Source organism: Schistocerca americana, chromosome 5, assembly GCF_021461395.2.
Source record: "Schistocerca americana isolate TAMUIC-IGC-003095 chromosome 5, iqSchAmer2.1, whole genome shotgun sequence".
Lineage (NCBI taxonomy): Eukaryota > Metazoa > Arthropoda > Insecta > Orthoptera > Acrididae > Schistocerca > Schistocerca americana.
The window spans coordinates 455,237,206-455,309,294 of NC_060123.1; positions in this window are offsets into that span (position 1 = coordinate 455,237,206).

Below are 72,089 nucleotides of genomic sequence, written 5' to 3' on the forward strand. Positions count from 1 at the left end.
GGGGGGGCTGCATGTCCAGGCTCTTGTAATTGTTGTCATGTTGTTCTTGTTTTGATTTATCTTGTAAAAGCTTATTCACTTCACAAATTTGTTAATTTATAAAGAAAAATAATTTATCCATAAATATTGTTAAATAAACAAGTTGTGTGAAAAGACAGTTACATTAGTGAGTCCTCCCTTCCACGTTTTCCTTAATACGAGTAAATACGACGTCTCACTAAGTCAATAGTACGAATTTAATTTTGCAACAGGTAACTAAAAACACCGGCTTCAATTCACATAAAATAGCTAATAAGTTAACAGATAAATTAAAGAGTACCAGATTGGAAGCTCACACGGGAATAACCTTGGCTAGAAGAGATGAAGGACTGAATAATACTAAAAACACCTCGGTAGATTGCGTAATACAACCTCTAATAGAACCGAAGGTGTTTTAAAATAATAAACGCAAATATCAGTTTCGCTTGTAAGCATACATAGAATAGAATGATGTTCCGTACAGAGACGGAATAACGCCCCTATTTATAGCCTACGATATACAAAATTAACTATAATAGGTGCCAGAAATTTTATATGAGACAGACGCGATGTAATTTCAACGTCAGATATAAAGAGCAGACTAGGCTAATGACTGCAGTGATTACATATTAACGACATACCTGAGAGAAGCAGGCCTCATATTAGATACAGAGAACGCCTATAAATACTACCTACAAGCAAGAAAACAAGAGATATGTTTGCACCGGAAGATATGGAAGCATAGACACATGCTAAAAGATAGCGGAACTCAATTTTGAGGGAGGGAACAGAATTACGTAGAGTAAGAATTTGTAGAATCTGTACCGACTATTTAATGCTATCGAGTAGTACAGGTGTAACAGAGAAGTGACAACATGTTTTAGTGTTACATGTATGCTTTTATATGACAACTTACAACTTCGACATGCTTGTGATTTAATACTTTTGTGTTTCATAATGGTTATAACTTTTTGATTCCATTTCATATAGTGGCTTATTATATGGAATGACATTAGCTTGAGCATATGTGTGTGCAAGGTAAAAGTCATATTTGATAGTTTTAAAATCAGATACAAAGATATGTTACCCTAATGACACACTACGTTCCCGGCACGTATTGGTAGGTTCAGTCGTATGGGCAGTGTTGATGGTTGTTAAAATTTCTTTGAACTGCTGTTTACTTAGACTAGACAGCGTCAAATCAATCGAAGGACAGCTATATTCTCTGTGGTGAACCACTAGTTTCTTGTTTACGTGTGTATGCCACTAAGGCAAGAGTGTTCTTTCAATCATTGTTCTCGTTCCTGACTTCTACAACAGCAGTTCTATAAATGATGGCTGTACATGTCATGAGCAGGCACTTGAAAATGGCACATTTCCGGAATCACATCATCGTGTAAAGTAAATAACTGTATCGCAACACAGCCAAGGCGGAAAGTGGAAGTGTCTTTTGAAAAAAAAGGAAAATACAAAAATAACCTCATACCTCACTTGTTTGTGGCATCCATTGACAAGGAGGACAGCTAGACTGATGATACACCATGTCTGAACGTTTGTTAGCACAGGTGGATCCATCATCGTCTACATCGAACATGGGTTTACCGACATCTACTCGTGCCCTCGTAACGATATGTCCCCAAATTTTACTTACTCCTCCACGCTTACCACAGAGTTTCTTTATAGCGAAGTAATGATCGGAAATATTAAAATTTTGTTTCACGGAATCCAGAGCCTGCAAAACAGGTACTACACGTACAAGACTAATTGACTGTTTTCACGGGGGATGCTGGGAGCGTAAGCACGTGATCGCCGGCCTAGCACATTGACTGCTGCAAGGCGGAGTAGAGGTGTCGGGAGAATAAGCCCTACCTACTTCTCGCAGAAAAAGAAGTAAGCTAGAATAATAATTGGATTCTGAATGTACACTGCAATGTTGTATTGCTGCGAAGAGCTGCGTAGTTTCTTTAATTGTTGAAAGTCATGATATCTTCGACGACAACGCGGTTATTTGTTCATTATCTAAATGAAATTTAATCCAAAGCCGTGATAAACAAAACAGCAAACCTAAAATACATTGTTTAAGTCTGCGGGAAGTTGGCTCACTGTGCAGAGAAGCTCCATCGAGAAGCGAAGAACAGATACAAACTTCTCCGCACCACAAAGAGGCAGGTCATCCGGAACTCTTGCTGAAGACACTCCAGTCCAAATTTCCTCATGATTTTCTTTGATTTACCTCTTCTCCCTTCCCACTATAGTGACCTAGTGACCTCCAAGCCTTTCCCTTCTTCTTCGTCTTCTTCTTCTTCTTCTTCCTCATAAACTTTACCCTTCTTCTTCACCTTTCCTTTTGCACTTTCTCATTTTTTGTCCTGTTAGAAAATGCGGGCCTACGATATCCGCACCTTTGTCACGCCCCCAGACAGCTTTATGACAGCTGCAGCTGCGTGTAAGTGCTTGCCAGTAAGGAATTGCGTTCCATAGGTGTAAAAATTTGTGTAAATTATAATTCCGGTGTGCACTATCGAGCCCTGTAACACGCAAGGAAAGCACCACAAGTATCAGCAGCTCAGTTCTTCGCAACTCGCGCTGTTTGTACCGTCTTATGACTGGTAATGATTCGCCAGCCACATCTGTACCTATTAGAATGTAGTGTTGTTACACAAACATAATTTGTTGTTGTTGTTGTGGTCTTCAGTCCTGAGACTGGTTTGACGCAGCTCTCCATGCTACTCTATCCTGTGCAAGCTTTTTCATCTCCCAGTACCTACTGCAACCTACATCCTTCTGAATCTGCTTAGTGTATTCATCTCTTGGTCTCCCCCTACGATTTTTACCCTCCACGCTGCCCTCCAATACTAATTTGGTGATCCCTTGATGCCTCGGAACATGTCCTACCAACCGATCACTTCTTCTGGTCAAGTTGTGCCACAAACTTCTCTTCTCCCCAATCCTATTCAATACTTCCTCATTAGTTATGTGATCTACCCATCTAATCTTCAGCATTCTTCTGTAGCATCACAGTTCGAAAGCTTCTATTCTCTTCTTGTCCAAACTATTTATCGTCCATGTTTCACTTCCATACATGGCTACACTCCATACGAATACTTTCAGAAATGACTTCCTGACACTTAAATCAATACTGGATGTTAACAAATTTCTCTTCTTCAGAAACGCTTTCCTTGCTATTGCCAGCCTACATTTTATATCCTCTCTACTTCGACCATCATCAGTTATTTTGCTCCCCAAATAGCAAAACTCCTTTACTACTTTAAGTGCCTCATTTCCTAATCTAATTCCCTCAGCATCACCTGACTTAATTAGACTACATTCCATTATCCTTGTTTTGCTTTTGTTGATGTTCATCTTATATCCTCCTTTCAAGACACTGTCCATTCCATTCAACTGCTCTTCCAAGTCCTTTGCTGTCTCTGACAGAATTACAATGTCATCGGCGAACCTCAAAGCTTTTATTTCTTCTCCATGAATTTTAATACCTACTCCGAATTTTTCTTTTGTTTCCTTTACTGCTTGGTCAATATACAGATTGAACAACATCGGGGACAGGCTACAACCCTGTCTTACTCCCTTCCCAACCACTGCTTCCCTTTCATGTCCCTCGACTCTTATAACTGCCATCTGGTTTCTGTACAAATTGTAAATAGCCTTTCGCTCCCTGTATTTTACCCCAGCCACCTTTAGAATTTGAAAGAGAGTATTCCAGTCAACATTGTCAAAAGCTTTCTCTAAGTCTACAAATGCTAGAAAGGTAGATTTGCCTTTCCTTAATCTTTCTTCTAAGATAAGTCGTAAGGTCAGTATTGCCTCACGTGTTCCAGTGTTTCTACGGAATCCAAACTGATCTTCCCCGAGGTTGGCTTCTACTAGTTTTTCCATTCGTCTGTAAAGAATTCGTGTTAGTATTTTGCAGCTGTGACTTATTAAGCTGATAGTTCGGTAATTTTCACATCTGTCAACACCTGCTTTCTTTGGGATTGGAATTATTATATTCTTCTTGAAGTCGGAGGGTATTTCACCTGTTTCATACACCTTGCTCACCAGATGGTAGAGTTTTGTCAGGACTGGCTCTCCCAAGGCCGTCAGTAGTTCCAATGGAATATTGTCTACTCCGGGGGCCTTGTTTCGACTCAGCTCTTTCAGTGCTCTGTCAAACTCTTCACGCAGTATCGTATCTCCCATTTCGTCCTCATCTACATCCTCTTCCATTTCCATAATATTGTCCTCAAGTACATCGCCCTTGTATAGACCCTCTATATACTCCTTCCACCTTTCTGCTTTCCTTTCTTTGCTTAGAACTGGGTTTCCATCTGAGCTCTTGATATTCATACAAGTCGTTCTCTTATCTCCAAAGGTCTCTTTAATTTTCCTGTAGGCGGTATCTATCTTACCCCTAGTGAGATAGGCCTCTACATCCTTACATTTGTCCTCTAGCCATCCCTGCTTAGCCATTTTGCACTTCCTGTCGATCTCATTTTTGAGACGTTTGTATTCCTTTTTGCCTGTTTCACTTACTGCATTTTTATATTTTCTCCTTTCATCAATTAAATTCAATATTTCTTCTGTTACCCAAGGATTTCTACTAGCCCTCGTCTTTTTACCTACCTGATCCTCTGCTGCCTTCACTACTTCATCCCTCAAAGCTACCCATTCTTCTTCTACTGTATTTATTTCCCCCATTCCTGTCAATTGCTCCCTTATGCTCTCCCTGAATCTCTGTACAACCTCTGGTTCTTTTAGTTTATCCAGGTCCCATCTCCTTAAATTCCCACCTTTTTGCAGTTTCTTCAGTTTTAATCTACAGGTCATAACCAATAGATTGTGGTCAGAGTCCACATCTGCCCCTGGAAATGTCTTACAATTTAAAACCTGGTTCCTAAATCTCTGTCTTACCATTATATAATCTATCTGATACCTTTTAGTATCTCCAGGCAGAGGATCAGGTAGGTAAAAAGACGAGGGCTAGTAGAAATCCTTGGGTAACAGAAGAAATATTGAATTTAATTGATGAAAGGAGAAAATATAAAAATGCAGTTAGTGAAACAGGCAAAAAGGAATACAAACGTCTCAAAAATGGCTAAGCAGGGATGGCTAGAGGACAAACATAATTTACAGTACGTTAACTAACAAGTTTTGGTATCTACTTTACCAGTGCATGCATGACATCCGTCGCATTGCTGCTAAGCGCATATGTCCTGCAACAATTGTCGTGATAATATACCTTGATACATCAACTTTTACTGTATCATGATCGACAACGTTTGAGGCACACACTGCTGCACCCGGACATCCTCTAAAAGTTCACTGCATTACCCGCTACAGCTCCAAGCCACAGTATTATTGCTGGACGTTTTTCTGTTATCACCGGCGGACTTTCTAACTCCTCATTATCCTATCTTTTGGAAATGTGATTCCTACACCTAACTTCTATTTGTCTCTCACAATTTCCGAGCCATCTCCGTTACATTTCCCTTCCTATTTTTGTTTTCATCGTACGCCTTCGACTGGTGTGATGTGCTCCACCACGACTTTCACTCCTATGCATATCCCTTCATCTTACAGTATCAGTTACTCACAGTCTCTTTATTTGTTGAATAATTCCACTAAATTTTAACCCTACTATCACAGAAGTTATTAGATTATGTCTTAACACATGTCCTTCCTTGTCTATCACTTATATTCAGTAGCGTTCTCCATACCTCACTTTCCTCGCCATTTATGAAGAGGAACTCCCATTTCCTATGTTATCAGTACACACATTACATCCTTCTACATCACTACATTTCAAGTGCCTCGAGTCACTTATTTTTCACGTTTTAGTAAACCAAAACTCAATTAAGATAATGTTTGATACTAGTAAAATTCTTGTCGGCGGAAATGCTGTACGATGCATGCGATCCTTTACATTTTACGTCGCCCTTTCTTCGTCTGAAATGTGTTATTTTCCTTCTTAGGTAACAGAATTACTTCTAATCATCTGCCGTAGGAGATCTTAAGTTGATCTTAAGTTAGTTATTTTCCTCATTTATAATACTCCTAATTTCTTCGATTTACTCTCAATCCATGGTGTGTGCTATTAAACCGATCATTGGCCGCGGTGGTCTCGCGGTTCTAGGCGCTCAGTCCGGTTCCGCGCGACTGCTACGGTCGCAGGTTCAAATCCTGCCTCGGGTATGGATGTGTGTGATGTCCTTAGGTTAGTTATGTTTAAGTAGTTCTAAGTTCTAGGGGACTGATGACCACAGATGTTAAGTCCCATAGTGCTCAGAGCCATTTGATCATTATGATCAACACGTCATACCATCCTACCTCACTTTCACTCCGAATCTTACGAATGATATCCATTCACCTCAAACTTTGTGCTCACTGCTGAACTCTTATTGCTGTTACTACCTCTTCAGTATACATACTGAACAGTACGGGAAGGTGCCGTCGTTGAGTGACTGTAGGAGGATACAAGTTGACTTGGACAGGATTTGTGATTGGTGTAAAGAATGGCAGTTGATTCTAAATATAGATAAATGTAAATTAATGCAGATGAATAGGAAAAAGAATCCCGTAATGTTTAAATACTCCATTAGTAGTGTAGCGCTTGACACAGTCGCGTCGATTAAATATTTGGGCGTAACATTGCAGAGCGATATGAAGTGGGACAATCATGTAACGGCCGTTGTGGGGAAGGCGGATAGTCTCCGGTTGATTGGTAGAATTTTGGGAAGATGTGGTTCATCTGTAAAGGAGACCGCTTATAAAACTCTAATAGGACCTATTCTTGAGTACTGCTCGAGCGTTTGGGATCTCTATCAGGTCGGATTGAGGGAGGACATAGAAGCAATTCAGAGGCGGGCTGCTAGATTTGTTACTGGTAGGTTTGATCATCACGCGAGTGTTACGGAAATGCTTCAGGAAGTCGGATGGGAGTCTCTGGAGGAAAGGAGCCGTTATTTTCGTGAATCGCTACTGAGGAAATTTAGAGAACCAGCATTTGAGGCTGACTGCAGTACAATTTTACTGCACCAACTTACATTTCGCGGAAAGACCACGAAGATAAGAGAGATTAGGGCTCATACAGAGTCATATAGGCAGTCATTTTTCCCTCGTTCTGTTTGGGAGTGGAACAGGGAGAGAAGATGTTAGTTGTGGTACGAGGTACCCTCCGCCACGCACCGTATGGTGGATTGCGTAGTATGTATGTAGATGTAGATGTAGAAGTTTGCATCCCTATTGTACACCATTTTAAATCCGAACAGTTGGTTCATGGCGTTCCTTTTCATGGAAAGCTTATGTTTACGTTTGAAAAACCTTCCTACTTCACAGACAGGACGCTTGACATCTGTTCGTAACTTTCATTGTCCATCCAGTTTTCTTCAGAAACGCTAAATACAAATACTGCTAATTTATGCTACTGAAAGATTGTCGGGAGCGGGAGAGGGGGATGCGGCCACCATTAAAAAACCATGATCGTCGTTCCAGTTAGGATGACGCGTGCAGTGGGATAGTTTATGCACTGTCAGCTCCCCGCCAGTGGTGGAATCAACAGAGCTGTGTCACCTAATGCATGCTTTATTTAGTGAGACGCTCATACAGCAGTTGATGGCAGCGACTCGTTGGCCTAGAATTTCCCCAGATAGAGCATGGTACACGGTGGAAGGCAGCAAGCATTTCTCTGGACAATCGGCCGACCCCGTGGTCGGTGAAGCGCACGGCGCGTTGGTGGGCAGTCGCCAAATCCAATACAATAATTCCCAATGAAAGATAAAGAAACCCTAAAGGAAGTCCTCCAGTCCTCCATTGGCGGCACTGACTCGAGATACTGGACCAAGAGTGCTAGCTGAACATACAGCTAGACTTAATTTAAAAAGATCGGCCCACATTAGCCCGACTCTGGAATGGTGCAGCCATACGACTGCTGTACAAGATAAAGTACTTCTAGATCCCAAGCAACGAGTACTTATTGTTGCTAGATCCAGTTACGTTGTACAGAGCCCCACTTAAAGTTACAAAGGTGACCAAGGCGGTGCAGATATGTGCAACACAATGAGGTAATTCAGCTCACCTCTGGGTCGGACTGAGGGTTTTCACCACGCTGTGCCACAAGTGTTCCAGCACGGCTTCACAGCACATCATTTTCCTGTCTCTCCGTCGGTTGTGAAGTCGGGAGACTGGTATGTCAACACCCTTCACCAAGGAGGAAGATTCGGTCCACACAGAACCCAGATTGCTGCAAAATCTGTTAATCGCTTAAAATAACATATTATTATCTGCTTTGTCTTGTACTCTTATCTACAGTTTCTGCTCTGTCTATTCTTGTATGATCATTCCGTCTCCTCGTTTATAGGGAAGTGCACCACACAATTCCTCAATCCTAATGCATGGTTCACTCGGCCAGTGTGTAAAGGGCTGGGAGTTTGGGAGGTAAGAGAGTTCTCAGCCGTACATAGACATAGGAAGCACAAGTGAGGATTAGAATTAACATGGTAGCTGAAGATGAAATTGCTGTCATCATGACCCTATGCTGCTGTCTGCTAAAGAACTACTTAATCCGTTGGATCATCTACACTGTGCCCCTTCTGTGCAGCTATAAGCTCGTCCAGGGAAGTGAATTTGGTGACATTCAAGGTATTGTTGAGGAAGTTCAAGTTTGTAACTGGCAGTATTTCTAATGTATATCGGGCAGATACGATGGTGGATACGTTAGGTTCAGAGTTGTAGCCCCTATTCCCTCTGAACACCTCTGCTGATACCAAGTGGCAATAACTACAACTGGTATGTGTACAGAGTAAATCCTGCGAAGTCCGCTCTTCTGAAATAACGACTGTGGTGCGATGATGTCCCGAGGACATTCTCTCTCACCTGCCTACAGCTGCCATCAACTACTTCGTCAGCTTAGAATTATTTACCACCCTCTGTTACAAGATTTGTCAGCTGAGTAGTATGACATTCCACCAGGACTCTGGAGCTTTCCGCTTCCCTTATCAGTTGCATTATGTTATCAGCGTAAGCTGTTCTGAATATTGTTCATTGAAACCAACCCGTACATCTATCCATCCCCGTTTCCATCTTCTCATTGTGAGTGGAACCAAATAAATAACCTGCTTTAACTCTTACTGAATCTGATTGTAGTCGACAGGCATTACTTTGTTTTTGCTCTGTACTTCACTTCGATGGCTCTTCTTTCCAGTTTCCTGGTGTAACGTCATGAAGGCTTCATCCAACTTCTGAACTCCATTCCTTAACACCCAGGAGTTGCATGTCAGTTGTTCCATGTAATTATCCTCCTACCTCAAAAATAATTTATAGCAAAACTGAAATTGTCTTGCGTTCAATTCCAGTGTTATTCAAAAATGGTAAATCCGCCTTTGTATTTCCGGCTGGCATAAATTCCCTTACACAGCCAATGCGTGCTTGTGTTCGCAACTGTGAATGGCTGGAGTGACCGCAGTGCCTATTCCTCTGGACGAGCATGCATGTCTGAAGGAATATTGCATTTTTTTCTTAACAGCACAGGCGCTGCCATATCCTTAGAAAAAGAACCACTGTGTCGAAGAGACATAAGCTTTTCTCTATTAAAGACATTACTCCACTAAGTGCAGTTAATACATTTTGAATAGGAAAAATGAAGCAGAGAATCGGATAGATTCAAGTAAAATTGAAAAAAAAAGAAAAGAAAAGAAAACTTAAATACACAATGAACAGAGTTGCCACAAAGGGCGATCATAAACAGAAAAAGGAAAAAATATTTGTTTCAGACGTGCAAGCAAGGTTTACATATTGCTTTAAACACAGCATATGGTGAAATGTGGCTATGAGTTAGGAAAACAAGATATCATTTACTGTAAACAGCAATGGCAGGTGGCAATATGTTGGAGTCCTGCCAAAAATGACAGGATGGAGCACGTTTACTACGTTACAGTATGTACAAAAAGTACTTTTATCGGACTCCATTCCCATTCGGATCCGCTTAAAATGGATCGTTACTTTATGTCGTAATATGTCGGACTGAATATCACACACCTAGAAAAAAATCTGCTTATCTTAAAACCAACGGAACAACGATCTTTGAGGGTAATTACTTTGCAAAAATCGGAAACTTTAAGTGCTGTACGGAACTTCCGCAAGAATGAGCAGCAGAAGCGTTGGTAGTGTACTCCCAGGACGATGTGGGATGTAATAACAATGATGTTACACATGAAATATGAGGTAAAAACCAAGTGTTACAGCCACAGAAATGATGTTTTCTGGAAAAAGAAGTAGATACAGAAATTAGAGGCCATACCTTCTTTGTACCGTACAATGTACTAGATGGGGAAAGAATCAGAACATTCCAGTGTATATTTAAACTACAAGTTAAAGATTAAAAGTATACCAAACGAATATAAAGAGATGGTTGCTTTGTATCTGTAAATGTATGTGCAGAAATTAATAAAGATTCTGTATTAGAATACATGTCTTACTCATCAGCTTACCAAAAATCATAAGATTTTATCTATTTAACGTGATCTACGTATACGTATTTCGGAGGAGGGAATTGGATAGTTTGGTGACCTTGAGAGGTCGACAAAATTAGGTAACTGAAAGCATTGTGAACCTCGTTTCTTACCTATATGACTGTCTTGTCACTACTGTGACAGTCTTTTGGTGTGATCCTAGTGTCTCTAAATCCACTCTTACAGAACGCCACATACTTTTAGCAGCTTCTTTTCAAATTGTATGCCTATACGATTCAATTCATAACAATCTTTATTCGCCAGTTGGGGATAAACCTACGGATTTGCTGCTATCAGAGTGAGAAAATCTTGTAAGGAGAGTCGATGGTATTCATAACAACTCTGCTGCTTTGATCAAAATGCAGGAGGATAAATTAGTGTAAGTGAATGCAGTCAATTGTTATATTTATGAACAACCTTTAGATACGCCATGTAGGGATCACTACCATCTAACGGACGAATTTCACAGCGCTGTACACAACACATGCAACTTGACTTACCAACTCCAGGACACATAATTTAAGCAGATATGATGCCCATAACCCGGTCAAGCCCATGGCCGATTATAGAATGAACAAAGATCAAGTTAAATTCCTATATCGCACCACTGAGAGATATGTTTCGTTGTTGAAGAATATCACGAGGAAAGCTAAACTGAGTTTCTTGACCTCGCTGAAATTCATACTGTCACTACTAGAGAAACTTGCTAAAGTAATGTGTCAGGACGAATTACTTCTCACTCGAGGGCATTTCCTGATGATGTTAAGTGTCAGCTCATATTAAAGAAGGGGTTTTCCTATCAGAATATTTGTAATTATGGGAGAAACTCAACAAAACACACTGTCTGATGTAACCCTACTCTCCAGAAACTTTCAGGTATTTCCATACTGGATCTAAAGTATGGGTATGCGATGAGTGTATGACATGAGTTCGACAGCCTTAATTTAAAGAAATATGTGAAACTTTGTATGGACACAGATGTGCACTTACTTGCAAATATTTTTGAACGACTTCAATGTATATGGCTTGGAATATACGAACCGCATCCTCCCTACTACTGCACGTCGCCAGATCTCCTGTAGGCTGCTGCACTGCATAATGCGAGTCAACATTGAACCCTTGAGTAACGTTGATATGTACTTGTTTCCTGAAACAAGGATTCACGTTGGACTTCGTCACTACGACCACAGGCATGTCAAAGCAAACAGCCAACGATTACATGAAGTGTTCAGTGCATTTAAGTTAGATCATGTGCGTGGATGTGAACAGCTTACCTGGGCTTGCCATGCAACAGTCTCTACCTAATGGAAGGTTGCAGTGGCTCTCTTATAGTGAAATCACCAGACTGCTTAAAAACACAAAACATGAGCCAGTAGTTTCTGAAATAGGTAACATTTTAGGGGTTGTTTTAATATACCTTGTTAGCTTGCATGATACACGTAGTAATTTGCCACTGTGCCCAGACAACCGCGTTCCACAGAACTGTTCCCATCCCAAGCTGCTGATAATGCTGAAGGGGCAAACAGGGTACATTAGAGCAACCTTCACAAATTTCTCAAGATGGGGCTGTTACAGGATTGAGTCATCTGCTCAGTTTACTTCAAGGGATGTGGCTGATTGAAGTAATCTTTTGATTTGAAAAGAGGGCGCTTACGACGTGAACATTTGAGACAAATTCCAGAATGAGATTTTCACTCTGCAGCGGAGTGTGCGCTGATATGAAACTTCCTGGCAGATTAAAACTGTGTGCCCGACCGAGACTCGAACTCGGGACCTTTGCCTTTCGCGGGCAAGTGCTCTACCAACTGAGTCGTGCTTCGCTAGCTCAGTTGATAGAGCACTTGCCCGCGAAAGGCAAAGGTCCCGAGTTCGAGTCTCGGTCGGGCACACAGTTTTAATCTGCCAGGAAGTTTCATTTGAGACAGATTGTTACAACCTTTTTTTTCAGTCATCGGCCTTTCGACTGGTTTGATGAGGCCCGCCACGAATTCCTCTCCTGTGCAAACCTTTTAGTCTCAGAGTAGATCATACTACCTATGTCCTCAATTATTTGCTGGGTGCATCCCGGTTTCCGTCTTCCTGCATAGTCTTTACTTCTATAGCTCCCTCTAGTACCATGGAAGTTATTCCCTGATAACTTAACAGATACTTTGTCGTCATGTTTCTTCTTATTATCAGTGTTTTCCACATATTCCTTTCCTCTCGTCATTCCTTACCTCATCATTCCACCTAACTTTCAACAGTCGCCTGTAGCACCACAAATGCTTCTATTCTTTTCTTTTCCAGTTTTCTCACAGCGAACGTTTCATTACCATACAACGCTGTGCCCCAAAATTACAGTCTCAATAATTTTTTCCTCAAATTGAGGCCTATGTTTGATACTAGAAGACTTCTCTTGGTCAGGTAGGTCCTTTTTCCAGCGCTAGTCTGGTTATGATGTCCCTCTCGCACCATTCATCATTGGTTATTCTGCTGTCTAGATAGCAGAATTTCTTAACTTCTTATGCTTCGTGACCATCAACCCTGCTGGTAACTTTCTCCCTTTTCTCATTCCTGCTATTTCTCACTAATTTCATCTTCCTTCTATTTACTCTCGGACCATATTCTGTCCTTACTAGACTTCGTTCCATTCATCAGATCATGTAGTTCTTCTTCACTTTCACTGAGGATTGTAATGTCACTACCAACTGTATCACTGTTATTCTTTCTACTTCAATTTTAATTCCACTCTTGAATATTTCTTTTATTTAGAACAGTGCTTCTTCGATGTATAAGTTGAACATTAGGAGCAAGAGACTGCAACCCGCCTTAACCGCCTTTTTACTCTGAGCTACTTCGTTCATGATCTTTCACTCTTATTGTTGCCTCTTGGCACTTGTACGTATCACCCGTCTGTCTCTATAGCTTACCCCTATTTCCCTCAGAATTTCGAACATCTTGTACCATATGAAATTGTCGAACCTTTCTCCCAGGTCCACAAATGCTTTGAACGTGTCAGCATTTTTCTTTAGTGTTGCTTCCATTATCAATTGCCACATCAGAATTACCTCTCTGATGCCTTTCCCTTTCTTAAAGCTAAACTGATTGTCATTTAATACACCCTCAATTTAATTTTCCATTCTTCTGTACATTGTTGTGGTCAGCAATTTGGATGCATGAGATGTTAAGCTCATTGTGCCATACTTCTTACACTTGTCAGCTCTTGCAGTGTTCGGAACTGTATGGACAATATTTTTCAGAAAGCCATATGTTACATCGCCAGGCTTCTACATTCTACACATTAACGTGAATTTTCGTTTTATTGCCACTTTGCCCAATCAATATGAAATTCCAATGAAATGTTATCTGTCCCTCGTGGTTTTTTGATCTTAAGACATCCAAAGTTCCCCATTCTAACATCAGATCCCCTATTCCTGTTCCTTTTTGTATCAAAAATCATCCCTCTCATAGAGGCCTTCAGCGTACTCTTTCCACCCATCCGCTTTCTCCTCTGCATTTAACAGAGGAATACCCATTACCACCCTTGATTTTAATTTCACCAAAGATTGTTTCGACTTTCTAATATCTTGAGTTAGTACATCTTACAATCAATTCTTTTTCGATTTCTTCACATTTTTCGTGCAGCCATTTCGTCTTAGCTTCTCTGCGCATCCTATTTATTTCATACCACGGCGATTTTTATTTCTGTACTCTCGAATTACCCTGAACATATTTTTTCTTCCTTCTTAAATCGATCGGCTGAAGTTTTTCTTCTGCTCTCCACGGTTTCTTCGCAGTTATCTTCATTTACAAACTTCTGAATATGCAGTTTGCAGCAAAACTATGCCAGGTGACAGAGAACACTGTGGAATTCACTGTTATCCATTAGAAGAGGGCTTTTGGGGAAGCATATTATATGGCCTGGACAAATTTCAAAATAAAAACCGACCTTCAACCTAAATTTCGTTTCTCGTGAGGTAGGGAAGATTTTGTAAATATTCACCAAAAAATACTTATATGGGTATGTGTACAATTGGACCTACCCAGACTAGACAGGTTCCAGTTTAATTATAAGGTAGGAAAAAGATCGTAAACCAGTATATACTTACTTACTTACTTATCGCGAATGGACCCAGAAGGATCACGCAAAGCTTTCTGACGTCGTTTCTTCCATACTTCTTTCATTCGTTCTCCATGTTTTCTTTTTCTTTCTTCTGTCCATTTTGTTCCTGGTCTCTTTAGTGCTTCCTTCTCCGACAATACAATCCACTTTTCCACCTTATTTCTAAAAGTTTTTCTATCTTTGACATCTTTAAGTTCAATATTTGCTTTTTGTAAATCTAATTTTACTTGGCTAATCCATGGTGTTGTTGATTTGACTTTTTCTATGTAAGTGAGAATTCTGTTGGTGAGTCGTGTGGGGGGAAGTCTAGTGACATGTCCATAAAATTTTAATCTTCGCCTTCTTATGTCTGCTGCCAGGTTTGATATAGTTTCTGTGGTTCTTCTAGATTGTATCCGGTATCCTTCTTCTGTTAATTTTGGACCTAAAATCTTTCTCATAATTTTGCGTTCTTCTTTTAGTATTTTTTCTAAATCACATTTTGTGTGGAGTGTGAGCGTTTCACTAGCATATAGTGCTGCTGGCTTAATTACTGCGCAGTAGTGTCTGATTTTTGTGTTCGAGGAGATGCATTTTTTATTGTATATTTCATGTGTCATACCATATGCTCTCTTCATTTTCTGTTGTCTGATCTTCTGTGCAACTTTCTCTCCTCCGGTTGGCTCCAAAATTTCACCTAGGTATTTAAAATGTTTTACTCTATTTATTTTTCCATATTTTGTGTTCAAACTGTTTATATGGAATTTCGTACAGAAAAATTCTGTCTTTTGAAACGAAATTTGTAAACCTACTTTATCCGCGCATTCCTTAAGGATCTCTATTTGTTTGGTGGCGATTTCTTCATCATCTGCAAGTACGGCCAAGTCGTCCGCGAATGCTAAACAAGATATCTCCACGTTGTCTTTGGTTCTACCAAGATGGATTGGTTTCCAGTAGGATTGATTTTTTAATTCTTTTTCCCATTCCTTAATGACTTTATCCAGGACTATATTAAACAGAAGTGGAGATAGCCCGTCACCTTGACGTACTCCAGTTTTTATGAGAAAAGGTTCAGAGATTTCTCCCCTGAATTTAACTTTAGATACAGTGTCTGTCAGTGATTCTTTGATAAGCCTTAGTGTTTTGGAGTCAAGTCCAAGTATATATATATATATATATATATATATATATATATATATATATATATATATATACAGGGTGAGTCACCTAACGTTACCGCTAGATATATTTCGTAAACCACATGAAATACTGACGAACCGATCCCACAGACCGAACGTGAGGAGAGGGGCTAGTGTAATTGTTTAATACAAACCATACAAAAATGCACGGAAGTATGTTTTTTAAAACAAACCTACGTTTTTTTAAATGGAACCACGTTAGTTTTGTTAGCACATCTGAACATATAAACAAATACGTAATCAGTGCCGTTTGTTGCATTGTAAAATATTAATTACATCCGGAGATATTGTAACCTAAAGTTGACGCTTGAAACATTGTCCTCACTTCATTGCAGGGGCCCAAATAGCTGCAACATACATCGCGTTTCTACAGAATGATCTGCCAACGTTGCTCGAAAATGTCCCACTGGAAACGCGTCGACGTATGTGGTTTCAGCATGATGGTGCACCTGCACATTCCGCAATTAACACTAGGATGACCCTTGACAGGATGTTCGACGGGCGTTTCATAGGACGTGGAGGACGCATAAATTGGCCAGCCCGTTCTCCTGATCTTACACCTCTCGACTTCTTTCTGTAGCGTACGTTAAAGGAGAATGTGTACCGTGATGTGCCTACAGCCCCAGAGGATATGAAACAACGTGTTGTGGCAGCCTGCGGCGACATTACACCAGATGTACTGCGGCGTGTACGACATTCATTACGCCAGAGATTGCAGTTGTGTGCAGCAAATGATGGCCACCACATTGAACATCTATTGGCCTGACATGTCGGGACACACTCTATTACACTTCGTAATTGAAAACGGAAACCACGTGCGTACGTGTACCTCACCCCTCATGGTAATGTACATGTGCGTCAGTGAAAAAGACCAATAAAAAGGTGTTATCATATGGGCGTAATGTGCTGTTCCAGTCTCTTCTGTACCTAAGGTCCATCACCGTTCCCTTTGGATCCCTACGTAATTCGGTGCTCTCCGATACACACGATCGAACAGCGGAGGAGTGGTACTCAAGCGTCAACTTTAGGTTACAATATCTCCGGATGTAATTAACATTTTACAATGCAACAAACGGCACTGATTATGTATTTGTTTATATGTTCAGATGTGGTAGCAAAATTAACGTGGTTCCATTTAAAAAAACGTAGGTTTGTGTTAAAAAACATACTTCCGTGCATTTTTTATGGTTTGTATTAACCAATTACACTAGCCCCTCTCCTCACGTTCGGTCTGTGGAATCGATTCGTCAGTATTTGATGTGGTTTACGAAATACATCCAGCGGTAATGTTAGGTGACTCACCCTGTATAGAGAGAGAGAGAGAGAGAGAGAGAGAGAGAGAGAGAAAGAGACAGAGCGAGGAGAGAGAGAGAGAGAAAGAAAGAGACAGAGCGAGGAGAGTGAGAGAGAGAGAGAGAGAGAGAGAAAACTTTGGTCACCATTATTTTGGGTTATAACATTTTCTGCGCACCATGCATGCAAGTTTTTGCACACCATTTGTTGGTTACCTGTACTGTGGGTTTCATGGCTGTTGGCCATACGAAAAGAGAGACCCTTAGTTTACAGTTGTATCTCACATTGCATCTATTGTATACAATTATTGTACCTTGTTTTGCAAAAATGTGAGGCATCTGTCCAACTGATAATTATGTGCAAACAATGAAAAAATCCAATATGTGGTAGATATTTTGCGTACAGTGGGCAATTGCGTCTGCACTCCACGTATGCTTTCCATAAGAATTAACTCATTCACATATCAGTTATTTTACTATAGGTGGAGGCAACAGCCTAAATTGTTTAACTTTTTTGGCAGGAGACAGAGATGTGTACATAACATGTGCCGTTTCTATAACTACGGATGCTTTAAAACATGAATTATCATCAGACAGATAGAGGAGCAGAGACAGCGTAAGTTCTGCGAAGTGAGTTGAGGTGAGATGTCAGCTGTTGGCTTCTGGCTTCATAACGGTTGAGGTGGTATCCCAGTCTGTTCATGCCACCATACATTGCAGAAAGTCATGGCACCAGCCTCACTGCGTTGCCCGCAGGCCGGCAGTTGACGTTACGATGCAGTGCCACTCAGTTATCGCGGGATAATGTGGATAGCTATGGGGGTGGAGAGTCCCTTCCCTCCTCACTCAGTATGATCTTAAATAAATGCCTAATTGTTTCCATCACACTGTTTAGGTGATGTTATCGTGGCACTCTTTGGGCCAGAAGTGTCATTGCATACCTACTGTTTGTCAATCCAAAATGTTTACAATGCTGTAACTGACTGGCATAGTTTTTTCTGCACAGCGGCATGGAGTTGTGGACTCCGTGCCTTTTGGCCAATTTTTCTGCGCTTCCACTGCAATCACAACTGACTCCTTCATGCTACATTTGTCGTAAGTCGAAGCTTGGTGGCCGCTAAGAAATATTTGACTATCAGCAGCAGTTCTTGATCTTTCAAAAACACTATTGAAACTATTTTTCCTAACTTGCGCACTTTTCCCATCATTGAGTAACAATGTGAGATTAGTATTTTGCAAACTTTCATCACTTAGTACTTTTGTGTGGAATTAGACAATCTTACGTAACTGGACTGCTACACTGTATACACGATGAATCAGCTAAAACAGGCCACCACAAATATCCAAAATGAATAAATTTGTCGAGGTGCGAATTTGTCAAGTTATAGCCGACAATATGGCGACTTTGATGACGTTCGCAAATACATTTATCTTTTATAGACGCCGAATCGCGGTACAGGCTTTGTTTTTGTGTAATGGAACTATACAATTGCTTCTACGGCACTTCAGAGAAGCTTTGGTATAAATCTTCGTTCATCACTTCAGTTTGCATATGTACTTCTAATAGAGCTATAACACTATAAACATTTACGTTAATGAAGCACTATCAAGGAAACAACGCCGCAAACCATTGTGCCGCCGCCGCCAGAAGGCATTCGACAAACGTCTGCTCCCGTGATACCAAATGTAAATAAGCACGTAACTCAGATACGGCTCGAGTGTTTTATTATCGCGGCCATCATGCCAAGCACTCAAAATGTAATCCTGGAGCAGTGCTATATGCTTTAAAGTTATTCTGGAGAAACAATACTGCATGTCGGCTTTCATCTGGAGTTTGCGGTAGCGCAGGTCCATGTTATAAGGCATTTCATGCCTTCGGGATTCGTCCGTGCTTCCCAATAGATCAGTAGTTTTAATTTTCGCCACGAATGAAATTACGGAGGCGTTATGGTTGGTGAGTTTGACTCACTTTGCTTATTCTGAAATACTCTTTCAATATTCTCGATATATTCATTAATTCTGAATATATTTGGAGTGGCCTGTCTTAGCTGCCTTAGCATTTTATCCAACAATAATTGTTTCGTGGGTGGTAGGAGCTGAGCAGTCGTCTTGATATTGATTGGAGCTTAATAACAAAGGAATTTAGGTGAAAAGTAAAGACGAAGGGAGAGTAGCCAGCAAATATATTGTTTCATGCTCCAGCATAATAATTAGTACTTGAATGGGATGGAAGAATCGTCACGAAAATATAGAGGGAAACATGGATACAGGAAGTTTCTCTTAGTATAATCAAACCCGGTGTTTGGCAGAATAATATGTAATGTATATAGCTATACTTACTCGTGACAAATGCTGCGTATCGCCTGTATAACTGTATTCAAAGCAAAGCATAATTCGAAGGGGGCATGTAGGACATTATCTTGATGTAAAAAGCATTTATCATGCATTCCGCAAGAAAGACGATAGAAATAAAAACTTTCTCGTAAATAAGGTATCTCATTATCGTTACTAGGTGAAAACAATAGTGAGAAACTAGTTTCAATGTTTTTGTCCGTTAACAACTAAAATACGGATTATCATACTGGCATAACCGTATTCATCATTTAGATGTAATTGGTTTGAGACTGTTTAAAGACAGACGTAAAAATATAAAAGGTGATTTTATGCGAGCTAATGAGTAAATTTTTCACCATTATCTGACAAAGAACAAATTTACTCTCAGTTGTATTAACAAAATCAAAGCTGGAGCTTGAGGCAATACCTCATTCACTCCACTGCACCTCTAATCAAAATAATTAGAAAGCGAAATTCTACCTAAGGCACCAAAGAAATGTTTGTTGTTCAACCACATAAACGTTGTGCAAAAAATCAATATATGGCAGAATGTCATCCCGAGAGAGTTTATTTGACGAGACAACGTGAGCGAAGACAGAAAGTCTGGAAATTAATATTTAATGGTACTGATTTTAATTTGTAATCCAGTGGGACATTGTGACATTACTGAACACGATTACCGGATTAAGTAACTCTACCATAGCTTACAAGCTAGAGATGGGAACTAAATGCAAAGATTATCTTTGAATGAATATTACATAAAGCTCAGCTGTTTGGCTGGCATCAGAATACTTCGTTCCTGAGTACAAAAACTTTATATTTTGGATAGCCACTTCCGGAAGAAATTTCATCAATGGAAGATATAGTGTGATTGTGACGAGAATATATAGTTGTCTTTAAAGAAAACGAGTTTCACTTAAAGAACTTATGCAATAAATAAATTTGTCTTCTTAAAAATAAGATTCAGATATTGGTAATCAGGCTTTTATGCATCACTACATCTTACAGAACACGCTGACGGGAGGAAGATGGTAACTACATTTCAGCTGTCACCAATAAAGAAATTTAATGAAATATAAGCTCCAACAACGAAAAAACAGGAAAAATAAATTTCCACTAGTGATGCGAATGGAATGAAAGCGTGTTTTTTTCTTGAAAATAATGTTTGATCGAGTACCCACTTGATTATTATCGGATAATGAAGATTCCCTTTATAGCGACGAGTGATAGCACAAACAATTAATATAACATCCACGATGAAACTGGAAGATTTTTTAAAAATGTTATCAGCCCTGTTTTGATACGGCCTCCAAAATTTCTACTTTTGTGTCAACCTATTCATCTTAGAGCAGCACTTTCATAAAACGTCCCCACTTACTTGCTGGATGTATTCAAATCTATTCCTTCTCATATCGTTTCCGCCCTCTACGTCACACTCTATCACTGTGGAAATTTCTCCATGCAGTGATAACACAAGTCTTATCATTATGTCTCTTCTTCTTGTCAGTGTCTTCCACATATTTCCGTAATCATCAATTCTGCAGAGAACCTCCTTACTTCTTATCTCATCAGCCCATCTAATTTCCAACAGATTTCTGTAGGACGATATAGCAAACGCTTACATTCTTCCATTTTCCGGTAATCCCACAGTCAGTGATTTTCTTCCGTAAAATTCTGCTCCGCAAACGTATAATCTCAGCATATTCTTCCTAAAATAATAATTATAACATTTATTTAACAGATCTAGCTCCAATATACCTGAGAGATGTATCTCAATAATGACCTTCCGGATACGCACCGAAGAATGAACAGGGCTGTAAACATATCACAAAAAAGAATATGAATATTTGTTGGGATGAGTGTTATACTATTTAAGTATGTCATGAACATAGGTTATAAACTAAACAGCTTCCTTGTCTGTGGCAACACGAAAGTTAATCACTGATGTGCTAATTAGAGGCAAGGGAAAGTAAAGACATGCAGACCTTTTCATGTCGAGTGAACGTTACACACGTCCTTCACCAAGTAAGCTACTACTCACATTTATTAACCATTATACTGAACTTTACTACTTGAACAAGTTGCAGCTGACGTTGTATTATGAGAAGCTAGCAAAGGCGTCACTATAAACAAAGTTGCCTCGGTCATGTCACGTAGCGTACTTGCTTTCCATAACACACGCTTATTTTATGAGTAAACTAGTGCGCAATCTGCCGATACGTGCGCACACGACGTGATGAAACGCTTGCTCGTAACACAGAGAAAACTGGCATATTGTCAAGCTTTGTTTCACAGCAGCAAACATTCGGGCGTTACATGACAGCACTACTTTTTCTCCGCAGTTTCAGTGTATTTACCGTTTGTTATATTTCTCTTGAAACATACTCAATTCATAGATGATTATTTTATTTATGGAATCATATGGATAGAACCGTACTTTTTTGTTCAGTTAATGATGTTCGTATTTTGTCATTTCTGTGGCAGTCTTTGTAATATTGCCTTATGTCGGAACCAGATGCGAAGGTGGTGTCAAAGTCAAATCGAAAAGTCCAAAGAGAATTACTTGCGCAGATTCTAGTTTTTCAAATCATGTATAGTAATGAGGAGGCATCAGTTTTAACGGAATTTTTCATCAAATAAAGAGTTTACAAAATGAACGTAAGACGATATTCAAATATTGATTGATAATGGTGATCTGGATCATCCATTCGTATCTAGGCTTAGTTCCTTATTTCTTTTTATTTAATACTGATAAGATAGAAGCCTTCATTTTATTCCTATAAAAGATATCTTGTAACGTTATTCATGAACATTTTATTTCAAATATGTATTCCCTGTAGCCTATTACCCAGCAATAGTGGAACAGCGATTCCATTAATATATTTAGGCTGTTGGCAAGGAAAAGTTTCGAGTAATTGTATTCGCGTTCTGGTGGAAGGAGTTCTTAATAATACAACATTTCTGTGTGAGTCCCTTATTCAAGAGATTTGACAAAAAATCAGTTCCATTTATGTGACGGTATAGGAGACTAATAGCGACAAAAAAAGTTTGCAGAGCTGTGAGCTCAGTAATATTACATGAAGTTTAAAGTGGACTATAGCTGTATCTCTGTGGTACGACGGAATAAAGTAACATTATGTTCAGACTTCTGCCATGAAAATCACCAACTTTGACGAATATACAATAAATGAAATCTATAAACTACAGTAATTTAGTTTGTTCATGATATTAATATAACATTAAGATATAGACTTGTATATATACTGCAAAAGAATAAATGTGATGAAAAACGAGCAGGGTAATGAGGATTTCAGATACTTGAAAAATGAATTACAGTTGCTCCAGGTGTACTAGAACAAAAAAAAAAAAAAATGGTTCAAATGGCTCTGAGCGCTATGGGAGGTAACATCTGAGGTCATCAGTCCCCTAGAACTTAGAACTACTTAAACCTAACTAATCTAAGGACATCACACACATCCATGCCCGAGGCATGATTCGATCCTGCGATCGGAGCGGTCGTTCGGTTCCAGACTGAAGCGTCTAGAACCGCTCGACCACACCGGACGGCTTAGAACAAAAGATAGAAACAAAAGAATTAAACAATTGAATAAAAGAAAGAATAACAAAATTTGTAGAAACTGGTTGCATGAAGCCCAGTCAACAGAATGTGTGTAATATTATGTATGTATCAAAGCAGATAATTTGCACCTCACAGTTGGCCTAAGTTTTGTGTTATAAGTTCTGTAGACAGCTGTTAGCCAAAACGTATAAGTGATCTACTGTCATTAACAACTCGCTGTTTAGACCGTTCTGTTGCGCGATGGGGATGTCTACTTTGGTAATGATTTCATATTTTTCACTGACAAAGAGGATCAGCAACATATTTGACATCAGCTTAAAGGAAAAATGTATTTATAACATAATTAGCTTAAAGAAAATTACTGAAAAACACAGAAAGTGCTTCAAACTTGCCTAAATTCATAGCTTTCATTAAGTTTCTCGTCGTATTAAAACAGGCAAGATCTTCCAGACTTGTGAACAGGAGTCTCCCTTTGGGTTTATTAGAAGTTATAAGGAGTTGTACCAACAGTAACATTCAAATACTGCACGGACAATTCATGAAAGAACAGAGAGCATCAGCTCAGGTTCATGACAAGATTGCTGCTAGTAGTCCACGCTTTTTGATATCTACATGAACGAAACACTTTTGAAATGGATAAATGAACTGAAACTTTTTATTAAGCTTAAAATGGCATTATATATCAGTCTTCCGAGTTGCTGATGTCACTCGCCATGAATTGCTATGATGAACTCTGAAAACAGAAGCATTTCTAGTCTATGATGATCAACTTCTGCGAATTCCGCTAATGAATACTGAGATTAAGAGCTTAGATTTTTAAACCAAGATGCAAACCAGAATGGTGTCCATCCGACGTAGTAGGTGCATATGCACCAAATAGAAACATAAACGTAAAGCTATAGCACGAAGTATTAACGACGAGATGAAACACGCTATTATGAAATATAATGGGGACTATTACAGATAAAACTCAGAGAACACTTCGAAAATTATGTTGTCAAAATTGTTTTTAAAAAACAGAAAGTTTAATATTTCCTCTCCAACACGCCATAAAACTATAAGAAAGTTAACTAGTTTCGGTGTACTCAATATTACTGTAATGATAACTCTTAGAACCATTGAATAGGCCAAACGGGTAGAAATTTTCTGACATGTATGCGATAGAAACAAGACTTCATAAGACTTTGGTGATTCTGTTTGTCTTCACCACAGTATTCTATTCCCTTTTATTATTCCCTACCGTGTTTCGGCTTTACACCAATTTCAAACGTTCTAAAATGTAAGAATTTTATGGATAACAAATAAAAGAATGCAGCTGTCTAATAGATATACACAGTATATAGTCAAATAATTGTAGTAACACAAAGATGCCGTTACGTCTTATGACAAGAAGTTGACAAGATACTGTGCTTCTGTACTGAGAAGATTCATTCTGGTTTTTATTGCCCATAACGTATGAATGTGTTTAATATGGATACACAACATCTCGTGAGTTCGTTGCTATAGCATGTAAGTGCGTTTACATGTTATGACAGCAAGCAGGTGAAATACTGCGTATCTGTATTCGCAAAGATTCGTTCTGCTATTTGTTGTCGATAAGTTTCTATATTTTAGAACCTTTCAAAAAGGCGTAACGCAGAAACGCGTAAGGAATAATAAAGTGAATTAAATAGCGTCGTCAATACCAAAAATAATTACTAAACTTTTACCAACTGGAATGACATCTCATAGCGCAGTTATGTAATATAGATTTCATTAGGTTTTCACTTGCAAACTGAGAAACATAATATCACATACACCGATAGACATCTAAAATACCGCGCAAGAAATAAGGAACAGCATGTGGTTTAACTGAAGGAGGTAAAAATTGATGCAGCAAAAAGGAATGAAACGGGTAAGTTACTCAATAGATGATATGAATTCATTACAGGCGAGAATTTCCATATAAGGGTGATCTCCTTTGGTGGACAGTTGTCCAGCAAGCAACCCATAACCGTTGCTAAAGGGCGCCAGTTCTTCTTCTAACACCCATGAGTGTCGATTAACTGCTAAGAAACAAACCGACTGTCGAAGAGGAAGCGCCCAATAGTGGGCCTTAGACAAATGTGCATCAGTAGTTTACCAATTTTTATGATATTTATACTGTAAAAATAAATAAAACAAGGACTATAAAATAACAAAGTAATGAAATTGTAGATAGAATGTTTATGCTTCTCTGTTTAATTAAAACATTTAACAGACGTATTGTATTTGTATCGCTTTCGTAACCAACATTATATATCGATACTGGATGGATAATTATTCAATTTTTATTTTTCGATTTTCTAAGGGGCGTTAAAAAAGAAACGCGCCAGAGGCATAATTACAGAAACCAGTACCTATATGTTAGAAGTATTGATCCTGGCTGTTGAGACACTTGTCCCACTGTGACGCAAGGCGGTGAATGACTGTCATAAAATTCCCCGGGCTGTGATGTTAACCAGTTCCGCTCGTACACCTGCACGTCGTAGACCGAAGTAAATAGTTTGCCCCTCAGAGCCTTTTGAAGAGGACCAAATATGGCGTAACCGTAGGGAGAGAAGTCCGGACTGTGTGGAGGGCGGCCAAGAACCTCCTATTTTAATTTCTGCAGGAGTGCCGCGACTGTGTTTGCCATATGAGGCTTTGCATTGCCGTGGAGCAGAATGAGCCCACAGGTGAGATTGCATGGTCGATTTGATTCGATCGCTTGGTGAAGGGTGGTCAAGGTTTGAGAGTAACGCTGGGCATTCAGTGTTGTCCCTTGACGCAGGAAGTGAATCGGAAGGGGGCCATCTTGGTCAAAGAAGTACGGCAGCATAACCTTTCCTGCACTGGTTTGGATAGCCTTGTCTTTTTTTGGTGGTGGTGACTCTGGATGCTTCCAATGGAGACTCTGTCGTTTTGATTCTGGTTCGAAGTGATGACACTCGTGCCATGAACGCATTCCCTTCCCAAACATAGCGCTGCAGATGAGCAAGACAGTGGGCCATTCGACATGCTTCCTGGTGTGGTTGAAGACTGTGGGGCACCCATTGGGCACACACTTTGCGCTTGTGAAGTCGTTCCTTCAAGATGCTGTGAACAATTCTAACGCTCAATTCGACCATGTTGGCTATAGCTTTCACGGTCACTACGCGTTCCTGGGTAATGAGTACATCCACCAGCAGCACGATGTCATCGGTAATGCAGTGTGGTGCCCCAGACCGTGCATTATCGGCTAACGACACCCGCCCCTTCCTGAAGAGCTTGTGCCACGCTTTGAACCTTGCAAGAAGCATGCAGTGGTCGCTGTCCACTTCTGACGTTCGTCGATGAATGTCTGCTCCTCCTTCTACTTCCCCTGGCAAAAAACGGACAACTCTTCTTTTCTATTCTTTTGACGCTTCCTTATCACTGTTTCCAGTGTGACTGGCAACGTTGGATGATTGATGCATGCTGCTGCTAGCCCTGTATAGTCACGTGAAGTGCACCTGTGCCCTCCAGCGACGGGCCGTGAACTTCCACGCTCTGGTCGGAACCACACCTCGTTACACACCCAACGATATTACCGTCCTGTTACCGGTTTGCGCATTCCAGACTTCGGCTCGTTTCTTTATTAACCTCCCTTGCACGGTATTAAAGGTTGCAGAGTACTTTTATCTTATAGAAAGACGGATGGTCCTCGTGTGCAACAAATGGGTATGGAGTTTCATTACCTCTTTGTTCTATGACACTAAGTGTATCTTACACATTGTATGTTGAATTATACACTACTGGCCTTTAAAATTGCTACACCGAGAAGAGATGCACATGATAAAGGGTATTCTTTGAATAAATATATTATACTAGAACTGACATGTGATTACATTTTCACGAAATTTGGGTGCATACATCCTGACAAATCAGTACCCAGAACAACCACCTCTGGCCGTAATAACGGCCTTGATACGCCTGGGCATTGAGTCAAATAGAGCTTGGATGGCGTGTACAGGTACAGCGGCCTATGCAGCTTCAACACGATACCACAGCTCATGAAGAGTAGTGACTGGCGTACTGTGATGAGCCAGTTGGCTAAAATGGTTCAAATGGCTCTGAGCACTATGGGACTCAACTGCTGAGGTCATTAGTCCCCTAGAACTTAGAACTAGTTAAACCTAACTAACCTAAGGACATCACAAACATCCATGCCCGAGGCAGGATTCGAACCTGCGACCGGAGCGGTTTTGCGGTTCCAACCTGATGAGCCAGTTGCTCGACCACCATAGACCAGACGTTTTCAATTGGTGAGAGATCTGGACTAGGTGCTGGTCAAGGCAGCACTCGAACATTTTTTCTATCCAGAAAGGCCTGTACAGGACCTGCAACATGCAGTCGTGCGTTATCCTGCTTAAATCTAGGGTTTCGCAGGGATCGAATGAAGGGTAGAGCCACGGGTCGTGAAACATCTGAAATGTAACGTCCACTGTTCAAAGTGCCGTCAACGCGAACAAGAGGTGACCGAGAAGTGTAACCAATGACACCCCATACCATCACCGCGGGTGTTGTGCCAGTATCTGTGATGCATCGTGAAGGGTAACCGCAGCCATGGTCTCCGAGCTGATAGTCCATGCTGCTACAAACGTCGTCAAACTGCTCGTGCAGATGGTTGTTGTCTTGCAAACGTCGCAATCTGATGACTCAGGGATCGAGACGTGGCTGCATCAGGTGTTACAGCCATTCGGATAAGATGCCTGTCATCTCGACTGCTTGTGATAGGAGGCCGTTGGGATCCATCACGTCGTTCGTATTATCCTCCTGAACCCACAGATTCCATATTCTGCTAACAGTCATTGGATCTCGACCAAAGCGAGCAGCAATGTCGCGATACGATAAACCGCAATCGCGATAGGCTACAATCCGACCTTTATGAAAGTCGGAAAGGTGATGGTGCGCATTTCTCCTCCTTACACGAAGCATCACAACAACTTTTCACCAGGCAACGACAATCAACTGCTGTTGTGTATGAGAAATCGGTTGGAAACGATCCTCATGTCAGCACATTGTGGGTGTCGCCACCGGCGCCAACATTGTGTGAATGCTCTGAATAGCTAATCGTTTGCATATCACAGCGTCTTATTCCTGTCGATTAAGTTTCGCGTCTGTAGCACGTCATCTTCGTGGTGTTGCAATTTTAATGGCCAGTAGTGTATAATGTATGTAGTAAAATTGGACGTTGTTACATAAGTACAACCGGTTTTTCTAACGTTTTATCCGACGATAGCAGTAGGTGAAAGAACGTTACAAGTAAGAGAATGTAGTAAGGGATCTGCTATGAACAGCAATGCTAATAAGTCTGTTAAATGCCCCACATTTTTTTAATAATCGGGCAGGACACTCTACTTGAAAGTGAATTTCTTGTTGTATTATCTCAGCTACAGTGGATGGTTTAGTAAAAAACTAATTTGTCTTTTAATATATCTGTCATAGATAGCCGGCCGGGGTGGCCGAGCGGTTCTAGGCGCTGCAGTCTTGAACCACGCAACCGCTACGGTCGCAGGTTCGAATCCTGCATCGGGCATGGATGTGTGTGATGTTTTTAGGTTAGTTAGGTTTAAGTAGTTCTAAGATCTAGGCGACTGATGATCTCAGAAATTAAGTCCCATAGTGCTCAGAGCCATTTTTTTTGTCATAGATATGAACATAGGAATGTTCACTGATAAGCTTAACACTTTATGACCCCTGCCCACCTGACGGTGGATGCTGACTGCGGGCTTTGCGGGCATGTAATACTGTAACAAAAGTTTGTAAGCGGAGCAGACACGGACGGGGGATCACGCTGGCGAATGTATCTACATCTACATCTATACTCCGCGAGCCACCTTACGGTGTGTGGCGGAGGGTACTTATTGTACCACTATCTGATCCCCCCTTCCCTGTTCCATTCACGAATTGTGCGTGGGAAGAACGACTGCTTGTAAGTCTCCGTATTTGCTCTAATTTCTCGGATCTTTTCGTTGTGATCATTACGCGAGATATATGTGGGCGGTAGTAATATGTTGCCCATCTCTTCCCGGAATGTGCTCTCTCGTAATTTCGATAATAAACCTCTCCGTATTGCGTAACGCCTTTCTTGAAGTGTCCGCCACTGGAGCTTGTTCAGCATCTCCGTAACGCTCTCGCGCTGACTAAATGTCCCCATGACGAATCGCGCTGCTTTTCGCTGGATCATGTCTATCTCTTCTATTAATCCAACCTGGTAAGGGTCCCATACTGATGAGCAATACTCAAGAATCGGACGAACAAGCGTTTTGTAAGCTACTTCTTTCGTCGATGAGTCACATTTTCTTAGAATTCTTCCTATGAATCTCAACCTGGTGCCTGCTTTTCCCACTATTTGTTTTATGTGATCATTCCACTTCAGATCACCGAGCGAGGTGGCACAGTGGTTAGCACACTGGACTCGCATTCGGGAGGACGACGGTTCAATCCCGTCTCCAGCCATCCCGATTTAGGTTTTCCGTGATTTCCCTAAATCGTTTCAGGCAAATGCCGGGATGGTTCCTTTGAAAGGGCACGGCCGATTTCCTTCCCAATCCTTCCCTAACCCGAGCTTGCGCTCCGTCTCTAATGACCTCGTTGTCGACGGGACGTTAAACACTAACCACCACCACCACTTCAGATCGCTCCGGATAGTAACTCCTAAGTATTTTACGGTCGTTACCGCTTCCAATGATTTACCACCTATGGCATAATCGTACTGGAATGGATTTCTGCCCCTATGTATGCGCATTATATTACATTTATCTACGTTTAGGGAAAGCTGCCAGCTGTCGCACCATGCATTAATCCTCTGCAGGTCCTCCTGGAGTACGTACGAGTCTTCTGATGTTGCTACTTTCTTGTAGACAACCGTGTCATCTGCAAATAGCCTCACGGAGCTACCGATGTTGTCAACTAAGTCATTTATGTGTATTGTAAACAATAAAGGTCCTATCACACTTCCCTGCGGTACTCCCGAAATTACCTCTACATCTGCAGATTTTGAACCGTTAAGAATGACATGTTGTGTTCTTTCTTCTAGGAAATCCTGAATCCAATCACAAACCTGGTCCGATATTCCGTAAGCTCGTATTTTTTTCACTAAACGTAAGTGCGGAACCGTATCAAATGCCTTCCTGAAGTCCAGGAATACGGTATCAATCTGCTCGCCAGTGTCTACGGCACTGTGAATTTCTTGGGCAAATAGGGCGAGCTGAGTTTCACATGATCTCTGTTTGCGGAATCCATGTTGGTTATGATGAAGGAGATTTGTATTATCTAAGAACGTCATAATACGAGAACACAAAACATGTTCCATTATTCTACAACAGATTGACGTAAGCGAAATAGGCCTATAATTATTCGCATCTGATTTATGACCCTTCTTGAAAATGGGAACGACCTGCGCTTTCTTCCAGTCGCTAGGTACTTTACGTTCTTCCAGCGATCTACGATAAATTGCTGATAGAAAGGGGGCAAGTTCTTTAGCATAATCACTGTAGAATCTTAAGGGTATCTCGTCTGGTCCGGATGCTTTTCCGCTACTAAGTGATAGCAGTTGTTTTTCAATTCCGATGTCGTTTATTTCAATATTTTCCATTTTGGCGTCCGTGCGACGGCTGAAGTCAGGGACCGTGTTACGATTTTCCGCAGTGAAACAGTTTCGGAACACTGAATTCAGTATTTCTGCCTTTCTTCGGTCGTCCTCTGTTTCGGTGCCATCGTGGTCAACGAGTGACTGAATAGGGGATTTAGATCCGCTTACCGATTTTACATATGACCAAAACTTTTTAGGGTTCTTGTTTAGATTGTTTGCCAATGTTTTGTGTTCGAATTCATTGAATGCTTCTCTCATTGCTCTCTTTACGCTCTTTTTCGCTTCGTTCAGCTTTTCCTTATCAGCTATGATTCGACTACTCTTAAACCTATGATGAAGCTTTCTTTGCTTCCGTAGTACCTTTCGTACATGATTGTTATACCACGGTGGATCTTTCCCCTCGCTTTGGACCTTAGTCGGTACGAACTTATCTAAGGCGTACTGGACGATGTTTCTGAATTTTTTCCATTTTTGTTCCACATCCTCTTCCTCAGAAATGAACGTTTGATGGTGGTCACTCAGATATTCTGCGATTTGTGCCCTATCACTCTTGTTAAGCAAATATATTTTCCTTCCTTTCTTGGCATTTCTTATTACGCTTGTAGTCATTGATGCAACCACTGACTTATGATCACTGATACCCTCTTCTACATTCACGGAGTCGAAAAGTTCCGGTCTATTTGTTGCTATGAGGTCTAAACGTTAGCTTCACGAGTTGGTTCTCTAACTATCTGCTCGAAGTAATTCTCGGACAAGGCAGTCAGGATAATGTCACAAGAGTCTCTGTCCCTGGCTCCCGTTCTGATTGTGTGACTATCCCATTCTATACCTGGTAGATTGAAGTCTCCCCCTATTACAATAGTATGATCACGAAACTTCTTCACGACGTTCTGCAGGTTCTCTCTGAGGCGCTCAACTACTACGGTTGCTGATGCAGGTGGTCTATAGAAGCATCCGACTATCATATCTGACCCACCTTTGATACTTAACTTAACCCAGATTATTTCACATTCGCATTCGCTAATAACTTCACTGGATATTATTGAATTCTTTACTGCTATAAATACTCCTCCACCATTGGCGTTTATCCTATCCTTGCGGTATATATTCCATTCTGTGTCTAGGATTTCGTTACTGTTCACTTCCGGTTTTAACCAACTTTCCGTTCCTAATACTATATGCGCACTATTTCCTTCAATAAGAGATACTAATTCAGGAACCTTGCCCTGGATACTCCTGCAGTTTACCAATATTACGTTAACTTTTCCTGTTTTTGGTCTCTGAGGACGGACGTTCTTTATCAACGATGATAATGTCCTCTCTGGTAAGCCGTCAGGTATTTTATCGTTTCGCCCAAGGGGGGGTCCCTCTAACCTAAAAAACCCCCGTGTGCACGCCACACGTACTCTGCTACCCTAGTAGCTGCTTCCGGTGTGTAGTGCACGCCTGACCTGTCTACGGGAGCCCTACAGTTCTCCACCCAATAACGGAGGTCGATGAATTTGCAACCATTATAGTCGCAGAGTCGTCTGAGCCTCTGGTTTAGACCCTCCACACGGCTCCAAACCAGAGGACCGCGATCGACTCTGGGCACTATGCTGCAGATATTAAGCTCAGCTTGAACTCCGCGTGCGATGCTGGTTGTCTTCACCAAATCAGCCAGCCGCCGGAAGGAACCAAGGATGGCCTCAGAACCCAAGCGGCAGGCGTCATTCGTTCCGACATGTGCTACTATCTGCAGCCGGTCACACCCAGTGCGTTCAATAGCTGCCGGAAGGGCCTCCTCCACATTACGGACGAGACCCCCCGGCAAGCACACCGAGTGCACACTGGCATTCTTCCCCGACCTACCCGCTATTTTCCTGAGGGGCTCCATAACCCGCCTAACGTTGGAGCTCCCTATAACTAATAGGCCCGCCCTCTGTGACTGTCGGGACCTTGCCGGAGAATCGGCCACTGGCCCAACAGGCGAGGCATCCTGTGGTGGCTCGGAAACGATGTCATCACCACTAGGAAGCACCCCGTACCTGTTGGAAAGGGGTAAGGCAGCTGCCACGCGGCCAGATCCCACCTTCGCCTTTCGGCCAGGCACGCGCGAGCCCACCACTGTCCGCCATTCACCCTGGAGTGATGGCTGACCGGTAAGATGCTCACTGCCGGAAGACGCAGCGACATCAGGGGTTCCATGTGATTCCAAGGCCACCGAAGTAGGCATAGGTCTCACCACAGTTGCCCCAACGCCACTACGAGCCGACGCCTGCGCCTCGAGCTCGATGAGCCTAACAGACAAAGCCTCCACCTGCCCCCGAAGAGTGGCCAATTCTCCTTGCGTCCGCTCGCAACAACCACAGTCCCTACACATGACTATGTTTACCCTACTCTATACGGTGACAAATTCCCAAGATAATCTTCTGATGAGCTACTCTGATAATCAAGAAACACTCACTGAAATACGAGACGCGAAAACTACGCTAGGTTTTCCCGAAAAACTATTTAAAAGCTAAGCGCAGCAAATAAGTACAAAAACGCTTTATACAAACAGTACTCGCTGCTGCTGGTGCTCTCGCTCTCGCTGTCACAAGACAAATGGGGAAAATTATTGAGATAAGCTACTTTGACAAAGGGCAGACTACTATTACGCACAGCCTCAGAATGAGTATCAAGAAAACGGCGAAGATCGTCGAATGTTTTCGTGTCACTGTCGTGAGGGAGTGGTAGTGAAACTACCACTGGGCGCTAAATGGTCGGACGTCCGCGACTCTTTATAGAAGGCGGGGTTGTCTGCTCTGTGCAATCTCCGCCGAAAGAGCACAATGCTAGTGCATGCACACGTGTTTTGTAGCACACAGTTCATCGTATATTGTTCAACATGGATCTCCGCAGCAGACAATCCCTACGTGTTCACGTGTTAACCCAACGACATCGTCACTTACGATAGCAGTGGGCACGGGACCATCGGGATTCGACTATCGATCAATGGAGACATGTCAGCTCTTCGAGTGAATCACACTTTTGCTGCACTAGGTCGATGGTCGTCTCCACAAACAACGTCATCGAGATGAAAGGCGGCCCGAAACGTTTAGCGCACCACGGATGCAGGCTGGTAGGAACAGTATTACGCTATGGGACACAACCTCTTGCTCTTACATGGTACCTGTGGTAGTAATCGAAGAAATTTTGACAGCTGGGAAACTCCTGCATCCCTTCATGCTTGATGTCTTCCCCGACGACCATATCATCTTTCAGGAGTACCATTATCCGTGTCTCGGAGCCAGAACCGTGATACAGTGTTTTGAGGAGCATTATTGTGAACTCACGTTGATGTTTCGACCACCAAATTTGGCCGATGAAAATCCTAAGGAACCCAGTCTTGATGGCTATTGGCCACCAGTACCGCCTACGCAAATTAGCGGCTCTTAATTTACACGAATTGCCTTACCTGTGCGTAGACATCTCATACTACATATCTCCACAGACCTACCAACAAACTGTCGGGTCCCTGACAAGCAGAATCAGTTACGAATTTCGTTCCTAAAACGGACCAACAAGCTAGTAAGCAGGTGCTCACATGTTTTGACCTATGAGTGTAAATCTGCCACTCAGTACTTCGGGGAATTAGAAGTATCGATACATATAGAAAACAAGTTAGCCTCAATCGTTGTGGGGCTGCCAAGTAAGATATCAACTGTTATACCTTTTTCTGTTTCGTGGTGCACTCTGCCTCGTGATGTCAATTGAGGAGCTACTGGACCCAATAGTAGTGGCTTCGGTCAAGAATATCATCATAACGACCGGGAGAGCGGCGACCTCCTCTGAGGATGACACTGCGGTCGGATGGTCCCGATGGGCCACTTGTGACCTGCAGACGGAGTGGTTTTATACCTTCCTCTGACCCACTGACTTTGGCCTCATGTTGAGGGTCATGAGTAAATATTCCATGTAAGATTAATCTGTAGTGGGACCAAATTCGATCCGATCTGCAATCGTAGACCGATTGATTCACAACCCGAAAATTACACAAATGATCAAGGTTCCACTCCTCAAAACCAAATGTCAGCAACTGGGGGCTCTACAGTTCGTGTGGCAGTCATCTTCATTATTGATCACAGATCACTGTTTTATTTTTCTGGTAGCATTCTTTGCTGATTTATTGGCACAATTCATCCAAACCACACTTTCAGGCAAACAAATATAGTTACCATTCCATCGCAAGTTTTGGACCATTCCAGAACTTCAAGATCCTAGTAGAAGACTACTATTGTGGGATGTATTGTGTCTGATGACTGCTGCCAGATCCTGTATTAAGATTGTTGACTTTGTTCCTAGTCTATCCACAGATAAATGGCATTTTCTGTTGGACGCTCTTCATAACAAATATGACATCTTCCTACTTGAAGCGACGTGAAGACAGAAATAAGGATTTCGTATAATAGTGGATGATAGTAAAAGAGCATTTTGGATTCTGATTGAAATTTCACCTTCAGCGCTGAAGATGGATGACAAGATCACCATTAATCTACAGTGACAAAAAAAAGATCGTAGCACTCAGAAGGACATTTGCCACTAAAATGAAGATTGGTAGAAGTGTTTCTGCATCATAAAGTGGACATCTATTCAAATTTCCCAACAGTCGCGCAAGAGTAGCTACCGAGCGTGGACACCTGGACTCATACTGACCGAGGAAATGTATCCACAGATCAACCTGACCGTCCCATCAGTTACATTGAATGGGCCGATATATATCGTCGTCTCTCTAGAAGAACTATTCTCTACATTTTGCAAGTTCATATTTTCAAGAAAGACAAACGGGTACTAATAGCTTTTACACCCGAGTAGATTCATGTTGGAAATATCATTTCAAGCTACCTTTCGTATACGAATATGTTGCCCGGAGATACGCGTACGTATTACTGAACATTAGCGTTAAGCATATCTCTGATTAGCCCACTGACCGAAATATTCCACTTTTAACTACACTACTGGTCATTAATATTGCTACACAAGGAAGATGACGTGCTACAGACACGAAATTTAACCGACAGGAAGAAGATACTGTGATATGCAAATGATTAGCTTTTGAGAGCACTCACACAAGGTTGGCGAGGGTGGAGACACCTACAACGTGCTGACATGAGGAAAGTTTCCAACCAATTTCTCATACACAGACAGCAGTTGACTGGCTTTGCCTGGTGAAACGTTGCTGTGATGCCTCGTGTAAGGAGGAGAAATGCGTACCATCATGTTTCCGACTTTGATAAAGGTCGGATTGTGGCCTATCACGATTGCGGTCTATCGTATCGTGACATTGCTGCTCGCGTTATATTGAACCGGTGGGTTCAGGAGGGTCATACGGAACGCCGTGCTGGATCCCAATGGCTTCATATCACTACCAGTCGAGATGACAGGCATCTTATCCGCATGTATGTAACGGGTCGTGCAGCCACGTCTCGATTCCTGAGTCAACAGATGGGGACGTTTGCAAGACAACAACCTCCTGCACGAACAGTTCGATGACATTTGCAGTAGCATGGACTATCAGCTCGGAGATCATGGCTGCGGTTACCCTCAACGCTGCATCACAGACAGGAGCGCCTGTACTCGACGACGAACCTGAGTGCACGAATGGCAAAACGTCATTTTTCCGGATGAATCCAGGTTCTGTTTACAGCATCATGATGGTCGCATCCGTGTTTGGCGTCATCGCGATGGACGCACATTGGAAGCGTGTATTCGTCATCGCGATACTGGCGTATCACCAGGCGTGATGGTATGGGGAGCCATTGGTTACATGTCTCGGTCACCTCTTGTTCGCACTGACGGCACTTTGAATAGTGGACGTTACATTTCAGATGTGTTACGACCGTGGCTCTACCCTTCATTCGATCCCTGCGAAACCCTACATTTCAGCAGGATAATGCACGACCTCATGTTGCAGGTCCTGTACTGCCTTTCTGGATACAGAAACTGTTCGACTGCTGCTCTGGCCAGCACATTCTCCAGATCTCTCACCAAGTGAAAACTTCTGGTCAATGGTGGTCGAGCAACTGGCTCGTCACAATACGCCGGTCACTACTCTTGATGAACTGCATGGGCGGCTGTACCTGTACACGCCATCCAAGCTCTGTTTGACTCAATGCCCAGACGTATCAAGGCCGTTATTACGGCCAGAGGTGGTTGTTCTGGGTACTGATTTGTCAGGATCTATGCACCCAAATTGCGTGAAAATGTAATCACATGTCCGCCCTAGTAATATATATGTGTCCAATGAAAACCAGCTTATCACCTGCATTTCTTCTTGGTGTAGCAATTTTAAAGTCCAGTATTGTATTAACCTTCAATAAACTTCAAAAACTGTCAAGAATTTTCAGATCAACTTTAACATCAATGCGTCGGATATGATGAAACGACTTGTGCACAGCTGTGACCCAGTGCCAACCACCACAGATGAACTTTTCGAACCAAGTGAATACAGCATGGATACCACACGACGCCATTCGCGCCTTATACGCGTCGATGCCGTCGCGCTCAGACGAGTTACCAGGACCGTGGCGGACCCTTTGCCTACTACACATGCTGAACCGAGGTGTCTGAAATGCTAATCATTTTTGCAGAATATACTAATGTATAAGTCCTGTGAATATGAATGTTCTATTTCTATCATTCGAGGCGTTCGGTTTTCTCTGAACATTAGAGTGTAAATATCCTCGATGTAGAGAAGCAACTTAAATTACTTAGTAAAGACAAGGCCTCCGCCCAGATTATAACAACAGTCTAGTTCCTTTCAGAGTATGTAGATCTTCATATTAGAAATCTTGTATAACTGCTCGCCGCAAGATCTGACCTAAGAACTGGAAATGTGAAAAAGTCACAGCAATACTCAATAATGAATTACAGACGCACATCGCCAACGCTGATTTCCAGTAACATATACCGTGTTCGAACATTACGAATTACCCCGATGAAAACAATTTACTGACAAATAACCAACGCGGCTTCACAAACTATCGTTCTTGTGAAACCCAACTAGCTCTTTATTCTAACGAGTAAAGAGTGCTATCGACAGAGGACGACAAAGTGATTCCATATTTTTAGATTTCCAGAAGGCATCTGACGCCGTTCCTTATAAGCGACTTCTAATTAAATTGCGTGCCGGTGCAGTATCGTCAAGTCTGTCACGGCATTCGATTTATTGTCAATTAGCCAACACGGTTTGAAAAAATAACGTTCCTGTGAAACATAAGTAGCTGTTTATTTTAACGTAGTGATGAGTACTATCGACAGGTACGTCAAATTGATTCTGTATTTTCATATTCCTAGAAAGATTTTGATTATGTTCCTTGCTGGCAACTTCTAATCGAACTGCGTACCTACGAAATATCGTCTTAGTTCTGCAACTGGGTTCATTTCCTCGCTGTGCGGTCACAGCCATCAAGTAAAACAGAAGTAATAACTGGCGTTCCCCAAAGAAATGTTATAAGCCTTCTACTGTGCCTAATGCATATATACGATTGTGGAGATAATGTGAGCAGACCTCTTAGAATGTCCGTAGGTAATACTGTCATTTACCGTACTTTAAAGTTACCAGATGATCAAAACTAATTGCAAAATGATTTAGACAAGATGTCCGTATGGTGCAAAGCCTGGCGATTGCCTATAAATAATGGAAAGTGTGAAGTCATCTATATGGGTACAGATAGGAATCCGCTAAATTTCGTTTAGACGATAAGTCGCACAAATCTATAGGCTGCAAATTTAACGAAGCACTTAGGACTTAGAGTTACGAATATCTAACGCTGGAACGATCACATAGATAATGTCGTGGAGAAAGGAAACCAAAGACTGGGATTTATTGGCAAAACACTTAGTAAATGCAATAGGTACACTAAAGATACTGCTTACACTACTACCGTCCGCCCTATTATGGAGAATTTCTGTGCGGTGTGGAATCTGCGTCAGATGGGGCAGACGAAGGACATCGGAAAAATTCAAAGGAGGGCAGCTCGTTTTGTAGTATCGCGAAAAATTTGGGAGTGTATCACGGATATCTTACACGAATTTGCGTGGCCATCTTATAAACAAAGGCGTTTTTCGTGGCGGCACGGTCTCTCATGGAATATCAGTCACGAACTTTCTCCTCAGAGTTTGAAAGTATTTTGTCGGCGTCCACTCACATAGGGAGAAACTATCATCACAATAACATAAAAGTAGATCTCACACGGAAATACTGAAGTGTTCGTTTTTCTCGCGCGGTGTTAAAGGGTGTAACGGTAGAGAAACAGCTTGAAAGTAGTTCTACGAACCCTGTGCATGGCACTTAATTGTGAACTGCAGAGAAATCATGTATATGTTGCGAACATATATACTAGTGAAACCACTAGTAGACAACTAGGTCCTAGACGTCCATCACAAAATGAGTGTCTTGCAGGCATGTTCAATTGGTGAAGCTGGAGAGGCGGCGATTTGTGACAGATATGACAGCAGAATACAACGATGGCGCAGAAATTGCACCGACCGCGATGTGAAACATGAGGCTCCGGAGCAGATATAGTATACTTGTTCCACTGTGGAGCCGACGTCAGCTTCAATCATGAGTGCTGTATTGCAGTGGGTCCAAGAACATTAAGGTAGGACCGACGATAAGTGTTGCCTGGTAGTATGAATCAAGTTCCGTGTTAAACCAGGATTATACTCGAGTAGGGATACGTCGCCATCCATGCGCGCGGCTTCTCCCAGAAGGATACTTGTTCTTGTAACATGCCCAAAATCATGTTCTAGTGAAGAGCGTGGTAGTGAAAAGAGGTCATGGCCACCAATGTCGCCAAATGTGAAGCCTCGGGAACACATCTGAGATTCTTTCAGGATTCGGCTCCTTGCCCACACATTACCGATCCGTAATTTATGGATACTGTGTGACCTTTCCGTTGAAATATGGTGCCAGACTTCGAAAACCTACCAACAGTTTGTCGAAAATTTGTCACACAGAATCACTGCTGTATTCCGATCGTCGAAACAATATCACGCAGCATCTCCGCTGTACTGAGTTCAAAAGGTGGATCAACACACTATTGGCTCATCATTTTATGCAACACAACTGATTCTCTGCACGTATATAAAGTCTGGTTTTCACAATTGCTAGACTTGCCTAATGGATGAGGTTGGTTCAAATGGTTCAAATGTCTCTGAGCACTATGAGACTTAACTTCTGAGGTCATCAGTCCCCTAGAACTTAGAACTACTTAAACCTAACTAACCTAAGGACATTACACACATCCATACCCGAGGCAGGATTCGAACCTGCGACCGTAACGGTCGCGCGGTTCCAGACTGTAGCGCCTAGAACCGCTGGGCCAAATGGATGAGGAACATCACATAAACCTGAAATATAGAGTTGAATGAACGTGCGAAAAAGGTTGCAGAATGGAACTAGTTAAGTACTACATCAACGAACATTGTTGAAGTTACAGATAAAGGTCTTAAACGCTACTGGCAGCTTCATCACATTTTCAAGTCCAGTTTCTATTTTTAAATCTTAACTACTGGTAATGTAACTGGACGTGACCCATTTCATGAACATTACAAACAGCAGGGTACCACCCACGCATTCAACTACCCAGCTGTAACTAAACCAAGCATTAGAGCTTACACTAATGAGGAACGCAGCGCTGGTTCTAATGTTTCAGAGGGTATGCTGTGTGCACAGCTAGCGTTAGATCTAAGACAAGATTTCATATCCTGACGTTCATCACTGACCTCATTATTGTGTTAATTATAAGTATTGTCATAACTGTGAAAATATATCTGGTTATTCAATTTCTCAGCAGAGTAAGATATCCATTGCCTTGTTCATGTCGATATATATGTTTGTCAGTGAGGTAATGTCCTTTGTTTTCTGACACAATCATAAACAAGCGTTTCCGATGTTAACCCACGTCTTATTTGATTAAGTATAAGCTAAGCATTTAACAAAGACTTTGCTTCCTGTTTGTGAATGACCCGTTTCTAAAGTTACGTCACCGATACCTCGTCTTCTGTAATCGCACTTCATAAAAGAATTCTGCTTTCTGCTGATATTGGTGATATCTACAATCCTTGAGAAGTTATCTACTCAGGTTTATTTCCTGCACTTTACGAACACCAGAAATTTCTCTGCCGATTTTTCTGTATATGTATGTTACAAAATTGCGAAGAGAAAACAAAAGACTACTGTGTTTCACACCGGTTGGATACATCTTCACTTTGTGGTCGTGTAGTTGTTTTGATTCAATTAATTTTGTATCAGCAGTTCTGCAGTAATGCCAAGAAAGTTGCAGGCAGCTTTCATCGAATCATACAACATGCAGATTCCCAACGAAATTTCTTCTTGCTCTGTATATATCATAAAGGATGATAATAACTCTCTGATCCTTTTGGCTTTTTATTAACGTTTCCCGAACGTGGGGGATTATGATAGTACTACAGCTCGAAAACTACACAGCGCTGCTTCCAGTTACGCTCACAAAGTGTCGATAGAGTGCTGATAATTATCCGTAAATCATTCAGTTAATGGTAATGCCCAGTTTATAAAAGAGTTTTGTGCAAGGGAAAACAAACCAGCAAAAGACAACCACACTTCCTCCAGCATTACATGAAATTCTAAATTAGAGTTCATTCGGCAAAAACGTATTTTTTTGGTCTTCATTATGCATCAGTTCAAGAAAATGGTGAAAGAGTTCCTACAATAAATAAAATGTATTCATGAGAGTATTGACTTATCCATATGTTGTGAAACTACAGATACTTCATGAAACAGAAATATAAAAACATGCATACAGTAAACAGAAAAATTAATATCAATATTGAATTTTTCGTTACTGCAAACGCAGCCATTGGTTTTCTTTACATATTTTAAAAAATGTGTGTAACCTTTTTCTTCAGTAACCTGTTATTTCCATATTCGAAGAAGTTCAAGGCGATCCAGTCTACTAACTAAAACATGTCTCTTACTCTAAATCATGTCTGCTTCTGTTTCCTCTGCGAAGACGTGGAATGCGCTTGGAAGGAGAATAAAACATTTTCAAATATTACGTACAACCTCACAACTCAAATTTTAACTCCGATTATTTTCTACTCACTTACGTAATACAAAAATTAATAAGATACTGCGGTCCCTCCGACCATTTCTCCAAGAGGGTTGACTACTGGAATAAAACGAACATTGCCTCCAGCTTCTTTTCGTCTTAGCTCTGCTTCTGTGTAGTAAGTTATATTTAAACGAGTAATAATAATTTCGTTAAGATAGTGAATAGTTCGTATATGGAGTTGATTGGGTTGTACACGAAATGTTACAGAATAAGAATTATTTGGCTCCAGAAGTAAAGCACATACAAAATTGTTCAAATGGCTCTGAGAACTATGGGACTTAACTTCTGAGGTCATCAGTCCCCTACAACTTAGAACTACTTAAACCTAACTAACCTAAGGACATCACATACATCCATTTCCCGAGGCAGGAATCGATTCTGCGACCGAAAGCACATACAGTGAGTGGATTTCTTAAATGAACAAGTCAAGGCATGTATCATGATAATGCACTGCTTTAATACTGAAAACTGCGCACTAGTTGTGGTTGATGTGTTAGACGGCAAAACAATATTCTTCGTGTGATTCTTCAACTTCTCCCGGCGTATTTCTTGGTCGAAAAGTCCACGGGTGTACTCCCGGTTCACCAGCCTCTCAGCGACCGCCGATGAGCGGCCGCGGGCGCGGACCGCGGAGAGAACGCCTCGCGGGGGAAGGGGATTTAGGACGGCCGCCCGCCCTCAGGAGCTCAGTTCGTCAGCGCACCTGACGATGGCGACATGTCTGATCGCCGAAATATTGTGCCCGTTGGACACTATGGACCGTCAGTACACCCGTGGACTTTTCGAGCAACATTCTTCTTATCAAACAATAGGGCATTACGATTCATATATTCATCGTACATACCTTTCTCTCAACACATACTAATCACACAATCACAAAGTGATGAATCAGGTACCGTTAAAAAGGTTTCTAAATCGGCTTTTGACAGTACATATCGATTTTTCGCTAAAAGTTTTAATGTAAAAAATACTTTCAACTAACATAGGCAAAAGGGTATCATGGAATATATTTTACGAAGGTAACTTATTAAAACGAATAACAGACTTTCTTTTCATCTCCCTATTCATATTATCTTATTATAAACAGCACATCATTTTTGAAGTCCTTATTAAAGTGGTTCAAATGGCTCTGAGCGCTATAGGACTTAACATTTGAGGTCATCAGTCCCCTATAACTTAGAACTACTTAAACCTAACTAACCTAAGGACATCACACACATCCATGCCCGAGGCAGGATTCGAACCTGCGACCGTAGCAGTCGCGCGGTTCCGGACTGAAGCGCCTAAAACCGCTCGGCCAACGCGGAAAACTGAAAGACAATGCACAGAATGAAAAGTATGAAACAATTTCTGCTAAAGATTTCATCGGTATATAACTATCAGAAGCTGATGAGGAACGAGCACTATTGGATTATTAAGCAAACAGTTTATTTTGTGTCGCCACTACAAACCAGCAAGGTGAGCTAGTCTTACTTCTGTCATGAGTCTCTTAGATTGCGTGCATTCACACAAAATGGAATGCACCCAGCTAGTGCACATTTACTGGAAGATAAAGCGAATATCTAGCCTGTAAGTTTAGGAAAATTATCACTTGCAGCGAAGGATAAGCCTTTGGAGTCGTCTTAAGTTCTGAAAGGAGGAAGATATGCTGGCTGAAGTAATTCAAATAATTCTGAGAAGTCAGGTCATGAGTTGTGCCCGGACAGCTCAGTCTATGTTATTGCCAGCGTTAGCAAAGGCTTATGGTTTGATGCTGGTTTGGCTCACAGTTTTAGTCTACCAGGAAGATGCCTTGTGTTTCGCCAGATGAGCAAAATGTTCTCTACCGTTGCTTACCGGGACGATACTACTGTTTATTCGAACGGACACTGTACTATATGAACGTGCATACATAATACAGGTTTGCTACTTTCAATACTTATTAAACAGGAGATACAACATAGTTACAAGTGACACTGCGTCTTATGTGTTAGAGACATTACTTCTCCTTCCATGGATGTCTGAATTACACGGGAAACTATAAAAAGTACTTCCTGGATTACTGATCTTACATTTTTTAAAGTAAGATAATGTTCCGATGAAAAAAATTTGGACTGAATCTAAAACCGATTTTCTGAAACTCCATACGAGAAAGCAGAAGATGCATATTTTATTGAAGCGATAATGTGTGTACAAATAAGACACTTACTCTTTTCTTGAAAAAAAAAATGTCCACATATGTGCGTTATCTATCTGTGTTACATTATTTGCACAACTGAAATAATTGATTACACAAGACGTAACAGTATCAGTATGTAGAGTTCCCCGACGGTCATCTTGTAGGTACGGGTTGAAGGAGGTAAGCATTTTAACTGCTCTTTGACAATACATATACAACAACAAAAGTTTTAGATCATTTGCGGACCGGAAACAAAACAAGTTTTAAACCTAACCTGATATTATTTCTTCTGGACCAGCCATTCTATTTCATGGACGAGATTTCCTGGAAACTGGACAGTTCTACATCATTTCGATGTAAGACAATCGTTCAAATTATCTATCGAACATGTCACTATCTAAGTTTCTTGCGTAAGGATGTAGCTATTTTTTCTTGGCATGAAGTTTAACATTATTAGTGTCGTCTGCTGTTAACACAGTAGATCTATTTCGACAGAAGCTATCTACAAAATTATTTCCCTTCATCTTAATTACAAATAGACATAGAAACACACACAATGGATCATACGTTTCTCGTCAACTTTTTACATCACCACCTAAATATAAAAACATAGTTACCTCATCTACACCAATATAGAAGAATCCAGGTTTACTAAAATTGAACGCTCGCTGCTTAATGCTGGAAGCAAACATCGAAGGATTCTAATGCGAGTTTCGCACCTTTCATTTATTCCACACTGTTTCCATTCATGGTTTACTTTTCATTTTATATCATATAGATGTGTGTTCACTAGCGCTGTATGTCAATTATCGTCCCTTGATGGATTTGGACACATTTTCATTTGATTATTTTCCTTATCATAACAACAGTACTACTCTACCCCCTTCTTGGCTTTCAGTGATTTATTTATCAAAATGTAGCCACCATACAGGCAGTGAACATTAATATTATTAACGGATATGTGTCCAAGGGATGCCTGAATGCTGGATTCCGTAAGTCCAAACTTGTATGATGTGAGGTTTGCCTATTTCTCAGATATATCACACGCTGAAGAGCGAACGTTTTGACGATGAGTTAGTAAGTTCGTACGCTAGATATTATTGGAATTTCTTTTTTATTTCTCGGTGATACACTGTTAACGTGTTTATCCTTTTCATTGTGACCCATGAAATTTTGAGTGCTTATCTGACAAGGCGCACTGTTCCCTGAGACGATCGAAGCAGATGAAAGGCTGTCAGTAGATTAGGGTCGTTTACCTTCAAATCAGTGAAATTATGGTGTAGTCACCTCAGATACATTTCCTAGTCATCACTCCCATCTTGGAGGTTCCAGAAGCGTGTTCCTACATCCTTGCATTTGCCCTATCGCCATTCCTGTGTAGCCATTTTGCAGTTCCTTTCAGTCTCATTTTTTAAACGTTTATATTTCTTTTCGCCTGCTTCTTTACTGCATTTTTGTATTTTCTCCTTTCATCGGTTAAATTGAATATCAATTTTTTTTACCCAAGGACGTTTCCTATCCCTTGCCTTTTGCCTACTTGATTCTCTTGATCCTCCTTCATTTCTCCAAGTTACCCATTCTTCTTCTGCTGTATTCCTTCCCCCCTCTTCTTGTCAGTCGCTCCCCAACGCCCTCTCTGAAATCCTCTACAAGCCCTAATACGTTCAATTTTCCAGGTCCCATCTTCTTAAATTTTGCTCGTTTATTTCTGCTTGTTTATTCCTGATGGTTCATTTAGCACAGGTATTCGGTTACACAGAACACAAGTACGAAACACGAAACGAAGCATTGGTGAAGTACACTGTGAGCGATAACTGGGAATCGGGCCGGCACAGTAAAACTCGGTTAAGTCCAACCCCGTCACAGTGGTCATTATAAAACTAACAACAGCATCAAAGGATCTAAGCACGGATCGAGGCAAGTAGTCCTCCGCTATGGGTGTTGGCACTTCCTTTCTGAGTAGCAAGGAGATGATTTGCACCACATGGTACTACATGGCGCTGCAAGCGTGTTCCAAGCCTGTGGTGCCGTTCGAGGGATTAACACGGTCATTCGCGCGCCGAAATTGGTTGTATAGTTTTGCCATTGTAGCGCACAAGCGACTTGTAATCAAATTTCGTGTTTATGGAATATCGTATCAGTTACGTGACTGGATTCGTGATTTCCTGTCAGAGAGGTCACTGTCCGTAGTAACTGACAAAGTCTTCGATTAAGAAAAGAGAGATTTCTGGAATTCCCCAAGGTAGTGTTACAGGTCCTCTGATATTCCTTATTTACGAAATGATTTAGGAGACAATTTGAGCTGCCGTCTTAAGTTGTTTGCAGATGATGCGGTTGTTTATCGTCTAGTAAATTCATCAGAAGGACAAGAACAATAGGAAAAGGATTTAGGTAAGATACCTGTATTGTGTGAAAATTGGCAATTGACACTAAAGAATGAAAAGTGTTATGTCATCCACATGAGTGTTGAAAGGAATCCGTTAAACTTCGGTTTCACGATTAATCTGTTATATCTAACGGAATTAAATTCAGCTAAATACCCAGGAATTACAACTATGAACAACTTCAACTGGAAGGAACACACTGAAAATTTTGTGGGGAAGGCGAACCAAAGTCTGTGATTCACTGGCAGAACACTTAGAAGAGGCAACAGATCTACTAAAAACACTGTCTTCACTACACTTATCCGTTGTTTTTCGAAGTATTGCTGCGCGTTGTGGGACCCTCACCAAATGGAATTAACGGAGTACATCCAGAAAGTTTGAACAATAGCGGGACGTTTTCTACTGTCGTGAAATAGGTGAGAGTGTCACGCACATGAGGATTTTTGGTGGACAGTATTAAAACAAATGTATTTCTCGTTGCGGGTGGATATCCTCACTAAATTTCTATCACCAGCTTTAGCTTAGGATGCAAAAAATATTTTGTTGAACCGACCCACATAGGGAGAAAGGATCATCATAATATAATAAGGTAAATCCGAAATGGCACGGAAGATATAAGTTCGTTTCTTCCGCGAGCTGTTTGAGGTTGGAGTAATAGAGAATTATTGTGAAAATGGTTCGATGAACCGTTGCCAGCTGCTTAAGTGTGATTTTCAGAGTATCATGTAGATGCAGATGTAAATCCGATCGCATACGTAGATGTACGAATCGATGGATCCAACAAGAGGACAGGAGCATTCGAAAGAATTCCTCGGATTAACAAGGGTGTAGGGCTAGGTAAGCGCTCTTCCACCGTTATTGTCTAATCCACAATGATGAAAATAAAAGAAACATTCAGTTATGGGACTGAAATGCCGGTTAAAAGTGTACCTATGATGAAATTGCTATCCTCAGAAAATGTGAGGTCTAATAAGAGCGCCCGTTGAGTGAAATGGGTACAGAACAGCGCCTAAGAATAAACTGAAGAAATACGTAGGAGACTCAGAAATGAGATTAGCAATAAACTAACTACTAAAATTAGTGACCTGGGGGTAGAGCAAGTGAAGCAATTCTGCTGTCTTGCAGACAAAGTAACACGTGACGCAAAGACGATATAGGAAGAGACTTGCAGTGGTAAAGCGGGCGTTCCTGTCAAGAGAACACACCTAAAAACAAACCTTTCTCATATTAAGTGCATTTTGCTGCCACCTACTGCCAGGTACTCCATATCAGCGACCTGAGTAGTCATTAGACGTCATGAGAGAGCAGAATGGGGCGCTCCGCGGAACTCAGAGACCTCGAACGCGGTCACGTGATTGGGTGTCACTTGTGTCATACACCTTTACTCGAGATTTCCACGGTCCTAGACATCCTTAGGTCCACTGTTTCCGATGTGGTAGGGAAGTTAAAACGTGAAGGGACACGTACAGTACAAAAGCGTACAGGCCGACCTCGTCTGTTGACTGACAGAGACCGCCGACATTTGAAGAGGGTCGTAGTGTGTAATAGGCAAACATCTATCCAGACCCTACACAGGAATCCCAAACTACATAAGGATATATTGCAAGTACTCCGACAGTTAGGTGGAGGTGAGAAAACTTGGATTTCAAGTTCGAGCAGCTGCTCATAGGCCACAGTTACCGACGGTAAATGCCAAACGTCGCCTCGCTCGGTGTAAGGAGCGTAAACATTGGGCGATTGAACAACAGTGGAAAAACGTTGTGTGGAGTGACGAATCATAGTACACAAGGTGGCGATCCGATGGCAGGGTGTGGGTAAGGCGAATGCCCAGTAAACGTCACCTGCCAGCGTTTGTAGTGGCAACAGTACAGAGGCGGTGGTGTTATGGTTTGGTCGTGTTTCACGGAGGCGGTTTGCACCCCTTGTTGTTTTGCGTGGCACTATCACAGCACAGGTCTACATTGATGTTTTAAGCACCTTCTCGCTTCCTACTGTTAAAGCGAAGTTCTGGGATGGCGATTGCTTCTTTCAACACGATCGAGCACCTTTTCATAATGCACGGCCTGTCGCGGAGTGGGTACACGACAATAACATCCCTGTAACGGACTGGCGTGCACAGTGTTCTGACCTGAATCCTACAGAACATCTTTGGGATGTTTTGGAACGCCGAATTCGTGCCATGTCTCACCGACCACCATCGATACCTCTCCTCAGTACAGCATTCCGTGAAGAACGGACTGCCATTTCCCAAGAAACCTTCCAGCACCCGACTGAACGTACATCTGCGAGAGTGGAAGCTGTCAGGGTGAGCCAACACCAAACTGAATTCCAGCATTACCGATGAAGGGCGCTACGGACTTGTAAGTCATTTTTCAGTCAGGTGTTCGGATACTTTTGATCACATAGTGTACGTAGTGTGTACCCCATTTGGCAGTGAGTACATTTGACGGAAATTAAACATATTTTAAAGTGTGTGCCAGGGTACCAGATTATGGGATCCTTGAGAGGTAACCAAAACCTATCATATCATTTCCATCGAACGATCTATCATGAAAAATAAAATTTTGGCCGCGTTTTCAAAATAATACGTATTAGAACAAAACGGTTTTACTATCTGAAATCAGATTGAAAACATAAGTTGTAAGCAGTAAACCTCATGACAAATATCTAGAGATTATATTATTGGTTTAAGAAAATGTTTTGTGGTTACGTATGGTTTTAAAGAGTCAATTCTTACTAACACACTTTTCAGCGCAGATCACCAATGACGGCCCAAAGTATTATCCCAAACGATAGTTTTCCAGGCAAGTCCTTTCAATTCAAAAGTCTTTAAGCTCATTACTTCGTAAAGGATTTCATTACTGTGTAAAGTATTTGTGAAGGTACAAACATACCTTTAGGGTCTCCTGTGTGCACAGTATGAGCTGAGGTGCGAATTTCGTCTCTATATACAGTCTTGTGGCCTATGACGTCAGTACTAGGCATTTCAGCGGGTTGAAACGAATTACCATGATCAGTAGGGTAACGTATGCAAATCCGATATTTCGTGGCAGAATGGAATAGCGCCTCTGAGCGGGGTTCGAACTGCTAATATGTGTCATGCAGAGCCTGGGCCATTAGCATCGTCCTTAATTCACTGAACCACGCGGTGATCTGTGTGATAACTGTGAGTGTGGTTTCATGACTCCAAATACGATGTATTCCGTCGCAAAGAAACTTTGAAATAGTTCAGGGGAGGTTGGTAATAGGTTACTTTGTACAAATACTGTAATGGATTGGCACTCATTCTAATAACCCGCAGGCGTCTGCGGGGGGTCACTTCCTCTTTCCTGGAGATGGTTCTGGGCTTTTGTTTATCACAGAATTCGCACAGATTTACAGCAGTGATTATCTGCGACTCTACTAAACTGCAGATCTAATAGTTCTGAGCGATAAAGGAAAATAATATGGCTTTAGTAACCTTTATACGTCGTGTCGTTCTTTTTCTATCCTTGCCCACGGGAAATTGTGCGGTTTCCTTGGTACGACGGTGATGACGGTGCTCTCCTGCATTCAGAACAGTTCCGCATGCTTACAGAACCGTGCCGAAATCTGTCATTTCTCTGTCACTCCCTCAGGCAGCACTTACGAGCAGTAGAGAGGGACAAGTCCAAAAACCTCATGAGATGATTTCCAGCACAATTTAATAAGGGAACTACTGACAAACTGTCTATTGGCTTCTGTCTTGCGTTCTTCGGCCGAAGTTCATCTAATGATTTTACTGACGTTTCGCCAGCACGACTGGCTGGCATTGTCAAAGCTTCATCCTCCATTGCCGGTGGTTAACTGGAGCCGAGCTCGCGGCCGCAGACTATACGTACCTCGCGTGCCAACGTCGGAGGGCTTCTCCGCGGTCATTTCCGGTGCGGTTCTCCTCTTGGTACCTGCGACCGTCGTTCGCTGCAGTACGGGAAGCCAGGATCCGTTTACCTAAAGGCTTTCCTCTTTCACAGTTTCAGCAAGAAAGAGGAAATAGTATAGAAAAAATTATTCTATAGCCCTAACAAAATTTTTAATTTAAAAAAGGTTACCACTTTCAATCAGTGATCATCTTCAGACCGTTATTCCATGCTGGCTGCTACAGATAGTGGGAGCGAGAATGAACTGCTATTGGATGTAATTTTTCTTCACGCCAACTTAGAGTAATTCACGTTCCGTGCCACCTTCTCCACCAGTGACAATGCAGTAACTCTCTGAAGGTGATCGTTGAACGAAACCAGTTACGTTCTTGAAATAGAATTATGCATGAGGTCTAGTATCATCGAGAATGAACTGCTATTGGATGTTATTTTTCTTCACGCCAACTTAGAGTAATTCACGTTCCGTGCCACCTTCTCCACCAGTGAGAATGCAGTAACTCTCTGAAGGTGATCGTTGAACGAAACCAGTTACGTTTTTGAAATAGAATTATGCATGAGGTCTAGTATCATCTTATTTTACAAAAAGTGTTAACCGATTATTATGAAACTCATGCCGTTACATTTTATCGATAACACAAGAGGATTCCAATGAGAGATTCCAATGAACGGGAAAAATAGGTATTAGAAACAATACAAAGGAGTTGGATAAATATTGAAAATTTACAATAGTAGCCACTAAAATTGCTACACCAAGAAGAAATGCAGATGATAAACTGGTATTCATGGGACAAATATATTCTACTAGAACTGACATGTGATTACATTTTCACGCAATTTCGGTGCATAGATCCTGAGAAATCAGTACCCAGAACAACCACCTCTGGCCGTAACAACGGCCTTGATACGCCTGGGCATTGAGTCAAGCAGAGCTTGGATGGCGTGTACAGGTACAGCTGTCCATGCAGATTCAACACGATACCACAGTTCATCAAGAGTAGTCACTGGCGTATTGTGACGAGCCAGTTGCTCCACCACCTTTATCCAGACGTTTTCAGTTGGTGAGAGATTTGGAGAAAGTGCTGGTCAGGGCAGCAGTCGAACATTTTCTGTATCCAGAAAGGCCCGTACAGGACCTGCAACATGCGGTCGTGCATTAGCCCGCTGAAATGTAGGGTTTCGCAGGGAACGAATGAAGGGTAGAGCCACTGGTCGTAACACATCTGAAATGTAACGTCCATTGTTCAAAGTGCCGTCAATGCGAACAAGAGGTGACCAAGACGTGTAACCAATGGCACCCCATACCATCACGCTGGGTGATACGCCAGTATGGCGATGACGAATACACGCTTCCAATGTGCGTTCACCGCGATGTCGCCAAACACGGATGCGACCATCATGCTGCTGTGAACAGAACCTGAATTCATCCGAAAAAATGACGTTTTGCCATTCGTGCACCCAGGTTCGTCGTGGACTACACCATTGAGGTGCTCCTGTCTGTGTTGCAGCGTCAAGGGTAACCGCAGCCATGGGCTCCGAGCTGATAGTCCATGCAGCTGCAAACGTCGTCGAACTGTTCGTGCAAATGGTTGTTGTCTTGGAAACGTCCCCATCTGTTGACTCAGGGATCGAGACGTGGCTCCACGATACGTTACAGCCATGCGGATAAGATGCCTGTCATCTCGACTGCTAGTGATACGAGGCCGTTGGGATTCAGCACGGCGTTCCGTATTACCCTCCTGAACCCACCGATTCTGCTAACAGTTGGATCTCGACCAACGCGAGCAGCAATGTTGTGATACGGTAAACCGCATTCGCGATAGGCTACAATCCGATCTTTATCAAAGTCGGAAACGTGATGGTACTCATTTCTCCTCCTTACACGAGACACCACAACAACGTTTCACCAGGAAATACCGGTCAACTGCTGTTTGTGTATGAGAAATCGGTTGGAAACTTTCCCCAGTCAGCACGTTGTAGGTGGCCCGCTGGCGCCAACCTTGTGTGAATTCCCTGAAGAGCTAATCATTTTTACGTCTGTAGCACGTCATCTTCGTGGTGTAGCAATTTTAATGGCCAGTAGTGTAGTTACTACTGTATGTGTGGTGTCCCAAAGAACAGACAGTACATGTATTATAGCAGTATGTATGTGATGACGACATTGCACGATGTATTCATTGTGGATGCACCCTAGGTGCGACTTCTTGCTGAAATCATATAAATGCTGACAGAAATGAGGACGTCGGGAGGGGGAAAGAGTACCTAATTAGAGTGACAAGTTGGGAACTCTGGTTGGACGGCGAATGTTATCAGATAGCTGAAGTTCGACTGCTAGTGTAAAACACAAAATACGGCTTCGAGTACCGTTTCGGCACTAATTTTCGATAGTCAAACATTGAACTTTTGCAGTGCTCACATACAGCTGGCGATGGTATTTCTCGTTCGCTAAAAGAAGAAACTTACTGATCGTGTATCACACTGTAGGAAATATAAGTAATTAAATTTGTTGGTGATGAGCACTCTCAATGACCGAGATTTATTACACAATGGTAACCCCTCTCTGAGCAATAATGCCTGGCTACCGATTCAGATTGAGCTTGAATGAGATGTACGGATAAGTCATTCCATGCTGCTTCAGCTCTGTAGCAAAGTTCATCAATTGTAGAGGCTGATCAGTACCGAAGTGTCAGTCTCTCGCCAACCCATGACCAGATGTTCCTCCGACATTAACATGTCAGAAATGTAACGTTCCCTCTCCAAATAACCGGCCCCGCCAGACATATATGTTTTCTAATCAGTAGCACCCTTTCCTTTCACAAGTGATTTTCCATTATACCGATGACAAATGTGATGTGAAAACGCTCGTTTTCCTCGGAACCTTCATGCTATGAACAGAACCGGTACTCATTTGATACAACTTATAAGTTCCCCATTATGTTTTTCTGTATGAAATTTAGCTCAAATTATCTCCCACTCTATAAAAAGTCTACTTATTACCAAAACTATAAACCCACAAATTGCCATTCAACTTAAACACGTACGTTAAACTTTTACTAAATGGAACCAAATTTGAAAAAAAGGAACAATAATTGATCTGAATACAACTAGTCTGTATACTAAGTGCACATCTGAAGTAGAACAGTTGTCTGGCCATAATCAAAATTTTCGCTTACCTTGAGACTTGATAACATTGTTGCAGACTTCTCGAAACCACAACAGGAAACAGCAAGCAGGCAGCACCTAAGCTAGATTTGTATTTTTAAATAAAATTTCCAAACAGTATTGGAACTGTTGCATATCACATGGTTAAATGAGATGATGCTTAGTGATCAACCTTCTTTAAACAGTGGGATGGGGAGATTAACTATTCGTATGAAATGGTTTTTCCCGACAAAGATTTTACAATGAAGTATGTATCCAAAAAGACAGAATAAAACGTCGCATGATCTTCACACATAACATTGTTCTGAATAGTGCCACGCTTAACAAAGTGAGCAATGATTTTAAATGGGTACAATGTCAACAGAGAATTACTATAATAACCAAACAGCTTAATCCGCCTATGCATTAGTCCGTGACTCAGCGAAGAGGCGTGGTCTTCCTCTCAGCTCTGAGCAGCAAGTGAACAAAGTTAATTAGCTGCCAATAGTTATAAAAAGTCATTATTCAAGATTTATACTCTTTTCGCCTTTCAGTATACACATAATATTCATCCTTGCTGTCCTTTACAATAAATCTTTCTTCATCTAGCAGCATTGCTGAATAAGTCCATCATCTACGACACTTCAAATAAGAATGTATCGCACTGCACAGAGGCAAAGAAAATGGTTCAAATGGCTCTAAGCACTGTCTGAGGTCATCAGTCCCCTAGACTTAGAACTACTTAAACGTATGAAACTTCCTAGCAGATTACAACTGCATGCCGGACCGAGACTCGAAATCGGGACCTTTGCCTTTCGCGAGCAAGTGCTCTACCAACTGAGCTACCCATGCACGACTCACGCCCCGTCCTTACAGCTTCACTTCTGCCAGTACCTCGTCTCCTACCTTTCAAACTTTACAGAAGCTCTTCTGCGAACCTTGCAGAACTAGCACTCCTGAAAGAAAGAATATTGCGGAGACATGGCGTAGCCACAGCCTGGAGGATGTTTCCAGAATGAACACAGTTTTAATCTGCCAGGAAGTTTCATATCAGCGCACACTCCGCTGCAGAGTGAAAATCTCATTCTGAATACTTAAACCTAACTAACCTAAGGACATCACACACATCCTTGGCCGAGGCGGAATTCGAACATGCGACCGAAGCAGCCGCGTGGTTCCGAATTGAAGCGCCTAGAACCGCTCGGCTACAACGGCCGGCAAAGGCAAAGACTGTGCCAAAATAAGACAAAGATTGTTTAACAGTAGCATAAGTTGCTCTCTCCCTCTGACGTGTACATGGAAAACTTAAAGAGAGCAAAATGACATTCCTACCTCAGGAACTTCTGTGTGAGGTGTCGTCGTTGGGGCACTACTTTCGGCGACGCTTCCTCTGATGACGCTCAATGGGGACCGTGGTGCTCAAGATGTCGCCGCAGGCTGCGTGTGGATGCGTCTTGTTGGAAAAAAGCACAGTTTTTTGCGCAATATACGTCGAATGGCCATACGGTCCTGCAGGATCGAGCCAGCCACTTCACTTTCCATTCGATTGCTAGTCGCGTCAGGCTGTAAGTGCTACATATCGTTGAGTAGGGTTCTCAGGAGCGCATCGAGTCCATATTCACATAACAGTAATGGAATCCAGACAGCAGCGAGGAGTAGTTTTGCGGAACGATGAACCCCTGTCGCTGTAAACCACGATCCCCCCACTGCCGAACTCCAACACTTGCTCGCAGAAGATTTCCCTTTTTACTACGGTAACTTGTCACAAAACACATGACTTTCAAATACTTGTTCTGAACGTGATGCTTGTTAGGTAATCTTTCATTACAAGAAAGTAACAGGTGTTCAAATGTTAACTGATTCTCCAGTCGGTTCTTGGTACAACAACATAAATAAATTTTCTACAGAGTTCTACAAGACCATAATCAGGCTTTGACTTTTGGCGCCGAAAACGCTATACATCTACATTCATCTACATTGATACTCCGCAAGCCACCCAACGGTGTGTGGCGGAGGCACTTCACGTGCCACTGTCATTACCTCCCTTTCCTGTTCCAGTCGCGTATGGTTCGCGGGAAGAACGACTGTCTGAAAGCCTCCGTGCGCGCTCTAATCTCTCTAATTTTACATTCGTGATCTCCTCGGGAAGTATAAGTAGGGGGAAGCAATATATTCGATACCTCATCCAGAAACGCACCCTCTCGAAACCTGGCAAGCAAGCTACACCGCGATGCAGAGCGCCTCTCTTGCAGAGTCTGCCACTTGAGTTTATTAAACATCTCCGTAACGCTATCACGGTTACCAAATAACCCAGTGACGAAACGCGCCGCTCTTCTTTGGATCTTCTCTATCTCCTCCGTCAACCCGACCTGGTACGGATCCCACACTGATGAGCAATACTCAAGTATAGGTCGAACGAGTGTTTTGTAAGCCACCTCCTTTGTTGATGGACTACATTTTCTAAGCACTCTCCCAATGAATCTCAACCTGGTACCCGCCTTACCAACAATTAGTTTTATATGATCATTCCACTTCAAATCGTTCCGTACGCATACTCCCAGATATTTTACAGAAGTAACTGCTACCAGTGTTTGTTCCGCTATCATATAATCATACAATAAAGGATCCTTCTTTCTATGTATTCGCAATACATTACATTTGTCTATGTTAAGGGTCAATTGCCACTCCCTGCACCAAGTGCCTATCCGCTGCAGATCTTCCTGTATTTCGCTACAATTTTCTAATGCAGCAACTTCTCTGTATACTACAGCATCATCCGCGAAAAGCCGCATGGAACTTCCGACACTATAATGCTTGCAAACAACAGTGGAAGAGATGGTATAACCTATACAAACACAAATAAAAGACAATGTAGATGACATCTTTCGTAATGTGGTGGTAATACAACTTACAATGTAAAAAGTTGAACAATAAATGAATACAAAGGGAGCAAACAATGAAACATTAACACTGATCTGAAAAACCGTACGTACATAAAATTGGCTTTGATAAACAAACCCAGTAAGATTAGTATTTGACAAGGTTACTTCAAACAATATTAAACATGAAAGCTGCTACAGAAGCCAATTAAAAGGAAGACGTAACAGTTGCAGCAACCGGTAAATGTCATCTTTGACAGGGTGTTGGTACTCCACGTATAGGATAAAAAATTTTACAATAGAGGAAACAGAAGCTAACAGAAGAAAACATTAACACAATACTCGAAAACTGTACCCTTATAACAACTTACATTAAATAAACAAACCAAAGAAAATAAAATTCGTACTTTGATGAAACAACTTCAAGAGGTATGAAAACTTGAACAGGGCACAAGAAACCATCTAAAAGAAAAATTTAACAATTCCAATAACAGAATATATGGAATACACGGGGTGTTAAGTGTTTGCAAAGAAATCAATAATTACAGAAAAAAGGAGGAATATGATGGAACAGACAGTGTAGGATTATATGAAATTTAGAATAGGGGTAGTATTAATCAGTGTTTGGTCATTTAAGATCAGAGTATGTCGGTCGCTACAGGGTGTTGCTGCACGCTGACTGGACAACCTCACTTACGTCCTGGTAATTTTTCTCCCTGTGATCGTCTCTCTCTCTCTCTCTCTCTCTCTCTCTCTCTCTCTCTCTCTCTCCACCAACGGTGGAGAAACTGTGTCTGCAGTTGTTACTGATTAGTGGAAGCAAGTTCCATTTCTTGTAAATAAAATTCTAAAATTTCCCTAAATAGCAGTAAATGTTCAGAAGGTAAATAACATAGCGAAACGCAAAGGCTTTATAACATAGTTCTTTGGGAACTGATTTTAATGCAGTATTTCAGCCCCTCGAAATTTCAGTACCATTTACAGAATAAAAGATCGGGTAAAACATGGTTCAAGCATTTATTCAGAACTGACGAAGAATATCGACTCCCACTTACACTAGCACATTCTGTTCAGATATTCAAATCCGTATCTTCATATTAGTCTCTTGCTGTGTTGTATACCTCCAAAAGACAGATCATAAAATGGGTTTTAAAAATGTCGAAACAGAATCCACGCATCACAAAAAATTTGGAAATGAGTTTTTAGAAACATAAAAGTTTCTACACCAAAAATGTCCCACAGGTACGATCCACTCTGCGGAAAATGTACCTAAGGTTAATATAGCGTGAAGACTGATGAAACAGTTATGTTCTTAAAATATCTCCTCACAGTTTATATCCATTGGATGATGAGACCTAGCTGGTCTAGACGTATAGATTTTATATTTTTCGTTTCACTTCTGCCCAATATATCACATTGGGTATGATCTAATTTAAGTGCATTGTTTAAGCAGAGGGTTGTAGAGAAAACTTTTTTCATTAACGAATAATAAAACAATAATCAGAGCACGGGCTCACTAAATGTAGGACGCCTGGTGTGTGTCAATAACTCGTTCGATTGGCCTGTCCACTCTCATTCTAACGTTAATTAAACGCAGTAAATCATGGTCTGACAGGGCTATTGAACACAACGCACGCCGCTCTCTCATCAGGCTGAATTTCGTAGTTCTCCACACAAATAACACATTTCAAAAGCTCCTGTTCCGCTGTTAAACCATATAATTAGCAGAGTTTAAATCGCAATAATTCCTTCGTAAGTGTTCCAGAAACACAGATCCGACGAAAGTCTTGTCGTTTAAGAGATCGGTAAGACTATTGTATTCGAATTCTTCAATCCAAGTCGTGTGTTTTGATTTATGGAGAGTCCTTCATAACATTTCAAATTTTCATATGGAAAACAAAGCACTTACTTACGTTATATTGAAGCAGATGTTCAACTTTACTCATGCTTTCTTATCAGTCTGTAGTCAGTGTCGTTCCCAGTGACGAGACAATGAGAAGCGAATGTAGCGACGGGAATAGAGGAAATGAGTGTATAAGACTGTCCGTGGATGTCACAGCATAAAGACTGCCTGCTTAATCGTCATACGGGAAAGACCTATAGGTGACTGTCAATAAAAACCGCTCTATTGCCGTACACATTATAGAAGCCAGTCATCGTAAGACCATTGTGGAAATGTAATCCGGTTAGGAACTAATTCATTTAAAAATTATTGATTAGAAAGTAGTGCTTCATCCGCTACTGTCTCATCCATAGTACGTGAAACTCATACAAAGAGATGCGCAAGCTAAAAATGAAAAAAAAATGTATGTAGGCTTTCGACACACGTGTTCAATCTCCAGGATAGCCTTCCAGATTACCAACAGGATCCTAGAGTTAAAAATGGATCTACTATAGTGCACGATCGTTCTACAACCCAACGGATTCCTCTAGAAAGCCTAAAAGAATAGTGCACTTGCCATTACAAACTCGAAAGACCTTGTTAAATAAAATTGTGTGATGGACCTGAATTTAAACCTGAGACCTTTTCATCTCCGATGACTGGTTGTTGTGTGCTATCGTTAGGTTTAAGTAGTTCTAAGTTCTAGGGGACTGATGACCATAGATGTTAAGTCCCATAGTGCTCAGAGCCCCATCTCCCCGGTAAGTATTCTATCTTGTCAACACTAAAAGTGGCCCTCACTACTTCCGTCAGTACATCTCTTCCTACCTTCCAAATTTTATGGAAATTTCCGGTCGCTGTCCCGCAAACACTTTTACTAACAATTAGCCAGTATGTTTACTCAAGTGTTAAGGAATTGTGAGGTGCGTTAGAAGTTATCTAGGCTGTAGATACTACGATAATGAACAGCACTATAGGCAGTTCTTTCGAAGAAGAATAGGTAAACCTAAAATAGGTAACCACATGGTTAAAGAAATATATTTACAAGGAAGTTAACAGCGGTGAAACCTTGGGTAGCCGAAAAAACACTGCAGTTGGTCCACGAAAGCAGACAGTAATACAGCAATATGAGTCTGGAATGAAATGAATAAGAGCTGCAAGAAACGCAAGGCAAAATACCTGGTGGGAAGTGTGAAGAAACTGGAAAAGAAACGATCCTCGGAATGGGTACAGAAGACTCAAAACCTCCTTCAATGAAATTAATAACAAAGGCGTCAACATAGAGAAAGAGGAATTCCACTGTGAAATCCTGAGGAACAAGAGCATAGGTAGAAAGAGAACATTTTAGGCTTCTGCGAGGTGGAGGAACTGTCGGATGTAATAGAAGAAACAGGAGTCGGTATGGATGATATAGGGGATCCAGTGTTGAAGTTTGACTGAGATTTGGAGGATCTGTGATCAAACAAAGGGGAAGGAATATATATGTTCCTAAAATCTTTGTGGAAATGGCAACACAACACGACTACAAAAGTTTGCTTTCTAGAATGTATGAGCCGGCAAAAGGCCATGAGACTTTTAGAAAAATATCTGCATAAAGTCCCGAAGACAGAAAGGGCAGATAAGCGTGAGGTATCGCAAAATGTGCTGGACAGGTGTTGCTCTCTAGTTGCTGATAGAATAATATACAGAAGAACGGAAAAGAAAACTGAGCAAGTGTTAGGCGACGATCAGTTCGGCTTTAGTGAAGGTAAAGGCAACTTAAAGGCTGTTTTGACGTTGAGCTTGGTAAAGGAAGTAGGACTTTAAAATATCATGGCATATTAACAGGATTTTTCAACTCAGAAAAGCGTAATAAAATGTAAAATGATGAAATATGTTCGAAACCTTTAGGAAAATTTGGTAAGCCGTAATGAAACAAATTATATACAATATGTACAAGAATCAGGAGGTATAAATAAAAATTGGACATCAATAACGAAGTGCTCAGATTAGAAAGTTAATGTTCATGCACCAAAGAAGCAATGACAGAAATGACAAACAAAGTCGTGAATGGGTTTAAATTTCAGGGTGAGAGAATATCTGTGATAAGATAAGATGAGGGCATTGCTGTCCTCAGTAAACGTAAGGAAGAACTAGAAGACATGATCTGCTTATCTTTTATATTTTGGTCTTTGGCAGCGTAAATCATCCAGCCAACAGTAGTTACAAAAGTGCCATATTAACGTAACTGTAATTTCCACAGAGGAACAATGAAAAGAACTCGACATACAAACTTAAATTCTTGATGCAGAATAAAAAGACGAAGAAATGAACGCCGAACAGATAGCATAGACTTGTTATATAGAATGAGCTATCTAAGGGCCACTAGTATCCATTAACAGTAAACGGAAAGAAGACGTGTGTAGTGAGGAGCCGCAGAAATGAGGTTAGGAGTAAACTTCGCATACGAATTGGTAAAATAAACGAATTGGAGAATTTCTGATACCGTGGGTGCAAAATAATACATAACAGGTGGCGCAGACACGACATACGGAGAAGACATGTACAGGCAAAGACAGTATTATTGGCTCAAGGAATACACGTAGAATCAGACATCGGCTTAAATTTAAGGAAGACGTTGTACGGAAGTGAATCGTGGACACGTGCGAAACCGGAAAAGATGTTAATTGATGGGTGCGAGATATGGTGCTGTAGGAGGATGCCGGAAATTAGGTAGACTAAAAAGAAAACCGGAGTTTCTCTGCAGAATCACCGAGGATTGTAGAATGTCGAAAACATTTATGGTAAGAAGGGGTGGAAAGAGAGTGTTAAAACATCAAGGAACAACTGCTGAGATTGGAATATATGAAACAAATATTTCTTTTGGTGCAAGTGCTACTCTGAAATGAAGAGTTTGGCAGAGGATGAGAATTCGTGAAAGTGAAGAAAAATTTCAGGGTGCTCTGAAAGGCGTGAACAGTCAAATGAGTACAGAATACGGACTGGGAGAAAATCAAAGGAAGGCGAGAGTAATGAGAAGTAGCAGAAATGGGAACTGCGAGAAAGATAACATCAGAATCTGGAATAACTAAGTGGACGAGTTTAACGAATTTTGCTACCTAGACAGCAGAATAGGTCGTGACGGACGGAGCAATGAGGACATAAATACAGTAACTGGGATAGCAGCTGTTGCGTTGCTGACAGTGGCTGTGCGCTGTCTTCAAGGCGACCTTGGCATTGTCCTTCAAAAATATGAGGCAAGACCGCAAGATGCCCATGCAGTCTTGACCTATAAGGCATTAAGTACTCGACTGTTGCCCAATTTTCCGGATTTCTTACCTGCTGGAAATGTCCTGGTCTGCCGATGACTGATCCGCCACTAAATAGCATAGAATGAAGTACTCACACCTGATATCCATTAGACCCCATGCCCAGCAGGATCAGAGCCAAGACTGCTTAAAGAAGTTTATAAAAACTCACCTCGACAGCGAAAAATTGAAATACCTTTCTTCCTCTCTACGTATAGGCAAAACGGACTCTCATAACTGCAACATGTGTTCAGGCGCACAAAGCCACTTTCTCTCAGAATGAGAGAAACAATTTCACTTTACAATTAGGTATTTCGACATGAAAGTGGGAATTTTCGCCAAAGGTCATTTCCCAGTTAACAACCCTCGACTGGTATTGAGCGACGTAAATTAACTTCGCAAATTACCGCCACCCGCGAGGCTACGCCGCTTTTCGATTTCGTCACACTTGGTTCGCAACGAAAAGACAGGTGCTGTGCTTCGCCCCTCCATAAAAGACCTCCGGTGAAACACCTCGTGCTGTCTTCCCAGTACGAATAGGTGTGTGGCATTGTTCACTATTTCAGAAAGAATGCTGAATGAATGACACATTCATTAGTTTCACAATAGTGTCATTGTATCGTAAGTTTACGGTTGCACCTTAACATTTCTTCTTCTTGTATGACTATACAGAATGACAGCTCGTGAACGTTCGATCCTGGTTTGCCCAGAGAGAGTACACATCGTCCCAGTTTGTAGATCTGAGTCATGGACCGCTTCCCGAGCTTTTCAGTTACGCCAATCAAGAAAACATTGCTAAATTCCACCTCCATTTCTTCACGCTAAAAATATTTTTACTATTTTGCAATCTTACGTCGCTAGAAGAGTTTTTAGTTCTTAACTTCTAGTTTAGTAAGTGAAGTTTACGTGTCCTTGTTATGCTATACGACTGCCTAGCCCAGCCACTTATCCTTAGCGTTTCGAACAGCATGGCTTACATAATTCACTAAGGAAATAAATACTGTAAATGAATCTATTATGTATGTAGATTTTGGCAAAATGCCGTCTACATTACTTAATTTATTTGCATTATTTCGACGTTTCATCCAGTTTAAATATGGATGTAAGAAGAAAAAGTGAAGAATTCATTGAAAAAAGTTCACCATCTCCTAATCGATGCATCAACTGAATGTTCCGCTTAGGGGTAGGTTTCATTCCAGCTTATGCTGAACTGTGTTTAAGGAATTCTCAGGTTTGATCTGATAATGAGAGTAACGAAAAAGTCGAAATAATGAAAAGCTGACCCACAATAATGATGTTTTGACAATGTAAAGTAATTTTTAAAAAGAATAGCGCCGTCGAGCTCACTTGATATATTTTTATTTTCTTCAGTTACTGAACACCAAGGTAGAGTTTTTATGCCGATGTCGTTACTAGCACCTTGATGGTAAATACTTCTTACCACAGTCTGCTGTGTAGTTTGTAGCCAATAATTTACGTTGTTACAAGGTATTAAACAAATTTCACGTGTGTACTCACACTCATCCATACGTGACATGTCTGTAGGTAAAATTTCCTGTCTCGTAGAAAACACACTCTTCCCTAACGTCGGTCTGGTCGTTTTTCAGAGCTGCGGTTATTCGTCCTTTCTCTTGCATGCCCTGTAACGTATACCACGAATCCCACAGGCTATGGCTTTTATACTGTGGAAATATGTCATAGCTGTACATTTTAAACCCAGTTTAGTCGAGAGACTGTAGTAAATACAATAGTTTTACGCTACTGTTATTTATAATATTAGAACATAATCCGTTGCCTCATGAAATAAAAAAATGGTTCAGATGGCACTGAGCACTATGGGAATTAAGTTCTGGGGTCATCAGTCCCCTAGAACTTAGAACTACTTAAACCTAACTAACCTAAGGACATCACACACATCCATGCCCGAGGCAGGATTCGAACCTGCGACCGTAGCGGTCTCGCGGTTCCAGACTGCAGCGCCTAGAACCGCACGGCCACTTCGGCCGGCTGCAAAGACAAGTAATATGAATGTAATGTAATGTGAATGTAATCCACTGCACGGCATGTGTGCGTTTCCAATAAATAAATAAAATAACACCAGATAATGTACGGCATCACTAGATTCGTCTGCATTACGTTTCTCAGTTACTGAAGGCATATGTAGATTAAGAACCACTGACACCGAACTCAGTATCCGAAACAGGTTTGACAATGCACCAAGATGGCATATCTATCAATCAAAAGGGAAAAAATCTCCAATAACGGCGGCAGATATTAAGATATGTTGAGAAACGCTTAACTTACGTGTTCAGCACATGTTTTGTACACTACAGAGCAGAACAACCCACGATTTTTTTTTCTTTATTGTGATTTCATTCCCCTGCCCCACGTGGACAGGGGAGGGCTGTCAGTGGCACAATCCGCCGCTCTTCAGCCGAGTGACATGACATCTAAAACAAGAATAAAATGCTACATATATAAGGCGATATAAAATTCGAACATAAAACAGAGTAATGGGAGTAATGGTGGTAAAAATGCACTGACAGGGAGACTTTCATGGGGGGACAATTACAAAAGGCACCATAAAGTTAAGAAAAAAACAAAGTTGGCGATTCTTAAAACTCAAAGAAGCCACTGAATGCACATGCACAGCTTAAAAGTCGGCCACAGTATTAAAAACACTCCAGAACAACACATTTAAAACCCACTTGGAGCACACACAGTGAAGTATAAAACTGCCATGTGGGACCTGCCGAGGGAGAGGTTGGAGAGGATGGAAAGGAGGGGAGAGCAAGGGGCAGCAGGGGTGGCAGTGGGATGAAGAGAGTAGGGTCGTCAGCAGGTACATGAAGAGGCAGGAGACTGGTGGGGCAGGAGATGAAGATGAAAGACAAGGCAGGAGGGAGTGCAGGGACACTTAAGGGAGCACAAGAGAGGGGGGAGAAGGAGGGGGAAGCCGCTCAGGAGAAGGGTGGGGGAGGAGAGGGAGCCCAGAGGAGGAGGCAGGAAGATGGGGTTAGAGTTGGTAGGAAGGGTAGATGTCAGGGCAAAGCTCATCATTCGGGAGGGGTAGATGGTGGAATTTGCGTTGGGAAGGAGGTGGAGGGAGTGGATGTGGAGAGAGGGTGGGAAAACCCACGAGAACATTAGTCCCTAAAGCAGACTACAGTGTAGGACAACCAACGAGAACATCAACCTCTAAAGAGTACTCTGCAGAGCATAACACACTACGTTACATATTAATCCGCATGACACGTCCCACTATCAAATCTATCCATAAAAGCTGGCCGCTGTGGTCGAGCTGTTGTAGGTGCTCCAGGCCGGAACCGCCCTGCTGTACGGTCGCAGGTTCGAATCCTGCCTCAGGCATGGATCTGTGTGATGTCCTTGGGTTAGTTAGGTTTAAATAGTTCTAAATCTAGGCGTGTGATGACCTCAGATGTTACGTTTCATAGTGCTCAGGGCCATATTTTTATCCATATAACCAAGGGCTATACAGGGTGAACATTAGCAAAAGCGACAAACTGCAAGTACGAATTCCTGACCGGAAATGAGGGAGGGGGGGGGGGGGGGTATGTCCTATATACATTTGTCCGGAAATGCATCGCTGCCAATTTAGATGGCGGTGACGAATGAAAGTTCGTCTGACTACGTGCCGTGTGTTCCTTGTATATTACAGGCTGTTTGACTGACGCAGCGTACTTAAAGCAGCCGAATGTTTCGGGATTCATGTCGGGAACAATTCGAGACGGAAACGGTCGATAGAGTGTACGGCTATACCAACCCAAGTACCCTCACAGATACCAACCATATCACACAACATTTCAAGCCCATTTAGGTCGTTTGTGTGACCACGGGTCCTTTTGAGACAGAAGAACGAGCAGGGAGGCAGAGTACTGTGCTAAATTTGGAGGAACGGGCTCTATAGGATGTTGACACGAAGACTAGTATAAGCTCCAAGCAAATGGCCCTCCAACATGGTGTAAACCGAAGTACTGAAAGGCAACCGCTACTATCCGTGCCACCTGCAATCCCATGGAGACCAGTTCAAAGTCTTCAAAGTCTATTGTAACGTGGATGCGAGGCAGCACTGCCCAGTTTTCCGGGACGATTTGTTGTCGTTACACGCACACCGCCCATTTATGCTCATAGGACCTCTCTTCCTCCATTTCCAGTCAGGATCCGTCCCTGCAGTTTATCGGTTTTATTAACTTTCGCTCAGTACACCGCAATGCTCGTTTGATAAGCGGGTATGGTCACCATGTTAATTGTCGTATTTGGCATTGTTAGCGGTAGTGGGTGGCCGGATGCCCTTACTGACGTCACCACTACACCCGCGGAAGGTAATTTTTGCATCCTATCTGTATGCGTCTAGAAATACCTGCAAGTGCGTGAACGTTGTCTAAACCTTTGTTTGCGATTTTGTAGCCGATGCGAGATATAAGTGCCAAACCGGTATTCACATAGTCGGATGTAGTAAACCACCTAAGAAACACATTCACTCTGCGCAGCGCACCAGCTTTCGTTTTTAATCCTTCAGGCGGTTTCGATAGGTGGCCACCGCACTTCCCACTGTGCCGCAAGCGGGCGCCCTAAAGCTCTGCTACTCCGCCGGTGAGTAGCATAGCTGATCAGTTAAATGTTACAGTCAGAAACTTTTAAAAACTTAATCAAACATCTATTACTACTACGAAAGCTATTGTTGCGCATGGTAAATATGTTTAATTCCATCGTTTGAGAGCTAGATTAGTTACGTGATGCGTAAATTTGAATATTTAATTTAGGCACTTACAAATTGACTGATTCTTATTTATTGTTAAGAAGTAAAATTTTCCTGTCCTGAAAGTTAGTTTGACAATTGCTTTTGAAAAAATTTCCTGTAATACTCAGCTGTATACATGAGATTGATATCTGGATATGGTAATTCACCCAGTGAATCTACTGGAAAACGATGACGTATTATATGTTGAAGAAGATCAAAAGAGCAAAATAAGAAGAAAGGAAGCAAGTACTGATTTTTTTACCATGATCAGTTAATCGGTACTCCAGTCAACTTTTATTCTCCTGTATCAAAATTACGACTTTATTTGATAAATTTTAAATCAGAATTTTATCAGTAAAATTAGAAGCAGTAATAACTTCTGGTGCTGCGTATTTTTAATTACCAACGATTTGAAAACTAGAGCGTTATATTGTCAAAGTCAATCCCGTAGATATTTAGAAAGTACAAATAGACGTCTTTAACATTTTTATCCAGTTAATAAATCAGCCATTATTCGCTGCTTTAAAGTAATTAGCGGACGTGTAAATTTAACCACGCTGTCCAATTCATGTCCTTGTTCCATGTGCTGCCTATTATTATGTGGCTGCTCTTTTTAAAAATATTTGCCTACTGCTATTCTGTGAGCCGTCTCTTGTTTTAAACTGCAGTGTAAATGACAGAGTGAATAATTACGACGCACGGCAACGAGAGCGTAACTGAAATTATCACAAGCGACTTTCATAACATTGAGAAGTAACTGTGATTGAGGGTGTTACAACATTTGTGTAGTTATTTACTTAATGTTCCTCCACACCAAAGGACTCCGCGAATAAATATAGTGAATTATAAATGAAATGCCAGTTGGAATCATTGGAGAGCCCTCTAACGACTTGAAGTTTTGAATCCAGCACGAGAGCTTTGATAAATATTTTTAGTACCTTTGTCTGAAAATAAACATTGAACGAGATATAGAATTGGTATAATAATCGGTAGTACGGTTGTAACAACTACTAGAAATTCATGATCAATCCTTTTCTCTGCAAATTATTACCTAATGAAATTATTTTAATTTCACAGTGAGATTATTCATTTTGCGTGTTGTGTGCTAAGCCTTTTTCTTATGTTAATTTACTGAGGTGAGATTGTCACCCCTTTTGTGAGTATATATATATATATATACACAGGGTGAGTCACCTAACATCACCGCTGGATATATTTCGTAAACCACATCAAATACTGACGAATCGATTCCACAGACCGAACGTGAGGAGAGGGGCTGGTGTAATTGGTTAATACAAACCATAATAAAATGCACGGAAGTATGTTGTTTAACACAAACCTACGTTTTTTTAAATGGAACCACGTTAGTTTTGTTAGCATATCTGAACATATAAACAAATACGTAATCAGTGCCGTTTGTTGCACTGTAAAATGTCAATTACATCCGGAGATATTGTAACCTAAAGTTGACGCTTGAGTACCACTCCTCCGCTGTTCGATCGTGTGTATCGGAGAGCACCGAATTACGTAGGGATCCAAAGGGAACGGTGATGAACCTTAGGTTCAGAAGAGACTGGAACAGCACATTGCGTCCACATGCTAACACCTTTTTATTGGTCTTTTTCACTGACGCACATGTACATTACCATGAGGGGTGAGGTACACGTACACACGTGGTTTCCGTTTTCAATTACGGAGTGGAATAGAGTGTGTCCCGACATGTCAGGCCAATAGATGTTCAATGTGGTGGCCATCATTTGCTGCACACAATTGCAATCTCTGGCGTAATGAATGTCGTACACGCCGCAGTACATCTGGTGTAATGTCGCCGCAGACTGCCACAATACGTTGTTTCATATCCTCTGGGGTTGTAGGTACACGTACCTCACAGAAAGAAGTGCAGAGGTGTAAGATCAGGAGAATGGGCTGGCCAATTTATGCGTCCTCCACGTCCTATGAAACGCTCGTCGAACATCCTGTCAAGGGTCAGCCTAGTGTTAATCGCGGAATGTGCAGGTGCACCATCATGCTGATACCACATACGTCGACGCATTTCCAGTGGGACATTTTCGAGCAACGTTGGCAGATCATTCTGTAGAAACGCGATGTATGTTGCAGCTGTTTGGGCCCCTGCAATGAAGTGAGGACCAATGAGGTGGTCGCCAATGATTTCGCACCATACATTTACAGTCCACGGTCGCTGTCGCTCTACCTGTCTGAGCCAGCAAGGATTGTCCACGGACCAGTAATGCATGTTACGTAGATTCACTGCCCCTTGGTTTGTGAAACCCTCTTCATCGGTAAACAGGTAGAACTGCAACGCATTCTCTGTTAATGCCCATTGACAGAATTGCACTCGATGATTGAAGTCATCACCATGTAATTGCTGATGTAGCGACACATGAAACGGGTGAAAGCGGTGACGGTGCAGTATGCGCATGACACTACCTCGACTCAGTGCACCGGCTCTCGCAATGTCCCGTGTACTCATGTGTGGGTTCATGGCAACAGCAGCTAACACACCAACTACACCCGCTTCTCCTGTGACGGGCCTGTTACGGACCCGCTTGCGTGCTACGACCATACCTGTTGCATACAGTTGGCGGTAGATGTTTTGCAATGTGCGGCACGTTGGATGCTCTCTGTCCGGGTACCGCTCTGCATACACCCTGCAGGCTTCAGCTGCATTTCGTCGACACTCGCCATAGATGAGTATCATCTCCGCCTTTTCAGAGTTCGCATACACCATGGTCACGGTTCCTACAACACTAAACTATCACAGGCGTCTGGTACCACGGTGTACTACAGTTGGTCTGCGTGCGGAGACGAATGCAGCATAACAATAACAGCAAGCGCTAAATGCGAACACTGCGGCAGCTAGACCAAACCACAACAATGCACTACAGCCACACTCGTAAACACGGTCGTCATCGTAAACATGTCCCTGCAGATGCTGCTCGCCGACGGTAGCACGTGTTTGTTACAACACGCAACTGAACATCGGAGGTTTCAAGCGTCAAATTTAGTTACAATATCTCCGGATGTAATTAATATTTTACAATGCAACAAACGGCACTGATTACGTATTTGTTTACATGTTCAGATGTGCTAACAAAACTAACGTGGTTCCATTTAAAAAAACGTAGGTTTGTGTTAAAAAAAAACATACTTCCGTGCATTTTTATATGGTTTGTACTAAACAATTAGACTAGCCCCTCTCCTCACATTCGGTCTGTGGAATCGGTTCGTCAGTATTTGATGTGGTTTACGAAATATATCCAGCGGTAACGTTATGTGACTCACCTTATATATATATATATATATATATATATATATATATATATATATATATATACAGGGTGTTACAAAAAGGTACTGCTAAACTTTCAGGAAACATTCCTCACATACAAAGAAAGAAAATATGTTATGTGGACATGTGTCCGGAAACGCTTACTTTCCATGTTAGAGCTCATTTTATTACGTCTCTTCAAATCACATTAATCATGGAATGGAAACACACAGCAACAGAACGTACCAGCGTGACTTCAAACACTTTGTTACAGGAAATGTTCAAAATGTCCTCCGTTAGCGAGGATACGTGGATCCACCCTCCGTCGCATGGAATCCCTGATGCGCTGATGCAGCCCTGGAGAATGGCGTATTGTATCACAGCCGTCCACAATACGAGCACGAAGAGTCTCTACGTTTGGTACCGGGGTTGCGTAGACAGGAGCTTCCAAATGCCCCCATAAATAAAAGTCAAGAGGGTTGAGGTCAGGAGAGCGTGGAGGCCATGGAATTGGTCCGCCTCTACCAATCCATCGGTCACCGAATCTGGTGTTGAGAAGCGTACGAACAGTTTAACTGAAATGTGCAGGAGCTCCATCGTGCATGAACCACATGTTGTGTCGTGCTTGTAAAGACACATGTTCTAGCAGCACAAGTAGAGTAGCCCGTATGAAATCATCATAACGTGCTCCATTGAGCGTAGGTGGAAGAACATGGGGCGCAATCAAGACATCACCAACAATGCCAGTACTGTAGAGCAATGAGTCGCATGTTAACACAAGCACCGAAGTCAACATTACCTTCCTTCAATTGTGCCAACTAGCGGTGAATCGAGGAAGTACAGTACATACTGACGAAACTAAAATGAGCTCTAACATGGAAATTAAGCGTTTCCGGACACATGTCCTCATAACATCTTTTCTTTATTTGCGTGTGAGGAATGTTTCCTGAAAGTTTGGCCGTACCTTTTTGTAATACCCTGTTTATATATATATATATATATATATATATATATATATATATATATATATATGTGTGTGTGTGTGTGTGCGTGTGTGTGTGTGAGTGTGTGCGTGTGTGTGTCTCAAAGAGACAGAGGGAGACACAGACTTACGAACGTCTGACGTCAGTATTCGACTTGATTTTTCCCACAGGTAAGGATAAATATAGTCCTCCACAACATTTTTTGTCGGGAACTGGCGTATAGACCCCATATACCACATTGCGTACAACAACTGTTTTAATCCCACATGAAATCCTCAAATTCTTATTCAGCGCAAAAGCTCGAAGTAATCACTGTATCATTTCGCAATTACAGGTCTTCAGTCTAATATCTTTTCATGTTCAGTAATGTGCCCAAGTCACGTAATGCGTTTACTACATAAGCTCATCATAACATATGAGAAATCAGTAACGTTATTATAGTGTTACAAGTTCGTTACACGACGTAGCAGTGTCATGTGTATTCGAAGTCTTTCGCGGCGACGTGTCTGAATATCGATTCCCAGGCAACGTCAGCCCAACCTTTCTATGGCTGTCTCCGCCATTGTCATCAGGAATAGCTTGGAATTTCTGCCACTTTTCTGAGGGTGCAGTACAAAGACGCTGGACCTGACCGAAGAATTTCCACATAGAATCATCACGTTGTCATCTGCTAAGTGCAATGTACTTCTTGTAGTGCGACGAATATTATGAAATAACAGATGGCACAGCGTTGGGATCACCACTATCTCTCGAAGCCGCGAATTGCCTCGTGGATTACTTACAGGGGAATTTTCCGAACCCACTGGCGTTATGTCTGTCTTGCTTCCTAAGTTATGTTGTTGATACCTCCTCGATATGGGCTCACGGCGAAAATGCTTTGAAGCAGTTCGTCAATCATATGAGGGGTGTCTACCCCAGTATTAAGCCTGCCATAGGATGTTTTACTTGAGCGGAAGACAGGAGGCCAGCTTGGTCATTACGGGAAGCAAACGCACACTGATCGATATTTTGAACGGCAATCATTTGCACAATCCGGTTGCGATCTTGAACACGCTAATATACAGAATAAAGATTATTTCTGAGGACGGCTACCTACTGCCTGAATTGTGCATGTGAGACGCGAGTTCAAGAATGGTTGTAGGAAGGGAGACACAAAAAACGCCTTCAGGTGCCACTGATGAAGGACGCCTTGTGAATCGGCGGAAGAGGCTGCCTTCCCTCTATGCAGTGGAGCAACGAGCAGTAAGCTAGGTCTTTTGTTGCGAAAGATGGACTAATACCAGTGTTCCGGCCTGTCCCCAAGATAGGTGCACCCTGTTAAAGACTGTATAGTCATTCGTGTGCCCGCTGTGTATGGTGTTACTGGAGAATGTGGCACATCTACACTCCTGGAAATTGAAATAAGAACACCGTGAATTCATTGTCCCAGGAGGGGGAAACTTTATTGACACATTCCTGGGGTCAGATACACCACATGATCACACTGACAGAACCACAAGCACATAGACACAGGCAACAGAGCATGCACAATGTCCACACTAGTACAGTGTATATCCACCTTTCGCAGCAATGCAGGCTGCTATTCTCCCATGGAGACGATCGTAGAGATGCTGGATGTAGTCCTGTGGAACGGCTTGCCATGCCATATCCACCTGGCGCCTCAGTTGGACCAGCGTTCGTGCTGGAC